General features: G+C 44.4%; 4 protein-coding genes across 5 annotated transcripts; 2 read left to right on the forward strand and 2 right to left on the reverse strand.

Annotated features, from left to right (window-relative positions):
- Positions 1–9,357: 9,357 nt before the first annotated feature.
- On the reverse strand, positions 9,358–10,317 carry LOC142860767 (olfactory receptor 2W3-like). The gene has a single exon (XM_075992486.1). The coding sequence runs from the start codon at positions 10,315–10,317 to the stop codon at positions 9,358–9,360; it is 960 nt and encodes a 319-aa protein (XP_075848601.1).
- Positions 10,318–18,019: 7,702 nt separating this feature from the next.
- Trim58 (tripartite motif containing 58) lies at positions 18,020–31,200 on the reverse strand. The gene is made up of 6 exons (XM_075992465.1): positions 30,781–31,200; positions 28,837–28,932; positions 25,833–26,063; positions 24,978–25,000; positions 24,781–24,881; positions 18,020–22,061 (listed from the first exon to the last, which is right to left on the reverse strand). Exons 1-6 carry the CDS (start codon positions 31,198–31,200, stop codon positions 21,472–21,474), a joined length of 1,461 nt encoding a protein of 486 aa, XP_075848580.1. The 3' UTR covers positions 18,020–21,471.
- A 14,828-nt stretch (positions 31,201–46,028) lies between these two features.
- Or11l1 (olfactory receptor family 11 subfamily L member 1) lies at positions 46,029–47,000 on the forward strand. Its single transcript, XM_075992483.1, has one exon. The coding sequence runs from the start codon at positions 46,029–46,031 to the stop codon at positions 46,998–47,000; it is 972 nt and encodes a 323-aa protein (XP_075848598.1).
- A 10,786-nt stretch (positions 47,001–57,786) lies between these two features.
- On the forward strand, positions 57,787–62,340 carry LOC142860782 (protein RoBo-1-like). 2 transcript variants are annotated; one of them, XM_075992502.1, is made up of 6 exons: positions 57,787–57,883; positions 58,412–58,501; positions 58,697–58,798; positions 59,197–59,355; positions 60,324–60,458; positions 62,033–62,340. In XM_075992502.1, the coding sequence occupies exons 2-6, from the start codon at positions 58,429–58,431 to the stop codon at positions 62,215–62,217; spliced, it is 654 nt and encodes a 217-aa protein (XP_075848617.1). In that variant the 5' UTR covers positions 57,787–57,883; positions 58,412–58,428; the 3' UTR covers positions 62,218–62,340. The 2 variants fall into 2 exon arrangements, with proteins under 2 accessions (XP_075848617.1, XP_075848618.1); XM_075992503.1 differs by lacking the exon at positions 57,787–57,883 and adding an exon at positions 57,921–58,133.
- Positions 62,341–70,741: the final 8,401 nt, after the last annotated feature.

Here is a 70,741-nt window from a genome sequence, read left to right on the forward strand (position 1 = left end):
CATCTTATCTTTTGGTAAGTTCAGCAGTCACTTTTCTGTGGGTGCTGCATGTCCAGTTCATACAGCATACCATCAAGCAGTACAGACAAGGGTAGTTTCTTGCCCAAACAGCTAGCCTTGTCACAGTGGGAGTGGGAATGTCTCTTACCCTTTTTCCTATTCTTGGGGCCCTTTTCCTCCTATTTAATTGCCTTTCCCTGCCTTGATATAAGGTTGTGTGCCTAGTCTTACTGTATCTTGTTACACTGTGTTTGTTTGATCTCCCTTGAAGGCCTGCTCTTTTCTGAAGGCATGTATTGATGGAGGCTTATTGTTTCCCAGCCACCCAGACCTGAAATAATCACTCAGAAACTATATTAATTACAGCACTGCTTGAGATGCCATATAGCTGCCATAGCAGACATACGTACGCCAGAACCTTGAAGGTAGAGCTATGACCTCATGGTGATGCACAGATTAGTAGAGATTAATAAATACATTGATTCAAGACGTAAGATTTAGCTAGAAATATGCATAAGCTAATAAGCCAAGAAGTGTTGCAATTTAATAAAATACTAGCTGGGCTGCGATGGTACATGTCTTTAATCCCAGCACTCGGGAGGCAGAAGGAGGAGGATCTCTGTGAGTTTGAAGCCAGCCTGGTTTATAAGAGCTAGTTCCAGGCAAGGCACCAAAGCTACCGAGAAACCTTGTCTTGTAAAAAACAAACAAAAACAAAACAAAAAACTTCACCCAACAAAAAGCGGGAAGCAATTTGGAGAGAAGTACTCCCAAATTTCCAAATATTGTTTACAAATGTTTGTTTACATTTAAAGGGGGATATGCTATAGGGATGAAGACTTTGCATTGGTATGGATTTTGGTCTATTGATACAAATTTAAGGTCAATTTTGTTATATGTATATTTCTGCTCTTGATTAACGTATCATATTTGTGCTGCTTATTAAAATGTATAATTAAGAAATATAGATAATAGATGGTCGTCTATAATAGTCAAGCTTGTAGTCATGTTACTTAGGTTTTCTAGATGCACAGAGGTATACTTCAGGTGGATAGATATTCTTCAGATCTTTCAAAGATTAACAGAATATGGCATTTAAAATGTTTTAAGAACTTAGGACTTTTCATGACAATGAGACACATCTGCTCCTGGCAGCACCAATTTATTTCAAGAGGATCATGGGCATTGAAGAAGCTCCTTATGGAGTTTGCTAGCCATTTGGGCAAGAAATTGCTCTTACCTGAACTGTTTGATTATATGCTATATAAACTGGACATGCAGGACTCACAAAAAATTTTCTGTTGAACTTGCCTAAAGGTGAGACAGTTCTTCGAGATACCTGCTTCAAGAAAGAGTCTGTCAGACATTTTGCAGGACACAGAAAAAAGTGATTGATAAGCTGTCAATATAGGTGGAACTGTCTTTGAAATTTACTGCATGAAAAAGTCTTCCTGGATACTATGGTCCATGGGAAACACTGAGACAAGATTCACACAGGGCAACAAAAGGTATTTGTAACACAAGGGATGTACTAGGGGCTGTGTGAAAACTGTGGAGCCAGGCCAGGAATAGCCCAGCGGGAGTTCATGGCTAGTGAGGGTTACTTGCTAACCCCCTGGCTCTAGGCAGGCATGAATTTCTACCACAGATCCCCCTTCCCCTATACAAAATTTAGTTATTGTGAATGTTATGTAGCCTCATAGTATATGAATCTTTTTAGTATATATCTCAAGACTTACAATCTTAAGAAGACCAAAACACATTTTGAATCAAGTAAATATTATTGATGGGACAAGAGCAACACCTGCTACAATGAGAGTTCTATTAAGGTGATTCATAGGGTTGGATGAAGCTATGGTATCTACGAGACTTTCCATAATATCTATTTCTGTCTTCTCAGTAACTTTTTTGATAAAAGTCTCCATTTTTTATTTATGTAAATCATAGACAATTTGAGAAGAATTAGGGTGACTCATCAAATGTATCTTAACCTTATCCCAATCATACTTGCTTTCATTAAATCTTAAGGGTGTAATACATTTAGAAGAAACATTTCAACCACATTTTAATTTCCTCTGCTCCTTCAAAATTTTTAACTGGTCCTCTAACAATATAACAGCTTGCCTTAAGTCAGCTAATTTATTCATTATCTCATTTTCAGTCTTATTTTGTTTAGTCCATAGTCATCTGAAAAGCTAGGAAAAAAGCAGGAGACTAAAAGAATAAGAGAGAAAAAAATAGATTAAAGGTATATAAAAAGTTATAAAAGGTCAGAAGGAGAATGAACTATGTTTGCTGTGGTTTCTCATACATGCAAATATTGAATATGCTTGTCTTGTTGAAAAGTATGTCTGTGTAAGTTTTCTTGCAAGCATGGAGCTGAGACAGAAATCGTCTGACTATTTTTGCTGTCTCTGTCACCCATCACTGCTGTGGCCACATTTACAGGGCTGACTTCAGAAATTTATCACTGAGCTCTGGTTACTGAATTTGGGTTAGCAAAAGTTCTGATGTCTTTTTGATATTGATAATGTTAAAACTGCTATATGCTGTTTTTTTTAAATTAAAAACCTGGCTCTAGAATTGGATTATGGCTCTTTCTTTGTTAGACCCATGTTTTATTTACTTAAAATCTATGCATGGGTAATTTTAAAAAACCATAAGACATAATTCCATTTAAAATTTTTAGATTGTCATTTTACTGGAGTTAAAAAAAATGGATACCACATGTTTTCACCACCATCTTGATTAAAGGTGACCATATGGAGTGGGCCTAACAAATCTCCAAGATAGTTTAAATTAAAATAAATTTAAAAATATAATATAGGGTTTTAAATATTAGAGCTGTACCTCAATGTTTTTATACTAAAATATGTACCTAGCTCTGCCAGCTAGACTTTGTTAATTTAAGAGTCACCAGGTAATAGTGGTTATAAAGAGAAGCCTTGTCTTCTTCCTGATTCCAGGGGGATCACTTTTATTTTCTCTCCATTTAGTTTGATGTTGGCTGTTGGTTTACTGTATATTGCCTTTATTATGTCTAGGTATGTTCATGAGTGAGATTGGTCAGTAATTCTATTTCTTAGTAATGTCTTTGTGTGGTTTGAGTATTGGGATAATTGTAGCCTCATAAAAAGAGTTTGGCAATGTTCCTTCTATTTCTATTGTGTGGAACAATTTGAGAAGTATTGGTATTAGTTCTCTGAAAATCTGATAGAATTCTGCGCTGAAACTTTTTTTCTGGTCCTGAACTTTTTTTGGTTGGAAGACTTTTGATGACTGTTTCTATTTCCTTAGTGGTTATAGTTCATTTAATTTGCTTACCTGGTCTTGATTTAATTTTGGTATGTGATACTTATCTAGGAAATTGTCCATTTCCTTTAAGTTTTCCAATTTTGTGGATACTGGTTTTTGAAGTATAACTTGATGATTTTCTGGATTTCCTCCATGTCTGTTGTTATGTCCCCCTTTTCATTTCTGATTTTGTTAATTTGGATATTCTCTCTCTGCCTTTGGTTAGTTTGGATAAAGGTTTGTCTATTTGGTTGATTTTCTCAAAGAACCAATTCTTTGTCTCATTGGTTCTTTGTACTGTTTTTTGTTTGTTGTTTCTATTTTGTTGATTTCAGCTCTCCGTTTGATTATTTCCTGTCTTCTAGTCCTTCTGGGTGAGTTTGTTTCTTTTTGTGCTAGAACTTTCAGTTGTTCTTTAATTTGCTAGTGTAGGATTTTTCTAGCTTCTTCATGTAGGCCTTTAGTGCTATGAACTTTCTTTTTAGCACTGCCTTCATTGTGTCCCATATGCTTGTGCAATAATATATATTGAATTTTAGGAAGTCTTTAATTTTTTCTTTAATTCTTCCTTGACTCAGTTGAGCATTTTTTAGTTTTTATGTGTTGATATGCTTTCTACAATTAGGGTTGTTATTGAATTCTAACTTTAATCTATGATGATCTGAGAAGACACAGGGGTTATTCCAATTTTTTTTTTGTATCTGTTCAGATTTGCTTTGTTACCGAGTATATGGTCAATTTTGGAGAAGAATCCATAAGGTGTTGAGAAGAAGGTATATTCTTGTGTGTTTGGACAAAATGTTCTATAGATGTCTGCTAAGCCCACTTGAGTCATAACACCTGTTAGATACTTTATTTCTCTGTTAAGTTTCTGTCTGGCAGACTTGTCTAGTGCTGAGAGTGGAGTATGGAAGTCTCTCGCTATTAGGGGCTCGATGTATGATTTAACCTTTAGTAATGTTTCTTTTACAAATGAGAGTGCTCTTGTATTTGGGGCATAGGTGTTCAGAATTGATATTTCCTCTTGATGGATTTTATCTGTGATGAATATGAAATGACCTTTTTCATCTCTTTTAACTAATTTTAGTTTTAAGTCTGTTTATTAGATAGTCTGATGGCTATACCAGCTTTTTTCTTAGGTCCATTTTATTGGAAACTCTTTTCCCAATCTTTTAATCTGAGGTAATGTCTGTCTTTGTAGTGAGATGTGTTTCTTGTATGCAGCACAAGGATGGATTCTGTTTTCGCATCCAATCTGTTAGCCTGTATCTTTTTATAGGCTAGTTGGGACCATTGATATTAAGGGATATTAAAGACCAATGATTACTAGTTTCTATTATTTTTTTTTGTTGTTGTTGGTTGTGGTGGTAGTGGTGGTGGTGGCGTGTGTGTGAGTGTGTTTGTGTTTCTCTTCTTAGGGAATTCCTGGTGTGGGATTATCTATTGACTGGCTTTTATGGGTGTAACTAACTTCCTTAGGTTGGAGTTTTTCTTCTAGTACTTTCTGAAAAGCTGGATTTATAGATAGGTATTGATTAAATATGATTTTGTTGCAGAATACTTTGTTTTCTCCATATATTTTGATTGAAAGCCTTGCTAGATATAGTAGTCTGTGATGGCATCCCTGGTCTCTTAGTGTCTGCATAATGCCTGACCAGGACCTTCTGGCTTTCATTGTTTCCATTGAGAAGTCAAGTGTAATTCTGATAGATCTGCATTTATATGTTACTTGGCTTTTTTTCCTTTGCAGCTCTTAATATTATTTCTTTATTCTGTATGTTTAGTGTTTTGATTATTATGTGGTGAATGGACTTCCTTTTTGGTAAAGTCTATTTGGTGTTTTGTAAGCTTCTTGTATTTTCATAGACATGTCCCTCTTTAGGTTGGAAAAATTTTCTTCTATGATTTTGTTGAATGTATTTTCTGTTCCTTTGAGTTGGACTTCTTCTCCTTCTATCCCTATTATTCTTAGGTTTGGTCTTTTCATAGTGTTCCAGATTTCCTGGATATTTTGTGTTAAGAAATTGTTGGGTTTGACATTTTCTTTGACAGATGAATCTATTTTCTTTGTCATATCTTTAATACCTGTGATTCTCTCTTTCTTCTCTTATATTCTGTTGCTTATGTTGATTGTTTATCCAGATTCTCCATTTTCATATTTCCCTCAGTTTGTGGTTTTTTTTTATTTCTTTTATTTCAGTTTTCAAGTCTTAAACTGTTTCTTTCACCTGTTTGATTGCTTTTTCTTGTTTTTTTTTTTAAGGGATTTGTTGATTTCTTCCAAATTTTTTTGGCTCTTTTCCTCCATTTCTGTAAGAAAAATTTTCATTTCCTCTTTAAGGGCCTCAATCATCTTCATAAACTTATTTTTAAGGTTGTTTTCTTCTGCCCCCTCTGAATTGGGATGTTCAGATCTTGCTTTTGTAGAACCACTAGTTTCTCTTGGTGCTATATTGTTCTTTATGCTGTTGAGTGTATTCCTATCCTGTTGTCTACCCATTTCTTCTTCCAATTGGAACAGGTGGAGCCTGTGTTTCAGGGATGGTCTCTTTTCCTCCAATTGGTGTAGTTGAGGTCTGTGGCTCTGTTGACTACTCTTTCAGATGTAGGCAGAGGAGAGCCTTCAGTGACCATTCCTCCAAGTGCCTTCAGGCCCAAGGCTCAGATGGTTGTTCCTTCTGATGTTGGCAGGGCTAAGGCTCCAGGGAACAGATAATTTCTGGAGGCCACTGCTGTTGTCTTGGCCAGTTGTGGTGCTGCTAACACATCTCCTTTTGGCTGTCTGGCCCAGCCTGGCATGGTTCTGCTCACACTTCTCCTCCCAGTGACCTGACCTGGCCAGCCTGCCTAGTTGCTGCTCATGCTTCTCCTCCCAGTGGCCTGGTCCTGCCCACCACATTGCTGCTCACTCTTCTTCTCCCGGCAGTCTGTCCCAGTCTGCCATGCTACTCTCTACCAAGGCTCACACCACAAACAAAAGGGCATTTAAAGGACATTTGTATGTTGATACAAATTTAAGGTAATTCTTGTTATAACATATAAAATAGATATAAAATATGACATTTAAAATAATGTGTTAGCTTAGGGGGTTTCATGACTATGAGGCTCATATGCTCCTGGCAGCACAGATTTAATTCATAAAAGGATGATGGGCATTGGAGAAACTCCATAGGAGTTTGATTTCATTGTGGCAAGAAGAGCTATTTGGGCAAGAAACTGCTTTTGCCTTGACTGCTTGACTGTGTGCTATGCAGAATGAATATGCAGGACCCAAAGGAAAGTGACTGCTGAACTGTGCTGAAACAAGGTGAGACAGTCCTTCAAGATTCCTGCTTTACAGGAGAGTCTGCCAGATATTCTGCAGGACACATAAGAAAGTAACTAATGAACTTTGTCAATACAAGGCTGGACAGTCCTTCAAATTTCCTGATTCACTGAAAAGTCTGCCAGATACTCTGGGTCTTTAGGCTGAAGGTGGGTAAACCAATATTGCAAAGAAACTTTAAATAACTTTCTAGATAGCAATATGTCTCTGTTGTTAGGTAATACTATATCCTTCTGGGTCTTTGATGGAGTTGATGACTAAATAACTAGAGTTTCAGTTTTCCTTAGTCATGATAGGAAGTAAATTAGGTATAAAACTTTAGATTCGGTAAGATAGTATAAATAATGAAAGATTTTTAAATTGGACATTGTGAACATAATTCTTACTTTATAATTGTTATTGTAGATAGTCTTACTATGTTTAAGTTAAAACCTTTTCTTTTTATTAAGACAAAGAGGAGTAAATGTTGTGGAATATTAATTAAAGATGTGATACATTTTTTTCCATTTTTCTCTGTTGAATTTTGTTTTATTCAGGAGTAGTACAGGTGTGGAGAGTGAAAGGATGGGGAATGAATAGGATCAAGAAACATGATGTGAAAAACACATAGAATAAATAAAATAATTTTTGAAAAAAGTCTCTCCTCTGCTTCCCTCCTTGACAATAGAATCACAGATATCTGCAATAAGGTGAGCCTTGAGACATCTTGGATTGGGCACAGATTCTGCTGGGGTTTGTCTTTAGTTCTGAGTCTATTGTGGGAGTCACAGTAATTAGGCCAGCCACAAGCAAACACTGAGCTTACACAATAGGAGCACCAGGCAAGGACTTAACACACATGCAATTTTTCTTACAAAAAAAATGAAAACAAACCCAAGACATAATAAAGCTTTTCATCTAATGCCCCCCCCCCCAAGTTGTTATCATAGGTCACCTTTTCTGTTATTCCAGAATGACAGATATGGGGAGGAGAATGTCAAATCAGAGCAAAGACCCAATGCAACTCCACCATGGGCTTTAGATGAGAACTTGGGAAATATAAAACATCAAACTATGCTGACATCGATGCTGAATGGTGGTCATGAAGAGACACTTTGTTCCTGTGAACAGAGGAACAATTTTGTGATTAAGGAAAATACAGGTTTGGCAAAATGTCTCAGTGGGTAAAGGTGCTTGCTGCCAAGGCTCTTGACTTGACTTGGATCTCCAGGACCTGTGTTGTTAAAGGAGAGAGCTGATTCCTGCAAGTTATCCTCTGACATCCCCACATACACTGTGAGTCATATAGGCCTACACACACACACACACACACACACACACACACACACACACACACACACAAATAAATAAAGGTGGTTCTGTCTGTCCATTCTGTCAAGAAGGCTTGATTGAGCATTTTCCCTTACCTCCTAACAGCAGGGAGATGTGATGTGGGAAGGTCATTTGTCTATCTGTTGCTTTCATTGGTTAATTAATAAAAAAAAATGCTTGGCCTGATAGGTCAGAAAACTAGGTAGGTGGAGTAAACAGAACAGAATGCTGGGAGGAAGTGAGGCAATCGCCATGCCTCTCCTCTCTGGTCATACGCGTGAAGCTCCGACCCAAGATGGACGTAGGCTAGAATTTTCCCAGTAAGCCACCACCTTGTGGTGCTATACAGATTATTAGAAATGGGTTAATCAAGAAGTGAATTAGCTGATAAGAGGCTAGAACTAACGGGCCAAGCAGTGTTTAAATGAATACAATTTGTGCGTTATTATTTCTGGGGCTAAGCTAGCCGTGCGGGAGCCGGGCAGGATGAAAAGCAGGCCTGCCCGCAGCTCATCACTACAGAGATGTGGCCTCCTATTTGTTTCCTCTTTTGTAGTCCTGTTGGTCTGTCTGGGGCTTTGAGCCATCAGACAGTGCTGCTTACACTCGGGGTGGGTCGTCCCCATAAGTCAAGCTTCTGCAAACCCCCTCACTGACCCACCCTGAGGTGTCTCCTAGGTGATTCTAAACCTAACCGGGCCAACAAGGGAGATGAGTGAGCATACTCTGATTTATTGATTCATAGCTCATCACGGGACAGCATGGAAGGGTTGGGTGACAAGCAACATTCGGTTCATTCATAAAGCAGATGATCTGGGAGCTTGCATGGGCTTGTAGAAGCCCAGAAGATGCAAATCAGTGGAGATTTGCAGACGAGAGTTGATTAGACCCAGTACTGTCAATGCTACCCAAGACCTTGCATGGAGTGACATCGAAACCAGGGCTGCTTGACCCTCCCATAGCCCTGAAACTGAAGTAGGCACACAGGTGGGGACAGGACAGCATAGATGCTTATGCCCTAAGCCTTAAGGTGTGCTGCCCACAGTCGCTCTCCCCAGCTGCTGACAGTGCCTCGAAGGCACCTGTTGTCTCCCTGTCTTACCCTGAGAACATGTTTCACCACACACACCAAGACATTATAGTGACAAATGGCCAAATTTGCATTTTACATGGGAAAGTCCTCTTTAACCACAAAAAGAAATGTAAAACACGTGCCACCATCATGACTACCAACCAAATCCCAGAACTCTTCAAGAATTCAATAGCATGCCTGCTTTCTCTCTGCTACAGGGAAGCCTGAACTTTCCCCCAAATCATTGTGGAACGTTTTTCTCAGTCCTTTTCTGTCTCATTAAAATGTTTGCCGAAGAGCTTGCCTCCCCTCTCATCTTTCATTGCCATCCTCACTAGGCCAGCTTCCCTCTGTTCTATCTAGAACCAGCAGGTATTTCCTTTGTCTCTCTGCTACCCAGCAGCAACCTCCTCAGCGCCCCCTTCACTTCCTTGTTCCTGAGCGTGTAAATCAGAGGATTGAGGAGAGGGGTGACAATGTTGTAGAAGAGGGTGAGGAACTTGCCCTGGTCCTGGGAGGAGCTGTTTCCTGGTTGCATGTACATGTAGATGATATTTCCATAGAAAAGCGAGACCACAGTGAGGTGTGAGCCACACGTATTGAAGGCCTTTTGCCGCCCTGCAGCGGAACGGATTTGCAACACGGCCCTCACGATGTAGCCGTAGGAGATCAAGATGAACACCAGAGGAGAAAGCACGATGCCTATGGCCAGGACGAAGACTGTGCCTTCCACTGCAGCGGTGTTGACACAGGCCATCCTGATAAGAGCTGGCATCTCGCAAAGGAAGTGGTCCACCCGGCAGCGCCCACAGCGGGGCAAGCTGAGGGTCACTGGAGACATGGCCAAAGAGTTGGCTACCCCGCAACCCCAGGCCAGTGAGACCAGGCCCAAGCAGAGCTTGGGGCTCATAATCACCATGTAGTGCAGGGGCTTGCAGACGGCCACAAAACGATCATAGGCCATGACGGCCAGCAGCAAGCACTCCACACCCCCCAGGCCCAGGAACAGGACCAGCTGCAGAGCACAGCCCACATAGCTGATGGTCTTGTCCTGCCCACTGAGGTTGTAGAGCAGCTGCGGGATGGAGCTGCTGGTAAAGCTGAGGTCCAGGAAGGACAGGTGGGTGAGGAAGAAGTACATGGGAGTGTGCAGGTGCGGGTCCAGCCTCGACACCAGGATGATGGTGCTGTTGCCCAGCAGCGTCAGGAGGTAGGCAGGCAGGATGATGGCAAAGAGGACCTTCTCCAGCTGGGGCCGGTCAGAGAAGCCTACAAGGATGAAATGACTGAAGATGCTGTCATTGGCTGTATCCATCTCTGTGCACCTGAGGAAGACATCAGTGTTTCTGTCAAGCATTGCTCGTTTAGCTACAACAATGGTACAGATAGTACTGACAGACTAGGAAACTGAGTCGTGCATGTAGCAAGCCAGTTGTCGTGAGGAGAAAGAGGATGGAGTTAGTTTTGAAGCCAACAATTGCAGCTTAGTGTGTCAGCCTTAGTCCCTCTAGTCCTGCCTCTAATTCCATGAAGTGAGAGAGGAATTGGGCGGTGGCCCAACTTTTGAGTCTTTCAAGACACGCGATCCCAAGCTCCCGTACAATCACAGGGAGCACAAAAGACAGCCCCAAATAATCAACCAATAGAATTTGAAGAGGCCCAGAGCAGGTGACTGGACACTTGGACATCACTCATCTGAACCCTTGTGGTTAACTATACAGAGAGGTTTTTTAAATACACATGTTGGATTTTTTTCTGGAGATTTTAAATAATTTGGTAATTCAAGAACAAAATGGTGTTCCCTAGAAATGACTTTAAATTTTTTAAGTTTGGAATGCTACAAATATATTACCCTATGTAGACATTATGCACTTTATAATTTACTGTAAAAATAAAGAAATCTATTACAAACAAGCTTGTCAAAATAGATGAGAACAAAGACCCTCTAGAATATTATTCCCTGCAGAGAGGAGCTTAACCAATGTGGCGGGAAGCACTCTGCCATTTCTGGGTCAAATGAGCTGTGGTCTGGGGCTCTGCCTCTAGATTTCAGTCATTCTTGTTGCTATTGCTGTGAACTGAAGGGTTCAGAATCCACCCCAAACACCACCCGTCTAGAACTCAGCAGCTAACCTTTGCCAGCATTGTGTGGCATCACAAAGTGCCTCCGGCCCTCACACAGTTTCCACTCTGCAATACAGAGACTCTCGAAATATCATTGAGCCAAATGCCACCGTCACTGCATGTCTCTGGACAGCGCAGGATACCGGTAGTTATTTTAGAGTGTAGTCGAATGTTTTATCCAGATGTCCAACAGTGAAGGTAGTGGACGCCCTTAACAGCTGGGTCCAGTTATTTATTTGGGATGCTTTTGGTTTCAAAGACTCATTCTGTCTTTCTGATTATTATTTTTGGGTAATTTTGGATGTCCGAGCACAAAAATGGTGTAGATGACAACAGACGACCACCATAGGTGACGATAGAAGACAATAGGTTATCAGCGAAAGCTTGTGCTCACGAAACCTCTTTCTGGGCCTGCGACATTAGCGGCATGGGGCTTGTTTATCCTCTGAAGTACATGGGAAATGTTGATTAAAGAAAAGCAGTATCCAAGTTTAAAATTTTGCTTTTAAAAAAAAATACTATTTGTGTGTGTGTGTGTGTGTGTGTGTGTGTGCTCACCTTTCGAGGTCCAAGAAAAACTTTCAGCCATCAATTCTTCCCTGCCCCCATGTGAACTTAGGGGATCAGATTTAGGTCATCAGGCTTGGCACCAGGTTCCCTTGCCCACTGAGTCTTCTTGCCAGCCAGAACAAGAAATGAAAAAGGTCTAGCGCCCAGGTTTGCATCCTGCCAGCAGAAGACCGACTGACCCATCTCACAGATAAACAGCACACGTGTATTCTCTGGCCTCTGTTTCATCTTTTCTCTGCAACTGTAACACATTACAGGCAAGACAGAGAGAAAGGAAGACTCTTTCTCTCTCAGGTTCGTAAAAGTGTAAATAAATCCAATTTCTATACCAGTTTTCTTTCCCTAATTTCTTTGACACACAGGGAAGCTGAGGTGGCCTGCATGCCCTGCACCGGTGCTACATGAGGCTCAGAAAGGCATGGGACGTGAGGCCAGTCTGGCGTTCTTGATGGGAGTTTAAGTTGAAGTCACAGTCTTTAAGAGATCACTACTTCTGTGTACATACATCTCAACATTGGGCATGCTGCTTTAATAAAAGAAATATGTTTTTCTTATAGATTGAGAATTTAGTGTTTTCCCTTTGTCCAATTAACCTCCCTGGTAGGAATCTGCCCTGTATATACTGACCCTCCACACTTCTCCACGGTGTCAAAGCAAGCAGGTGATTTGCAGAAACAGGGTTTGTGGTTAATAGCGTTTTATTTCACAGACCATACCGTTACAAATGAGAAGCAAGCAACTGCCGAATCCAAATAAGCATAGGCATGTGACATCAGTTGAAACTTTGCCCACCCAGATATATTAAGTTCAAATATGTAGAAAACAAGATACAAGGCTGAGGCTCACTTTTGAAGGTGCCTGCCTAGCATGCACGAAGCCCGAGTTTTCTCCCCGGCAACATGTAAACTAGACATGGTGGTGCATTCCTGCAATCCCAGGACCTGGGAAACAACCGCGAGGATCAGGAGTTCAAGGCCATCTTTGACTACAGACAAGGTCAAGGCTATCCTGAGCTACACAACAAAACAAAATGTGTGGTGAGCGCACACACGTAACTAAATAATAAATTAAATGATAATACTCTTTTTCTTTCTTTCTTTGTTTCTTCTTTTTTTGAGACAGGGTCTCACTATGTAGCCCTGGCTGGCCTAGAACTCACTATGTAGACCAGGCTGTCCTCAAACTCACAGAGATCTTTCTGCCTCTGCCTCCCAACTACTAGAATTAAAGGTGTGTTCCACCATGCTAGGCAATAAATATTTTTGAAATCATTCACTGGCATATTTTCTAAGTATCGTATTCCATTTGCATACTTCATTGCATATTTCCCTTAAATAACTAACTTATGCTTATTGGTGATTACACATCACTGTCTTCATGGATTAAATTTCTGGTCCTCAGCCATCAATAAGAACATTTCTCAGGTTTAAAAGTCACTTGTTTATAAACCATTTGTTTTCCTATAAGTTTCTTCTTCATTTCTTATTTTGCTTACCAGTTTTTTGGGAAGAAATGTAAAAATGAATCTCTTATTTCATACCTTAGCCTATTACTGTATCATTCCAGATATTTGTTTTAATTTAAGAAAAGTACACACATAACACCCCCCCAGTGTGTGTGTGTGTGTGTGTGTGTCTGTCTGTCTGTCTGTCTGTCTGTCTGTCTGTCTGTCTGTCTCTGTGTACCTGCCTGCAGAGGCCAGAAAGAGGCATCAGATCTATGAGCCTCCTGATGTGGGTGCTGGAAACCCAACCCAGGTTCACTGCAAGAGCAGTTCTCTTAACCTCTGAGCCATCTCTACTAGCTATGAGAGATAAAATGCTAACCTATCCTTTTCCCTTTGTCATTGTCTTCTCGGAGGTCATGACCTCAACTCTCCTTGGTTTTCTCCTAAGCACTAACAATGAGAAGGGAGACTGGGAAGGACGCTGCAGAGGCCACAGCACAGACAGCTGAAATGGCTCTCCAGGTACCGTACCAACAACCTGGTGCTTAGGAGTACTGCAGGATTTCATCCTGTTTGACTCAGGAATCTGGAGAAGTTGGGGATTGGGAACTGAGAAACAAATCCTAGCACATGAATGGCTTGGGTCCGATTTTCAGGACAGCCCGAGTTCGGATGTCCTTCCTAATGTTCATTCTCTTGCCTGAAACAGTCCAGAACGGCTTCCCCTGGGAAGGTTTGGTGTCTTTTTATGTTCATGTCTAAAGGGGATGTTTACACTTGTGGCTCCCATGGCATCAGCTCTTACAATGTTGCCTCACTCACCCTCTTTAAAAAACTCTGCAGACTCTCATGCTCGCTTGGGGTTCCTGCCTCTGCAAGGCTTGAAGCCATTACTGGAATACCCGGATCTTGCATAAAATGCTATTGCAAATTTGATTCTACTGAACTGTTTACTAAGATGAGATTTTTCTAATATGAGGGTTTTATCTCTCTTCCTAAAACAAAGCAAACAAATGTAAGAGCTGAACGGGAGATAGGAGTCTCTTTCAATACGCCCCCAACCCCTACTCATGCAACTGCTCAGACTCCATTGCTGAGACTCCTGCCTTCTTTACCTCTAATTCAAAAGCTATGTTTGTCCTCTCTTCCTTTTCCCCTTCTCTTTTTCTTTCCTTCCTTCTTTCCTTCCTTCTTTCCTTCCTTCTTTCCTTCCTTCTTTCCTTCCTTCCTTCCTTCCCCTCTCTCTCTCCCTTCCTCCTTCTTTCCCTCCTTCCTTTCCCCTTTCCTCCCTCCTTCCTTTACTCCTTCATCTCTCTCTCCCTTCCTTCTTCCTTCCATCCATCCCTCCCTCCTTCTTTCCTTCTTTCTGCCCCTTCCCAGCAGGTGCTAAGATCTCCAACTTTCCTGCCCCTTGGCTTCTTGAATTCTAATAAAGTAAAATTGTCCTTGAGTTTTCTTCTGGGTCCTTTTTAAACTCTTTTATCTATAAGGCTAATGATCTGCAAAAGGAACCCTATGTGTCCCAGTGACATGAAACTAAACAAATGCTTTTTCATGCACCGAGCAGAGTTTCCTATGCTGGTGTAGTTGGAGCCAGAAGCATACTTCCATCTTTCACATCTGGACACAGCAGGCAGGTGCTCATGGATTACTAGCTCAGCGTCACGGCAGGGCATGTTTTCTTGTCTTGGAGAAAGACATCCTCTTTCCCTTCCTGACTCAGAGGGAAACACCACAGGTAGGAGCAGACACTAAACTGGAGTCCTGAGTTCTCCCCACATGGGTGAGGTGGCAGGCAGAAAGGCCAAGAGGAAACTGAGGATGGTCACTCAGAGCCGGTGTTTCAGGGTACAGTGAAGCTATTCCCCTGCACGGAGGGGCCCTTTCCCTGTGAAACATCTCTTCAGCCTGTGTGTTTGGGAGCATAAGCAGACTGTGTGTCACACTGGTGTTGCCTATGGGTGCTGATGGGTCAGACAGTGGGGATCTGCTGTCCTCACGTATACCAGCCAATCTCAGAAATGATTACACTTGAGAGGAGGAAAAAAATGAGTGCTTTTGTCAGATTCTAGAGGGCTGGCAGTATTCAGAAGAAAATATTTTAGTTTATTTGAAACTTAATTAAAACTTTTAAAGCAAATTTATTTTCATCATTTAGAAGACTAAAGATCCTCCCCCACTTAGACTATAATATCAGTGTGACAGGTACTAGATTATGCTCTCAGAGCTGGGGGCCTGGGTCATCATTAGTTCTCAGCGAGGAGCCAACACAAATTTGATTGCTGTATTGGGGTTGGGGCACCCAAGTGAAACTCAAATCTCAAATCTTATTTTTATCTGACAAAAATCAGTTTTCTTTTTCCCAATAAACTAGTTCCAATACTAAGACAGCAAAAAGCTCATGTATTCTGTGTCCACTCAGTGCTTTTATAAATATATATATATATATATATATATATATATATATATATATATATATATCACTCTTAGAGTTAAGCAGTGCAATGTGTAGCCCTGTGCTGTGTTGTCCTCAGGGTGAGTCTGCGATTCTCACTTTTCCCCATGCCCCATGCCCTGGCACAAGCTAGGTGAGCACTCTTCCGCTGAGCTAAGCCTAAGTGTGCTTCAGCTGAGAAGTGCAGATCTCTGAGATCAGCTTCCAGATTCAGAACCTACTCACCATGGTACTTGGATGCTGCTGGTACCCCGTGCACCCCAGTCAGAAGGTGTGGCCCCACAGAGGTTATCAAGGCCAGAATATGCAGTGTCTTCTCCAGTTAGAGGCCCATAGCTGTTGTGGATGAGTCGCTGTGGAGAAAACCCACATGCCTATCCCTGATTTGACATCTTTCTCTGTCTGACGGGTCCTGATGCTGGCAGAGGGGAATGCTGAAGCTGCAAACGTGCTGCTCTCCGGAGGAGATGGAGAGAGTCTTCTGTGCGGGGTGTGGGTTCATCAGCATCCCCAAGGGAGGCAGGGACGACATTCCCTCAGCATCTCTGAGCTCTGGGCAATCTTCGGAACCCACCAGGGTCATTAGCACATTCAGTTTGTGCTGCCTCAGTATTCCAGTCCCCACTGGTCCAAACAGAAAACGAGGGCCATGAGAATTTGTCTCTTGATAGAAAAATAATTTAATATAGCAGGCAAGCAAAATTTGGGCACAGTCTGTTGTTCAAAAGGCAGAAATATACAGGGGCTAATTTTCTTCTTTCCCTTGTCCACATGAATTACTATGTGGCTTTAAAAATTCAGTTGAGGTACAACTAGTCCAATTCTACTTAAAGCAGGCTCACACACTTTTTTCCTTTTCTTTTCCTTTCTTTCTTTTTTTTGTTTTGTTTTTCAATACAGGGTTTTTCTGCCTATCCTGGAACTCTCTCTATAGACCAGTCTGGCTTCAAACTCCTAGGGATCCTCCTGCCTCTGCTCCCTGAGTGCTGAGATTAAAGGTGTGCACCATCATTACCAGACTGATCGCACACTTTTAAAAACATAAGATCCATTAAAAACAGTTAAATGATTTTTGTTTGTTTGTTTTTAATATCTAGAACCAATAATTTTATGCCAAAAAAGCCTGCTTTTCAAGACAGCAGAAAGATTCAGTTAAGGAGTTGGCAAGTAATCTTGTATTATTTCTTTATTTTTACTGTTGAATATGGAAAAACATTGTCATAGATATGTTTGTATTTTAACTTTAGAAACTGAACTAATATCTTGAGCTCCCTGATTTCTTTAGCTGTGAATATGCATGCATTTATTGTTTCTCTGCGGTACTGTGAACAGAGTGTAGGACATCATATAGGCAGGCAAATGTTGGCCACTGAATGCCCTCCACAGACTTGTGTCCTTGTTCCTAATGCTACTGTAGAGGGAAAAATGATGTCACATAATAAAAACATACAGGAAAAAAATAAAAAAATTAGTAGGAGCCAAGCTCCTGGAATCAGCAAGGCAATCCTGGAGACCAGCAGGTGAAATTAGAACCATTGGTCAAGGATTGATCAAAATGGCTGTGCAGGCACTTTTGACCGAACATAATTACAGCTGCAGAAAATATTCCCCGCCAACAACTGTGGACATCGTGGGTCCACAATGTTCCTTGGTGAGTATCTGCCTGCATCCTTTCCTCTTCCATGTACAGTAGAATAGAGGGACAGAAGACCCCAGAAACAAACACCAGCCACAAAGGAGACAGGACACATTTAACAAGTTATCCAGTGCCTCCACCTTCTCTGACCCAATGGGATTCTGGGAATAGGAGCTGCCACTCCAAGTTGGGCTAGTGAGCAGGGCCAATGCTGCGTACTGTTTTCCCCTAGTATTCCAGATTTTCAGTATGCTGAAAACCGGGTCTATTTAGACAATGCCTGTATCAAACTAGTGACTTGATTCAGGAGAGTGAGACTGGAGAAGACAATACTCATGAAATTAGTTCTGTAAAGAACTCATCTAGTCTGCTGGAAATATAGGTCTCACGCTACATAGACACAACTCAAGTTTATAGCTTAGGACAAGGGAATCTAATGGGATTCTAAAGGGAATCTCTATAATGGGATTCTTTATAGAGAAGGGAATCTTCTCTATAAAGAGAGTTTTCTAATTGTCAGAGCAATCAATGTGAAGGAAACAAGAAACAGTGGAAAATGATAATATTTCAGACTAGAAAATAGTCCAGTCTGTTCTGAGAGGGATGCACAAGAGGGCAGAGATGATGGGGCCTATGGATCCCAAGACAATGCACAACTTAACAGTGCCCTTATGGCATTGCAAGGACCCCAAACTCCAGCAGGTTCAGGGAAGCTGTGCCTGAAAAGGAAACATCATCCCATCACTGGAATCCTGGATTTCTCCAAAGTTGGTTTTCTACCTAGATATTCCCCCCCTGTATCTATAATAAACTTGACATGTTTAGTACTGGGCATTAACCTTTATTGGATAGTGGCTGACTGGTTACAAATAGTATCTATATATCGCATTTTGTAAAATATTTCTGGTTGCATCATTTAGTTCTCCTTTCAGGTCAATCATTTACTCATTCAACAAATATGTATTTGGCCATAACCACACACCCAACCAGTGTTTGAGATTGTGGGATATACTTAGGATTATATTGTTAATAAATATTCCATTCTCTTCATGATGCTTACATCATACCACAAAAGAACAAATAAATTAGTAATTAAATAAAACTTCATAAATAAGAGTTAACTATGATGTACTGGGAGCTGATACATACTGATAAATATTATGTGGGGTAAGCAAACTCATGATCTGGTGAAGATGAACTGGGAAGGTGTGCTCTGGGGGTGTGGAGAGAAGAGGTCTTTAGTGAGAAGTCTTTGGAGTGGGCTTATCAGAGAGAAGGAAACAGATGAAGAGATTCTGGGAAAGGAGAACTGCAAGCCTAAATCACAGCTAGGGAGAAGCCTTGTGGTGGGAAGCTCTTGGTTTGATGTAGCTCCACCATGGAGACAAGGGATCTGGAGAAGAATGAAAGAAGAGGTGAGGGAGGAAGATAGAATTGGAGGAGAGATTGAGCACAGTTCTCTGAGGGCTTAAGATCTCACCATGGAGGGTGAAGTTTTCACCAGACTCTAACCCTATTGAGATGGTCAGTGCAGTGGTACCACTGTCTGGGACCTGAGAGGTGTTGAAGATGAACGTGAGCAAGGAAGGGCCAGCTGGGAAACCATAAAGAGAAGAATGGGGGTGAAGGTGCAGGCTGAGATTGCAGCAGCTAAAGATGAAGACTGGCTGGGCTCTTCACCCTTTAGAAAGCAGAGCCACACTATCACTGCTGAGGGACTAGAGGTGGACAGTGGGATCAAGAACACAGCAAAAGGGTCACTCAGTCTGAGAAACTGAAGGGAAGACATTGCCATGCACAAGATATGGGTCATTTTTTTCTGTTTTTAATTAGAGGAAGATTGTACCATGGTAAGGTCTAGGGTTAAGTTTTAGACAGTCTAGGCTTTAAATGCCTGTAGAGTCCAAGCCAACAGCTAAATATAAGAAAGTATTGTTTGGGAGAAAGGGTGGGGAAGGTGGGAAAACAGGTACCCATTTAGAGGGTCTTACAGTCAATGGAGTAGAATTCCAGAGAGGATGTTGAGATCATTTCGAGGATTGGAAAGGTGAGGAGACAGATCAAAGCAGGAGAGGCAAGGTCTTAGAACACAGAGGATGAAGTCTTCAATGACTCATGTTAGCTTGGTGACTGACATCTTGCTAAGGGGCACTGTGAGATGGTAGAACTTAGGGACACCCCAGAGACATGAATTAGGATCTCCATGGCAGAAAGGCTGGTCTTGGGACTCAGATGTACCAATTGCCTCAGTCCCAGAAAGATGGTTTCCGTGACCCTGTGAGTGGTTGGCAATCCCCGGGAGATGTCACCTCAGGCCAACCTTGGTTCATTGGTCCAGGCTCTATTGATGGGCTAAAGTCCCTTTCTTCCACTCAGATTGTACACTAAGATGGCTTGTGTGTGTGAACTACACACAGGGACATGTGAAGACATGTAATTTCCTGTCTGTAAATGAGAGATAGAGCAGAGAATTATCTGCACACGATTTTTTTAAAAATTCTAAAAAACATGTCAATAACATGATTAGAAGTAATAATGTGGATTATAAAAATATCCATGGAAAAGGAAAACATGTTGAGTTTTCAAGTAAAATTGAAGAGGAAGATGAAATTTTTGGTAGACTATTAAGATAAAGATAACTGAATTTACCAATAATTCCTATAGGGCTGGCATTTCAGAACTTGACACTTTGTAATGTTTGTTTAACACTTATTTATCAGATACAGATACAGAGAGAGGCGATAGCAAGGGAGCCTTCAATGACCTTTAAGGGTTTTGTTAGAAAGACGTAGAATATACTTGGAAAATAAAACGAACATTATTATTATTTCATCACCATCCTTAAATAGTATTTAAGTAAGAGTTAAATTCTGGCTACTCATCAATGGTAACTTCAGAAGTCTCTGTTACATTACATGGGTGTCATCAGGGTTTCCTGCATAGGATCCATTTCCAGAAGCTGAGTCTGAGTGAGAACGAATATTGTTTGACTGAGGTCTTTAGAACCAGTAACAGGTAAAGGGGCAGAAAGTAAGCATATGCCGTTTCCATCCTGCAGAAAAGGACATTGAATGGGAAGTCAGCTTTTAAGCCAGTTACCTAGTCATTATTAGATCCTGAAAGAAAAAAAATCTAAACTCCTGAGAAATTCCTGCCTGTTTGGATACTGAGGATTGAGTTCAGGATGTTGAACAAGACAGCCAAGTACTTTACAACTAAGTTACATTCTCTGACTTTGAGGTAGGATCTTGCTATGGAGCCCACACTCAAAGTCCAGGCTCTACCTCCTTGATGTTAGGATGACAGGCACGCACCACCACCAATGCTAGAACTTCAAAATAATTGACAACTGGTTCTAAAATAAAGGGGACAGGGACTGGAAAGATGGCTCAGTGGTTAAAACTGCTTGCTGCTCCAGAGGACTGGAGTCCTAATCCCAGTTCCCAGCATCCATGTTGGGCAGCCCACAACTGCATGTAATTCCAGCTGCAGGAATCTGACGCCCTCTTCTGGCCTCAGCCGGCACTTGCATTGATGTAGCATACACATGCACATATACACATAAAAAAACTTTAAACAGAAAAGATAGAAAGTAATTGTCTGTAGCGCTAGGAAATACAAACATATAAAGGAATGACTCTGGATACATTCATCTAGAAGGAACTTTAAGACTAAGTAGGATGAGACATAAAGCAAAAGAAAGCGAGAGAATAAAATCAAGAAAGGAAAATTAAAAAAGATTCAGAATATGGGTCTCACTAGAATAATATCAGGTTATTTTGAAGTCAACTTATTTCTCAGCAAAGCATTGTGGCACACACCTGCTCCCAGGCCACAGAGGCAAGAGTTTGGGGACAGCCTAGGCTATACAGCAAGACTGTGTCTCAAAAACAAAACAAACAGAAACGAGCAGAACTGATACTCCTAAATCCCATTACACGAAATGTTGAGGCTGAAAGGACAATACATTTAGTTCTAGCTTATTACTGTGAGCATGTACCAAGGAAGGACGAGACGGCTGGCAAGGGGGTTTGATGAGCCTGCTGCCGTCTCCGCCATTCCGTCCACATTCACTCCTCGGTGTGTGAACCACCCTGGATCCACTCCCTAGTCCCCACCGGAGAATTTCCACAGAATGGGCCGCAGAGCTGGCACGGCTGTGGTTTGCTGAAGCAGAACACAGCCATGATGGTCATCCACCCAGGGCCTCTGTGAAGCACAGCACGTCTGGGTGGTTTTAGCAGTCCTCACTTCTAACAGCAGCAGCGAGATCAAGGAGACCTTTGGGGGTCCAGTTTCCAGGTCCTGCTTCTGTCATGGGTGGCAAGATAAGAGGAGTCGCGTCACAGACAAAAAAGTAGGGCCTGAGAATGCCGGAGAAGAGATGGCTGAACGTGTAGATGTAAGACCCATTTGTGATGTTGTAGAAGGAGATTTCGCCTGCTTCATAGTCCAGAAAGATCCCAATGCGGCGAGGTCGCTCATCTTGTAGCGTAGGCACCGAGGGAGAGGACAGGACCATGTACTCGCTTCCCCTCAGCAGCCACATGGCCCAGAAGCCATTCTCTGGAGATGGTGTGGTTTCCCCCTTTCTCGGCACCGAGTCTTGGCAAACCCCTAGGCCCCACTCTGCTCCTTCTCCCACGATGACTTCCCAGTAGTGCCTCCCAGAGGAGAAGCCCTGCAGGCCCAGGATGCAGGGCCAGGTGTCAAAGCGCTCAGGGTTGCTTGGGACATCCCTCCAGACCTCCGCATCCTGCACACTGCGCAGGTCGGCCGTCAAGAGCAGGCTGGGGTGGGCAGTGGCGGGGTCCAGCTTCACGTCCACTGTGGAGTTTTACCAAGCGTGAGAATGAGCAGAAAGGTCTAGTAAAACCTTATCCCTCTTTCCCTCCCTCCCTCCCTCCCTCCCTCCCTCCCTCCCTCTCTTCCTCCCTCCCTCCCTTCTACTGTGCGTAGGATGGACCCCAGGGCCTTGCATAGCATCACTGAGCTTCAGTTCCAGCTGGGGAAAACTCAGGCACCACTAAGAATCCTCAAAAGCTGACCCTGGCAAAAGCCATGATTTGGGTCTCACAGAATTCTGCTGTACACAATGGGACTTGCATTGTCCAGTGACACAGTAAAATCCATTGCTTTATGTGCAAAGGAGAAATAAATAACCAGGAAAGTACAGAACGTGTGACCTCCAGACCACCAACCACACTGAGGATCCTGGAAGGAGGAGTCCGGTGTAGGGAGGGGTAGGGATGGGGTAGAAGAAGCTGAGCCTCTTCTCCTTGTTCCCTACTCATCTTTTCTGCCTGCCTGTCCGTCTGTAACTCTTTCACAATAAATGGCAAGTGGTGTCTCCCTGTGTTCTGTCAGCAGGCCTCACGAATTAACTGGATTAGTTGATCCCGAGGACAGGAGTCCTAAGAAACTCTACTGACCACTCATCAATCACAAGTACAGGCCAGGACCGGTCAACTGCAATGGTGTTCTTGCAGCCATTTAAAGATGAGTTAACACCAATACTCCCTAAACAGTTCTATAAACAGAAAGGGAAAGTATGCTACCAAACTCGTTCCATGGAGCCAGGATCACCTTAATATCAAGCCCAGAGAGGGGCACAGCAGAAAACTACAAACTTCCCTGATGAAAATGGTGCAGACAATTTCACTCAAATATTTTCAAACCAAATTTAAGAAAATTTAAGAATGCCATATTCCATTGCCATGTTGGTTTCATTCTAGCTATGAAAAGATGGTTAATAACCAGTACAAGTAACCCGGCTGTGATGGCTACTCTTATGGCAACTTGACACAAGCTAGAGTTTCTAAAAGGAGGCCACTTCAATTGAGAAAATTCCTCCAAAAATCAGTTGTAAGGCATTTTCTTAATTAGTGGTTAATGGGGAAGGGCCAGCCCACTGTGGAAGGTACCATCTGTGCATTGGTGGTTCTGAGTTCTATAAGAAAGCAGGCTGGACAAGCCAGTAAGCAGCAACCCTCCATGGCCTCTGCATCAGCTCCTGCCTCCAGGTTTCTGTCCTGCTTGAGTTTCTGTCCTGATTTCCTTTGATGGTGAACTAATCTACACACCTCCTCCCTGGAACCTGCAAACCCCATTGAGGTAGGACCCCGACAGATGTCACCCCAATGTGTGGCCACAACACATGTAAAGAAGTGGAATAGAAGAGAAAATCCAGGTGTAAACTCACGTAGCTACAACCAAATGAATCTCAACAAAAATGCCAGAATCATGCATTGGGGTAAAAATGAGTCTCTTCAGCAAGTGGTGCTGGGTAACTGGATGCCCACATGCCAAAAAATGAAGCTAGACCTTTATCATTGAGCAGACACAAAAAAATCAACTCAAAGTAAATCAAAGGCCTTAATTGAAGATGTAGGACTCTGAAATTGGTAATGGGAAATATCTATCATCTGCTCAGATTAGGACATGAAAGCAAAAAGCGGGGAGGATATTTGAGTGAGGGTCAGGGACAGACAGGAGGTAAGAGGGCCCTAGAGCTTCAGCATGAGCAAAGTACAATGACGCTCATATATAACAAGGTCAGAAAGAGCCCACTGCTGGGGATAGAAGGATCCCCAGTGGTTAAGAGCACAGGGTGCTGTTGTAGAGAATCTGGGGTTTTGTTCCCAGCAACTACATTGTGTCGCATAACCATCTATAACTCCAGAGATCTGATGTCCTTGTCTGGTCTCTAAGGACACTGTACACACATGGTACAGGCAAAAACAACTCATATGGAAAAATAAAAATAAAGAAATCACTTTTAAAAGAAAGAAACCCATTATTTTGCATGCTTACTTAAAAAATCAAAGCAAAACACAAATACAACGCCTCCCCCAATAAAACTCTTAAAAATGGAGGCCACAACCTACTTGCTATTGATGGGGTAGGGTAAATGTCAGTCTTGAGGGGTGTACTGCCTGCCTGATTCCATCTCTTGGCTGATCTTGTCAGAAAGGGAACTGGGTTAGATTCCTAGTTAGGGAACCCACTGGGGCATGGCATTGTTGGAGGGAAGAATCTAACACATTTTTGGTGACCAAAGGTGCTAGGGTCATTGAGAGAACGGGGAAAAAATGATAATCTTTGCTTCATTTGTCCTTCTCCCTGATGACAAGCACCAAGGCAGAGGTTAAGCTCTGGGTCTCACGGTCCACTCATGACAGCATGCTCTCAAATAAGTCTTGTCTCTGCGATTTGGGACTCTGATTGTTACCACTGAGTGGCTGCAGTGAGAGGCTGGCCCAGGCATCAAGATTCTCTCTACAAATGCGGCATGCTTCGGGTAAGAATAGGCAGCCTGGGGAGCCGAGAGGAAAAGGCGTAGCTAACAGCTGAGTCTGCACACGCGCACATTCTAGTCTTAGTTTATCTTTCCCACACATTGTGAGACTTTTACAGGCTACATGGAGAGAGAGTGGGAGTTTTTCTTTCCCCAGTTCTGGCCCAGAGTAACTTCCTTTGACCTCTTCCTGTCTCTTACTCTTTTTGTAAAAGGGAGCATGGTGGACCTGAGGCCCTGGATGCTTACCTTGGAATTTCTTCAGCATCTCCCTCATCCCAGGGATGCGACATACTGTCTTCAGCTCCAAGGGGACCACCTCTGGTTCCAGCCGTGTGACAGCTTTGCTTCTGGAAGCATGCAGAGCCCACGGGAGTCAGTGTGGTCACCAGGGGCCTGCCTCCCCTGCACCAGCCACCCCACACTGATTCAGAAATGAAACATACCTGGTCAAGACTCCTCTCACGCCCTGGAAAGGAAAGACAAACAGGGATGAGTCAAGCCTCTGACCTCTTCCTGAAGTCAGCCTGGGTGCACAGTAAAGAGGGCGATAGAAATATTTAAGAGTTGCTAACACCTAAGATGAAGCTTCAGGGAAAAGCGAATCCCTGCTCTTTATAGGAAGAAAGGGCTTTAAATAACCAAGAGTCTCAGTGGTGAAATCAGTCACAATCAGAACAGGATCATGCCACACACGGTTTACATCCATTCCCCCCAAACCCATCACGTTAGCTATTTTCTGAGCCAATAATTCTGCCAATTGATTCTTTTGGTAGAGTTACAAGTTACACTCTGTACTTAATGAAGACAGAATTGGGGGGAAAGATATCAAAATATCGGAAGGATTGATTTGAGGTAAACGCACACACAGATGTTACCCTTACTGCCTTTGTAAGTGAATACTAAATGTCTGATTCTTTGATCCATCACACCAAGGCTGATCCCTTGATCTGCATTGATGAGAAGGGAAGCCATTAATATCTGGTAACACCTTATCTTTGAAAAGGGGCGTGTGTGTGTGTGTGTGTGTGTGTGTGTGTGTGTGTGTGTGTGTGTGAATTACCTGAAATCTAAAGACAGTCAACATAAAACTTTTCGTAAACGCTAAATTGTTTAACGTGTGTCATTTAAGCTTTTTGTTAAAGCTGGCTCTCTAAGGGTCCCCTCAGATTCTCATGTCTTCTGTATCAGCTCTACATTCTTTTAGGAGCAAGCATGCCTAGGTGCTGGTATGCAGATGACAAGATCTCACCTCTGTCCCTTAGCCTCACATCTGCCTCCACCCCAGAAGCTAGCCTCACCTCCAGCAGCCCCAGGGCTGGCCGCTGGCTCCTCTCCTCCAGCTCCTCAGCCAGTTCCTTCAGGACCTTGTTCTGTTGGATCAGCCTGTTCCTACTGTCCCGCAGTCTCTGCAGGGTGGCTCGCTCTTCCTCTTCTAGCCGCCTCAGTTGCAGCTGCTCCTCCTGGGCCAGAAACCCCCGGTGTTTCTCAAACTCCAGCCTGAAGCGCTGTCTCTGCATCTCCACTTTCTCCTGTGGAGACATAGCAACCTGGGTCATGGAGGATGTTGAGAGGTGCCACTGAGGGGGGGGGGGGCGGGGGAGCTCCTGCTTTCAAGTGTGGGGCAGTAGAGATAGGGAGGCAGGCCCAGAGTCAGTTCTGATTTTCTCTCAAACTGACTGTTGGCTGTGTTCTAACAGCATGCATACACCATTTGTATGGCGGATGGGGGCCTGGCACAGCAACAGTTTGAGAAAGGTTACTGGACTCAGAACCTCAATCAGACAGAGATTTGAAGGCAAACATTTCTGGATACAAGCTTCAGTATCATATGTAAAATAGGAGAGAAGTGTGGGGGTGGGAGGTCAGTGCCATCCGCCCATCTGTGTACAGTGTCCAGCCCCCACACAACACTAGTTACTGTTGATTCTACCAGCTACTGTATCTACTAGAAACAGCAACGGAGAGATGAAAGAAACCTGGATTTGTAACTGTGAAAAGCTTGAGATTAAGAACGGATGTTCTTTTTAGTGCTTGTGTGTGTGTGTGCATGTGCACGTGTGTACGTGACATGCGTATGCATGTTCACATGTGTACGTGTGTGTAGAAATGTGTTCGTCTGTGAGTACATATGCAGAGACCAGAGATTTACTTTAGGTCTCTCCCTCTATTGTCCTCCCTCTCCCCCTCATTTTTATGACAGGGTTTCTACCCGAACCCTGTGCTCGCTGTTTAGGCTGAACTGGTCTGCCTGTCTCTGCTCCCCAAACCCCAACACTGAGGTTACAGGCATGCACTGCCACCCCAAATTTTGGTGTGAGTGCTGAGGACTCAAATTCAGGTCCTCGTGGTTGCATGACAAGCACGCTAGCTCTTGAGTCATCTCCCCGGCTCTAAGTGTCCTTTACTATGTGGTAATGGCGGCTCACATTTTCTGCACAGCCGAGAGAGAGCTGAGTGCTCCTCAGGCAGGGGCTTGCACATCAGATTTAGATCTTTATCCTGGTTCCCACCTTTAACGTCTATGCTCCAATGAGATCCAAGGAATAGATTTTGTTATGGGTTATTATATCTGTTTGATTCTCGCAAAATTAATATTTAGGAAATCAGCTGTAAACCAAGAGTAGGAAGCAAATTATCCCCCAGAGCATCTACCTCCTGTATTCTCCACTCTGTTTCTAATGTTTTTAATTTCTTGGTTTCACTGAAGGACAGATTTTTTTTCTTTTAGAACCAGCTGTATTAACATCTCCCTCTCTTAAGACAACACCTTCCTCCTGTGTTCATCTCCTCTCTTTTCACATTTTCTAAACCACTACATTCATAATGTGATGGCCACTTTCCAAATTCAAATAAATCAGAATTTCAAGCCCTGATTTCTGAAAGGTAAGGCTCCTGTTAAATATACACCACACACCCCGGTGTGGGAGGCAATGCTACTGTTGAGCTGGACCGAGAGTGGAGCTGTGGGGTTACAGCGAGTCAAACCAGAAGCGCATGAGAAGCAATAATGAGGAGAGATTTCTGTAACCCATCCTCCTTCATTCCATCCTTCTGCCTGTGAAAGTTACCAAGACAGAAAGAAGGACCCTGTATTTATCCAACTTCCTTTGTTGCCCGTGTCTCCTATGGACACATTGCTGACTGTAAACCATGTAGGAGCACTAGTCTTAACGGGAATCTTAGCATCATGTCTATGTTAGCGTAGCCATTATGGCATCTAGATATGAAGACTGGGGTCTTTGATATGGGACTCTGACTTCCTAGGTCCATGGATGGGCTAAGATCAAGAGAAAGTGACTTGGTTCATAAGCCTGGATATTATTAATTTGAGAACCAATGGTTAACTTCACCCATATTGGACAGTGTGATTGGAATGGAATAAGACTTATCCCAGAAGAAAAATGTAGAAAAAAAAACCAGTTCTTATAGGGGAAATAATTTGTCTATAAAGGACTGTATTTTCAACAAAAAACAAGAAGGAAATATCTAGAAAAAAATGCAAAAAATAATAGAGACAGTTATTTGTAAAAGGAGAAAAATAAGAATGTATCTTGGATATCACACAACACAATGTATACATGATATGCCTATGATTTCTAAGTTTCATATTCTGGCACCACTGAGAGTCTGACCTGACATCTCTGTGACACCGGTGTGGGGAGAATCTTATACACGGTAGCAGGTGTGTCCAGCCCACGGCTCATAGGTGGTCTGAGTGTGTGCTGGAGGACAGTTGTGAATGCAGCCCAACACAGTGTTAAAAGGTGTTCAGCAGCATTCCTGACTCTGCCCACTAGGTGGCAGCAACATGCTCCAATTTGTAGCACATCTGGAGATAACCTACGTTCAGAAACACTGCATCCACAGGTATACAGATTAGATGCATAAGGAAGAAAAGGGGCTGGGTGAGGTGCAGAAGAGGAATGCGTGATTGCGTGACTGCAGACAGCTGATTGTTCTTCTGTGTATAGGATGGTTGCTGCTTTCTGTACTCTTGTTAATGCGTTGTGTAGCACTGGTTTTCATTCGTCTCACAGATCTATCCAGGAATCATGGATTGAGGTGATGGGCTTTTAGCAGCGAGTTTGCAGGTAAGATTCAGAGAGCAAAGCTACTTACTTAGAAGTCAGGTCATATCAACAGGACGCAACAGGGGTAGGTTGACCTAGGAGGACACTGGGATGCTTCCTGGAGGAGACAGAGTCAGGAATGGGAGCAGGAGAGTGAGCGAGTTAAAGGTGACAGCGGGATGTCTCACATCCTCAGCCTGAAAGCTCCCTGAAGCCACAGCTGTGTCCTCACCTTCCAAATGACAGTCTTCTTCCCCACGTTGGTCTCCTGCATCAGAGCCTCCTCCATGTCCTTCCTCACAAGTTCCAAAGCCACTCGGAGCATCCTCTGTTTGGGAAGACAACACAAGACCATTGCAGGTGCGCTCTCTCAGGCCTCCAGTTGGCTTAGATGTACAGAACAAAGAGTAGCTGGGAAGTCCCTAACTGACCTAAGTCAGTACTCACCAAATGCAGCAAATATGGTCCTAAAAGTGTCTCATTATGTCACTCTTTCCAATAGTAATACAAAATGTCACAATGTGAGGTGAAAGGATATAGCAACAATAGAATACAGATAAGGGATATACTTAATGGTTAGAAATACAATTATGATGGTAAGTAGTTGTATTTTATAAAATATAATGCCAAATTTGAAAGAATGTTTACAGTGAATTTATAAAAACTATGATGTCATAGAGGAATTGCCATCTATTGTTGACAGACTGAAGTATATGATGGCATTTCTTATTACTTAAGAGCTTTTTATTCTTTTTTATACTTTTCAGTGTGTGTGTGTGTGTGTGTGTGCCCACAAGAGTGCCATAGACACATATGGAGGTCAGAGACAACCTGCAGGGGCCAGCTATCCCTCGATCATGTGGGTTTAGGGATCAAATTCAGATTATTGAGTTGCCAGCAAGTGCCCCTACCCAAGGAGTGGAGAGGATGCACCGAAGGCTACATCTCCTTTGGGCAATAGGACCCTGCAGGAGGCACGAGTGTATACCTGGTTACAGAGGACACACACAAATATGCTTTGGGAAGGAAAATATATGAACCTCACTGTGAAAGTTACCCAATAAATTCTACACACACACACCTGAAAGGAGGCCACAATAGCACTCTGTAAAACGTGCTTTTGGAACTCATGGGGGCGCCTGACAAGACTGCCGTGGGATTTGCTTTGCTATTGGGACATTTTGCTCTGTCAGCCCCAAGAAACCATGAGCCAGGCCAAGGAGGTGACAAACAGCATGGCAGGCCTGGGGACAACAGTGACAGGGCGGATTCTGCTGGATCTGTGTTTGGTTAGGATAAGGGCTGTGCACGCTTAGCCTTAGACCGCTGTAACTGATTGGCTGAGAGGTCTAGATGGTGTTTATTTGGCATTTAACTGAAAAAGAAACTACTGACTCGTTATAGAAAACAGTATCAGAAATGTCTCACTAGCCAAGCTCTGTGCAGCATTTTCAGAACTTAAACAGGTAGGATCATAATTTTTAAATCTAATTTAAAAAATACCTCACGCCTGAATTTTTTTAAAATCAAGAGGAAGCAAGCAATAAAATCAAGAGATATATTTCCAATGAGTTGAGGAAAATACCCCAATTAATTTTAATTTAGTTTTAATTAATTAATTTTAATATTAGAGAAAATAAACCAGCCAACATTTTAAGACCGTCGGTGCTCCTTCCAACAGGGTGGTTAAGCTTGCCAACCGCAGGAAAACCACACTGGCTTCCCTGGTAGGGTTGTTCAGGAAGTTGAAAACTTAAATGTACTTAAAACGTGTCCAGCAAATTTGGCGGAAGATGAGCGAGCAGGCTTCTGCTGTTGCCGAGATAATTAATACACACAGAGGCTGGAAGCCTTAGGGAGCCCCCTCTTTATAGAAAGCAGCAACTGTGCTCTCTCTCAGCAGGGGCGACCCACCGGCAGCAGGAGGCCCATTGTCATCAGAGGCTGTGCTTAGCAGTTGCCCAGCTCCCGGGTTTCCCAGGGGCAAAAGCCACAGCTCCGGGAAGTGTGAGCTAGTAAGGATGGAGAAGCCAGGGAAGAAATGAGCTTGGGAGCTACTTAGGGTCAGACTCGGTCGCACCTTTTGGATCTGTATGAATATGGCCCTTTACATTCCCAGAGCAGCCTGCCCCAGGGTCTTCCCATTTTCCACACGGGAACCTGAGTAGCGTCTCACCTGGTAGCGGCTGGCAGCCTCCTGCAACGGTTCAGTGCGGTGGCTCTGGTGCTCAGGGCTAGTGTCACAGACCCAGCACAGCAACGTATGGTCCTCCTCGCAGAAGCGGCTCAGGTCCTCGCCGTGCCTCGCGCACTGGCGCGTCCCTGGGTGTCCTGTACCCAATCCCAGTTGCCGCACGCTGTCCACCAGACTGGCCAGCTGCCGATTGGGCCTGAAGCTGGCGGGGCTGAAGGGACCCCTGCACTGGGGACAGGCATAGACGCCGCCCTGAGCGCTGTCCGACTTCTCGCAAAACTCGGAGATGCACCGCAGGCAGAAGCTGTGGCCACAATCCACACTTATGGGCTCCTGCAGAAAGTCCAGGCACACGGAGCACCGAGCCTCCTCCCGCAGCCGCTCCCCGGGTGCAGTGGCCATGGCCCTGGCCGGTGGCAGCAGCTCCTGCTGCCCTAGCGGTCTGCACAGAAGGAAGAAAACCCACAAGGAGGGGTGCAAGCCTTTGGGGTGTTATCTCCTGGGCTGGGCCGGATCCAGCAGCCAAAAAGAACCACTCGTGGTGACAGCAACAAGTTTAGTAACTGTCACCTCCTAAGAAACCTTTTCTTATTTTTTCTATTTTTTATTTTTCTACTCCTCCTCCACTAGTGTTATTTGAGCTCTTTAATGTAATGCAGCGTTTACACCATCCTGACTCGCATTAGAGGTGACTGAAATTGCACTGTTTTGTGGTGTGGATGGAACCCAGGGCCTCACACAAGCCAGGCAAGTTCTACCACTGAGGAACGTCTCATTTTACCTTTTATTTTGAGACAGGGCTCTATCAAATTTGCCCAGGCTGGTCTTGAATTCACACTGTAGTCTAGGCTGGTTTTGAACTTACTCTGCCATCCAGTCTGACTTTGAATGCTCTGTCTTCCTGGCTCAGTTTCCCAAGTAGTCGATGATAGAAGTACACAAGGCCAGCTAAGTTGCCCTGCTGTTGGTTGTTTTATTTATTCTTTTGCTCTTTGGTGGGGGGGGTCAAATAAATATACACATGGAGGCTTAATTCTTACTTATAAATGCCCTGTCTTAGCTTGGCTTATTTCTCACCAGCTTTTCTTAATTTAAATTATCCCATCTAACTTTTGCCTCTGGGGCTTTTCCTTTTCTTACTTCTGTAATCTGACTTTCAATTTTCCTTGGTGGATGGTTGTGTGGCTGGATGGTTGTGTGGCTGGATGGCTGTGTGGCTGGATGGCTGTGTGGCTGGATGGTTGTGTGGCTGGATGGCTGTGTGGCTGGATGGCTGTGTGGCTGGATGGATGGCCCTTCTTTTCTTACTCCTTGATTACTCTCTCTTTTTCTGCTCCTATTTATTCTCTCTGCCTGCCAACCCCTCCTACCCTTTCTCCTGCCTTGCTATTGGCTGTTCAGTTCTTTATTAGACCAATCAGGTGTTTTAGACAGGCAAAGTAACACAGCTTCACGCCAGTTAAACAAATGCAACATAAAAGAATGCAACCCAGCCGGGCGGTGGTGGTGCACGCCTTTAATCCCAGCACTTGGGAGGCAGAGGCAGGCAGATCTTTGTGAGTTCGAGACCAGCCTGGTCTGCAAGAGCTAGTTCCAAGACAGGCTCCAAAACCACAGAGAAACCCTGTCTCAAAAAAACCAAAAAAAAAAAAAAAAGAATGCAACCCATCTTTGCATCATTAAACAAATATTCCACAGCATAAACAAATGTAACACACCTTAAAATCACATTTCCTTCTTTTTGTCTAAATAAAAACGAAAGGTTTTAACTTTAACACAGTAAAACTACATGCAACAAAAACAATTATCAAGTAAGAATTACATTTACAATACCTAGTTCATTTGTATTTAGTATATTCAGAGAAAATACTACATTATCTATATTATTGAGTCCAAGGTTTTATACCTAACTTTCTACCATAACTAAGAAAAACTGAAACCTCTAATTATTTAGTGTTTAACTCCATCAAAGACCCTAGAAGGAGTTAGAATTACCTAACAACAGAGACATTTGGCTGCCTGGAGTCAGCCAAAGTTCCTCTGCAATGTTGTGGCGTCCATCTTCAGCCTACAGGCCTAGAGTATCAGGCAGACTTTTCAGTGAAACAGGAAATTTGAAGAACTGTTCTACCTTGTTCAGGAAAAATTCAGCAGTCACTTTTCTGAGGGTTCTGCATGTCCAGTCTGCATAGCACACAGTCAAGCAGTCAAAACAAAAGCAGTTTCTTGCCCAAATGGCTAATCTTGAGAAAACAAACCCCTATGGAGTTTCTTCAATGTCCATCATCCTTTTATAAAGTAAATTGGTGCTGCCAGAAACAGATGTGTCTCATTGTCATGAAAACCCCTAAGTTAATAAAACATTTTAAATACAATATTCTATAGATCTTTGAAGTGTTTGAAAAACATTTATCAATCTAAAATATGTCTCTGTGTGATCTAGAAAACATACCTAACACATCTACAAATTTGATTGTTATCAGTGACTAACTACTACCCTGTGATTCTTGATTATCCTAAATAGTTTATAATAATAGCTTCCAAAAACTAGAATTTTGCCTTACATTTTAAAATGAACTACATAAATACAATACCTTAAACAAGAGTATCTATCTATGTACATATATGTGTGTGTGTGTGTGTGTGTATATATATATATATATATATATATATATATATGTACAGTGTAACAAAAAGAACTTTAAATTTGAATCAATATACTATATTCCCCTAAATGATAACAAACATCCATAACCCACTAAATAACCAAAAGCTTCCACATTCCTCTTGGGAATGTGGGTGTCTTGTTCTCCAAACTGCTTCCTGTTGTCTTTGGGTGAAGTATCTTTTAGGGTCCCTGAGAAAATTCAGAGAATGTCCAGGTCCTGAGAAAACTAGCAGTAACCTTTGTCAACATATATCGTCTGTCAAGATTCAGGAGGTTTTTCCTGATCCAATCAAATTAGCTTGGAAGGAATCCACAGCCTCTCATTTCTCACTGGAACAAAAGCCAAAAGCTCTTCTCCAAAGCATTTTTGGTGTCCATTTCACAAATGAAATTTTTGACTTCCATTTTAAAGTTAAGGCATTCTTTAAATATCTAGGCTGGTTTATTTTATCAGTCCTTCTTTCAATACCATGGCTCTTAGCAACTGTTATTAGCTTATCAGCATTCAAAAAATTCAAAACCAACACAATACTATCTAGGATCTAGACTCCCTGTGTGTTTTCCATCTTGTGTGGCTTTTTTTTATATTACTAATAGTTTCTCTTCGAAGGTTTTATTATTTGTTAACTCTTTCTTTTTGTAACTATCTGCGCCCATTTTCTTTCTTTCTCAAGTCTATGCACATTCTAAAACACACTGGAACCTGTTTAGAGGTTTTCTTTTTCCTGTCAGGACCTCCTATACTGCGTATCTCTAGTCTTTTTTGACCCCATGAACAAATTTCAAACTGCTAAACTACACGGCTTCACCTGCTCTTGGACCATGAAAGGCAAATCTAAAACTCGTGGCTGGTCAGAGGTGTGTCCAGGAACTGCACTCAAACTTCCTCAAGCTCTAGAATGCTGATGTTTGTACTGACACAGAACTTAGTTTTTTGTTCCTACTTAACAGGGCTAACCAGCAAGCAGAAAGTCTTAACGGAGCCATATCCTCTTTTTTAAAGCTTTCTCAGGCACTGTGGAAATTCCAGCTCATGTTGGCACACCAAAAAGTTGTTGGTTGTTTTTAACTCTTTTGGCTATTTGGTGGGCCCCCAAAGAGCAAAAGAGCCCAAAGAGCAAAAAACGATCACAGCATTGCCCATCCTTCCAAAAAACATTGAAAGCCCAGAAGATGGCTTAGTAGGCAAAGATGCTCGCCATCAAGTCTGATGACCTGAGTTTGAGCCCCCCAGACTCACAATATAAAAAAGTTTACTGACTCATAAAAGTTAGCTTCTGGCCTCCATGGGTGTGCTGAGGCTGTGCCGCCCCTTACACACGCACACATACACGAACTCTAAATTTAAAATGAACAAAGCTCCCACTTTCCTGAAGCATGTGGACTCAGGGTTAGCTCTCAAGTCTGTCAGCACATGGCATTACACATGAAGTTGACTTGGGGTGGTCAGCCTCCTACTAGAGCGAACTGAGAAGTGCCCTGGCTCATGCCAGCCAGTGTGGAGCACACCTGCCCTCTTTTCCTCCCACACCTTATTCAATGGCACCACGGGCTTTTTCTGCTGTAATCGCTATTTTAAAAAAATCCTACATATAATACTTACATATTTTTTTAAATTTTTTCCTTTAAACTTGAGATTTCCTACTTTCAGAAATAAACGACCACTTGAAGGGAAGATGTGTGGAATGACAAGTAGGATGATGAGAACAGTATAATGGGTGTCCTCCTGCCCAAGGAGGACAGAAGAAGGCATAGGATCCCCTGAAGCTAGAGTTACAGGTGCTTGTGAGCCATCTGACTTGGGTGCCAGGAATGGAACTCATGCCCTCTGCAAGACCTCTTGACCACCGAGTCCTCTCTTCAGCCTCTGGATGAGCAAACCCAGCCCATGGAAGCTGCCTCCTCTTGGGACCGAGCCACAACACATCCCCTATGAGATCACTTTACCCAAAGCCTCAGTCTCCCCCATTCAACACGTGCAGGTGGTGGCTGGCATGCTTCTGCCACGCCCATCCATGTGTCCCGTCTCCAGCATGCACGTATTCGTTGGGAGTCTAGAGTCTCAGAGGCAGTGCTGGGGACTAAGGCACAAGGAGAAGGCTGGAAATTGAACCCCATCCCTCCAGAAACCCTGTGCTCAGTTGGTGGAGACCTACTCAGAATCAGCAAACAAGGACATGTCCTGATCCTGTGGGAGCATAGCACAGGACTCCACCATGAAGCTCCGGTGGTTGGACCTCAAAGTTCTCTGAACTAACAGGGGAAAGGTGAGGACAAGCTGGCAATAGAAAGCCCCTGTTCCAGGCTGTGTGGACCCAAAGTGTCCCGGGCAGAAGGGCTGACCATTTCCAAACAATTAAGAAGTTTCCAGTAGCAGACAAGGTAGCAAGGAGCGGCAGGCTGGTGACTCAGGACCTGGCAGAGCTTTATCATGAGATAAATCTTGGCTTGGAGCTTTGGTGGGGTAAAGGGTCAAAATGCTCTTGGGGCCAGCTGTCTCGGGGTTAGGTGGATAATTGAAACGGATTCTTCAGAGCCAACTACAGAAAACATTTAAGATGTGACATCAGGGAAGAAAGGGGCAAAAGGCTTAGGGAGAGCAAAATAGATCTTGATTACAGAATAAGTGATTTGGGGCAGACTGTGCCTGCTTCTTATGCTGTATTTCACATCACAGTCAAGGATGATGGTGCTTAAGTCTCTCTCTCTCTCTCTCTCTCTCTCTCTCTCTCTCCCTCTCTCGATTCTTCAGAGTATTAAATAGGTACCGCCATGCTTAAAATAGGTTACCATATAGTAATTGTATGTAACTGAAGAAAAAATAAAAAATTGGAATACAAAGAGAAGCTGTGTTAGTACTGGGAGGTTTCTTGCCAATTTCTTTTGTCCCCGGAACATTACAAACTGATGGAAACATATGGCTACTCACCAAATACCAGCAGAATAAATAAGAAAGTGGGCCAACAGAATTAAGAGTCTATCACAGATGCTCTATAAAGGGAGAGTTTAATCTGTGCTTTTCTACAGAGGACACCTGTGTCCATTGCTCAGTCAGATGATGCAGCATCGTCCTAATTGACCAAATAGGGTACCAGTTGCTCTCGGGCCTCACCTGAAGCAAGGCTTCCATACCTAGTAGGCTAATGTAAGGGACAATATGCTTTGGGTGGGGGTGAGGGTGGGCATCGAGGAAGGTGATGTGGGGTGTGTGTGTAGACATATGTGTACCACGGTGCACATATCATACAGAGGTCAGAGGACAACCTGTAAGAGTCTTTTCACCATGTGTGTTTAGGGACTCAATCCCAGGTTTTTTGGGCTTGACAGCAAGCACCTTCAGCCACTGATCCACCTCACTGGCCCCAGTGTTGCCGAAATGACACAAAATTCCATTATGGATACCCATCTAGGTAAGTGGTGGACAGAAATGAGAGGAATTGTAGTATAAGAGCGATATGTGAGAACGCTTCCCCGGCACTTTCTAGCTCTCTGGGAAAGAGAGGGTCTAATTGGAATTTGCACTTTCTCGGGGTCTTTTCTTTTTGATGCAGTACCTGCTTCCATGCAGCCCAGCTGTGCCTAGAGACCCAGTCTGCCCTCCCTGCTCCTTGCAGCCCACAAGCTGACTCATGGTCAGGCTGCCTGGGTGGATCCAAGTCTTATTCCAGCCTGCCTTTCTCTCGACCCCTCTTCTCCACCTGGGTTCTGTCTTCTCTGACGTTGGATTAGTTCAGTGACATCTGTACCCCAAGTATCTTCTTCACTCCTTTGGGTCCTTGGTCTGGTTTCCACTGCGTCCATCATGAGTTCTTTACAATGTGTCATGCCTCCTGTGCTCCTTGCTTTCACCTTTGTACCACTAGAGGGAGCCACAGCCCAGGGCTCAGCCCAGTCCCCTAGTCTGTGTGTTCCTGGGTAGCTGGCCTTTCTCTCTCCCTCTGCCTCTCCCTCCTCCTCCCTCTCTTCCTCCATCTCCATCTCTCCCTCTTTTCCTCCCTCCCTTGCTCCTGCCTCTCTCTCCCCTCTCCCTTTTCCTCCCTCCCTCTTCCCCCACCGCTCAACCGCTCAGCCACAGAACTCAGGAGCAACAGTTACTGACTCAGCAAGTCCTTTCCTGCCTGTTCTATTTTTGGAACTTCAGTTTGTTTGCATTTAAGCAATTATGTCCCATATTTTTCTCCTAATTTTAAAATTGTGACAGACATACATTACTAAATTTACAACTTTAAATGTACTCAAATGTTTAAAATTTGAATTTTAAGTGTACAGTTTAAAATGTAAGTGTATATAGGTCAATGCCATGGAAGATATTTATAATGTATTGGTTTTCTCTAAAGCATCTCCCCTCTTATCCAACAGAAGGAAGCCCTGTACCCACTAAACAATAAACTCCTCTCCCCACCCCACCATTCTTCCGGTGCTTATGATGATTACAGATTACTTTGCAAAAGGGGACCCAGATATTTGTCATTTTTGTGACTGGATAATCTCACTTAGCTCACACCCTCAGCCTTCATTCACCAAGTGACCTCCTGTGGTCTGTCCCCACCCACTAGTCCAAGTAAGAAGCCCTTCACTACCCTCTCTGTTTTATAGAAACCGGCGGGGGGGGGGGTCCTTCCATCTAAAACACTTGGGCTAGGAGTGAGAGAGAAATCGGGAGAGACCTTGGAGGGTGTTTGAATGTGGTGTCTCTGACAAGATGCAACATTCTCCAAAGAAACAAGACAAAAATCAGCCCCACAAAAGATCACAGAGTACAATGTAAATTTATTTTTTGGCCTTTAGAATTAAAATTTCTTCAGAATTTTTTGGTTGTGAAGTTTGTCTGGAAAGCAGATCGTCACAGAAGAATGCGGTGATCGGGAGCACCAGCCCAGAGAGTCCCCAAACTCCCCAGCTCCCTGTGGAGAAGGAAGCTCTCTCCATACACCTGATCCATCACTCTGATTTGGGGACTGATGCCTGGTCTCTTGAGTATTTCTTACTGGCTCCAGACCGCCTGGCAGTCCTGGTATCTCTTGAAGAGCTGACATGCATTCGTGTTCTTGGTGGAGCGAGTTTGATTGCAGCATCTGAGATTCCCAGAATGTTCCTCAGAGTTCCATAGTGAAGGACAGCAGCTTCAAAGCTGAGATAGACCTGGGTTGGCACCCAGTGCTCTGCTAAGCCGTTCAAGGACCCTGGTGAGTCACCCAGGCCTTCCTGCCTCCACCCTCTGCTGCTTGCACGCAGGTATTGTGGATAGAGATGGGGATTCTAAACTGTACCAGCAGCTGCTCCCAGACCTGGCTCCACAGGGGAGAAGAAAAGGAAGCCAGACCTTTGGGGAAAACATCCAGTTGTCTGCAGGGTCTAATTGTTCTGAAGTTCTCTCTTCTCCATTGTGAATTCAACACGGGGTATTCAAAAGCTAGACTTTCTAATTATGTACCAATTGGCTCATGAAAACAATAACAAATTATCTGTTGATTTAAGATGCGACTGTCTTGAAGGGAGTAGCTATTGACTCCTAGATTAGCACTTTTCTCCTATGGCTCTTGGATTTTAATTTATTCGGTGGTTTAATTCACTTGCTTGATTTCAGCGAACAGTTCTAAATTGATAGCAGCCCTTTTGCCCTAGCCTGCCCTTGGAACACAAACAAATACCAATAAAATTCCAGTGTCGTCTATTACTCTGGAAGATGCTGCCAGGCAGTGTTGGAGACAGAAATACACCCACAGCACAGCAACAAGATCAAGCTGCTGCCGAATTCCTTAGAGAAAAGACAAAACAGGCAAATACGCTGGAAGATAATTCTCCCAACAACCAATCTGATTCTGGACTTCCCAGACCAAGTCATAAATAAGAACAATGTTGGTATGGGTTCTGAGACAGTAAGGGTTTTTAGGAAGTTAATCTGACTTTTAGAAATATCTCCTCCTCCGTCCTCAAACTGGCAAAGCTGTATTAAGATTTGGTCAACATACTCATCTAATTTGTAAAACAAGCAAGCACCTTTTTGTTTGTGAGATCATAGAACTACATCCTAGAAAACAATTGGCTATATCTCCCATCCGCCAAATCATTATTCCTTGTATGGTTGCTTACGTAGTGTAGTCTTCCTAACAACTGAAAGCCGGAGTTGTAGAACATCCCTCCCTTTAAACCCAAACGTATTTACCCAAAGTCACCAACTGCTGATGCCATTTCTAAATTTAAATATATAGCTGGGTGTGGTGGCAGACAACTGTAATCCCAGCAGGTGGGAGTAGAAGGAGGCAGATCTCTGTGGGTGTGAGGGCAGCTTGGTCTGCATAGCAAGTTTCCAGTCAGTCTGGGATGCATAGTTAGACTCTGAAGAGAGAGAGAGAGAGAGAGAGAGAGAGAGAGAGAGAGAGAGAGAGAGAGAGGAGGGAGAGAGGGAGGGACGGAGGGAGGGACGGAGGGAGGGAGAAAGGAAGGAAGAGAAAGAAAATGTTATAAATCAGTTCTTCTATGTGATGTTTATCTCTCTTTTTCTGCATCAAATGAAACAACCTCTTCTTCATTTTCCTTTCACGTAGTTCTAAATCCTCGGACCATTCTAATCATCTAGAATCTGCAGCCTCGAGAAGTGAAAACCATCAAGAGAGACGCTGTGCCCACCTAACCTGAGTGCATGACACCAGCAGTGTTTTATGGCCAGGCCAGACAGGATTCTCCCACTCCTTGCATCTGGAGCGGAAAAGTTACTAGATACTCTTGGTGCTGTAGGAAGCTTGCACGCCTCTGAACAAGTTAGCTTTCCAGTATTGGGATCAAATGCCAGAGATGGTTAATTTAGTACGGACATGTTTATTTTGACTCATAGGCTCCAGTCCATGCCTACTGGCACTGCGGCTTCGGATCTGTGATGGTAAAACAGATTAGAGGAACACTGGGGTAGGAGCACAGGAGTTAGAGCACCCATGTTAGAGGTTAGATATTATGTTACTAATAGTGTCAATGAGAACTCATGGTTGCAATCACTCCTTTTAACACACATCTTTCTCCTTAGCTGTGTGTGTGTGTGTGGGGGGGGCAGGATGACTTGACTCCCTGACTGACAGCTTTTGGCTTTGTTTTGTTTTGTTTTTTTAATTTTGCATTAAAAGTGTGTGTGTGTGTGTGTGTGTGTGTGTGTGTGTTTCTGAGCGTATGCACATGCTGTGGTGGGCTTGTGAAGGTCAGAAGACAATTTGTGGAAGTTCTCCCCTTCTGTTATATGGGGCCCAGGGATCAAACTCGGATCAGGATTAAGTAAGTCCCTTCACCTTCTCACCAGCCTTCATGGCTGTTTTCCCCTGGCATAATCATCCCCTTCCTTCTTAGAGGTGATTGCGTGTCTTGCCCCAGGAAGGAAAAGCTCTGTGGTGACCTGGCTGAACCTTGGCCATCAGCTCCTTGACAATCTCACTCTCTGTCACACCTCTGCCTAGGAGGCCTGATAGCTGGAACTGTCATGTCCCCAGGTTGCCTTTGGCTGGCTCTGGCTCATGATGTGGCTGTGGCTTTGTAAACCCCAGGACCCTCCAGCCTCTGCTTAAGCTGGTGTTGACCTGAACCAAAGCTCTGTTGGTTTGTTTCTGCAGCTGGCAGGGAAAATGAGTACATGGCCAGCTTTTCAGGGTCCTCTCTCTGGCAGCACGTAGATCTTAGGTCGGGATGGTATTTATCCCAAACTATGAACAACTATGTGAGCCACAGCTGCCTCCAGGCCAGTCATCATGATTCCCACAATACCGTGTGATTAATAATTACAAGAGTTTAACATTTTTCCCCCTCAAAAAATTTTTGAAGGCCTCTAGGATAAACATTAACTGTGAAAGTAGAAAAAGAACCAAGATGGAGGTTATACTATAACCCAAATGTCAACTGTGTTTGTGGAGACACACAGGCAATCTCAAGGGCCATAGCTGCTTGGCTTTGGAGCACAGAACCATGGGTATTCCAAAGATGCAGATTTGTCTACATTTGATTTCCTCCTCTAGTCTACATTCCACTTCCTCCTCTCTATTTTTGTGAAAGCTATACACACAGGTCACACTATTTTGAAAATGTTAGTTAAATGAAGCACTAATCAATTAACGGCAGCGCACACAACACAGTGTTGATGAACCTAATGCCTGAAAGGACCCCAGACATTCAGTAATGCATACTTGGTGGTTGAATGAATGTATGATTTTTAAAATCTTTGGAAGTAGCTGGGGATGGTGACACAAGCCTGTCATCTCAACAATAGGGACATGGAGGCAGGAGGAGCAGGAGCTCAGGACCAGCCTGAGACCTTGGCTCAAAAAAACCTTTTAATACTTTCTTTTAAATTAAAATGTATACATATACTTTAACTAGAAATATTAGAAAATTAATATATGATATTATATTAATTAGCCTAGACAAACTGAGTATTCACAGACACAGAGATTTCTGGCACCAATTTGTGTGGCTGGTGAGCTAATTTGCTTGCAGGTGCATAAATATTTAATCTTATTTGTAATTATAATAGAACAATGAGATCCCACAAAACAAAAACAAGAATTGCACGGTCACAGTTGCGTGACCACTGACTGGGCTTACATGAAACATTGGGTTTTTTTTTTTGTTTAGGTCAAAATTATAGGAACCTACCCTAATTTAAAACTTTGAAAAAGTTCATTCCACAGAGAATGTGACAGTAGTGTCTTTCCCATGAGTTTTGTCACTGAAGACTTGGAACTGAGCTGGAACTCAGCAGGAGGTTCTCACTGTTTACCCACTTGACTGGGAAATTACGCAAGGCTGTCTAGGGAGCAAGGGTCTCAGAAGGGCCATGTCCCCAGGAAACCCAGGGCTGGTGAAAGAAGAAGCCTGCTTCCTTCGGCATCCAGCAGCAGCAGCAGGAGATGGCAGGTCCCAGATCTCACCATACAAGCACAGCTCTTATCTGGGCAAGGGGAACCTTGCTCCGCAGGCCTCTGGGCACGGCTCAAAGGGGAAGGTATGGGGGCAGCTTGGACATGTAGGTGAAATTGCATCCAGGAGACAACATGGTATGTCCTCTCATGTCTGTCCAATGTCACACACTTTCTGTGTTTGTGGTTTTGAGTGTTAGATTTTAAAGTGATACTCACCCCAGAGTGTTATACCCAATGATCACAGCAATTTCAGCCGGGACCTGTGCTCTGTTTATATGAAAGAGCAGGTAATTGTAACTCAGTGGGCCAGCAAATCAAGCCATAATAGTCGGAAAGTAACGCCAAGAGGCCACTTACTTGGCTATATGCAGGGCTGCAAGGATCAGTGACAGTCTTGCTTGTGACGACTTTATAAAATTTAAAGGGGATTGATACCGTAAGAGCGGAGGTCACACATATGTCCCAGGGCTTCAGAACACAACCTTTGGGAGGCAGAAGCGTTTCTCCAGCCCAGTAGAAGTGAAGTTACATGGACATTTGGAAGCAGCCACCATTCAAGGGACCTGTATTTTAAGAAGTGATTAGCAGATCGTTTCTGAAGCATGCTGTGCACTGGGGTGTATACTGCAGGAGGACTTCACATGGATGGGAACCCAAACTGACTTTCGGCAGTCTCGGGGGATTTAGTGCAAGGCCACTTTGTTTTCACTACGGTCTCACTGGCCTGCAGGCCACTTCTTAAATCTAAATTAAGTCTAATGAAGGAGTCCAGTGGTGACATACTTATCGCAAAGCAAGAGAAAGCTAAGGTAGGAAAGGACCAGTTTTTAAGACATCATTGTTGTTGTGCCATAGAATTTGTGAGCGTGACCACACCTCAACACTTCTCTCATCCCCCTGCTTGAGGACACTCCCATCCGTGAGGCTCGAAGCTCTTGGCTCATATACACGCAACACCAGGGAGAGCCTGATCACACATGTGAGGATTTAAATATTCCATCTTCAGACTCTTTAAACATGCAGGACCACATGCATATAATGTGCCCGACGATTTAACTCAGACATGTAAGGAGAAAACAGAAGTAACCAAATATAAGCTACAACAGAGATGAGGAACCAATGTGACCAGAGAGAGAACAGCTCGTGCCCAGGGGGTGACTAAGTTGAGTGGTGGCCATGTTTGTGCTTTCGGCATGATCTGCCTATGGCTTAAAATTTTAGCTCAGCTGCCTTTTAGGGTACTGTGGATTGGACATGGAAGGTTGCAGAAGAAGCCTTGCAGAGATGTACGAGAGAGAAGGTAGCACTTTCTTTATAGGACAAGCGATGTACAACAGCAGGTAGTGGGAACTGGGAATATTTGCATCTGGAGCTGATCTAGTACTGAGTCTGAGACACACAAAGTCACAAATCCCGACCTGAATGAGAGGAGAGAGGGAGGTGAGATAGTCCTCCATGAGGAGGAAGACATGCGCATTGGGGAAGCCATGCGCACTGCCAAAGGCAGCAAGGTGAATCAGGTCATGTGGAGACGCCACTGGGATGCTAACTCTGATCAGACATGTGAGCGTGTGTTCCAAACACAGTCATGCATGGACCTGAGAGTGAAAAGCCAAGACAGGATTTAGAGTGAAGAAGAAGAAGCCTCTGGCTTCTATTTCCAGAACCCACAAATTAATAGATAGAAGGAGGCAAGGAGCAGAGAGACAAGCTGACTGAGAAGCACGGGCCAGGAAGCTATACAGACACCAATGTGGAGGCTGGTCTGGGAGCAAGTAGTTAGGTACTGAGTGGCCAGTGGGCAGGAAGAGGGAGAGATCTCGCTGTGAGATGCTGACAGATGAAGAGGATTAGGAATGAGGACAGATGTGGGAGAGCAGGAGGGACACGGCAGGGCCCTAGAGGAGCAGAGATGGCCGAAAAGCCCTGTGGCTAAAGAAAGCTGAGGAGTAAGTCCAGCAGGGAGGGACCACGTCTTCCATAAGGAAACAAAGAAACATAAGCAGTGTTTGGGAAACATAAATTCAAGATCCTTCTCTGTGGTGGGCTGTGTTACCTAATAGGTAAGAAGGGCCTCTGTGGGAGTGAGAAGGAGATTAACTGATCACTGAGCTACTTATACATTCACACACATACATCCACTCACACAATTACACACTCACACACTCCCACATGCTCACACATACACACACGCACACATTGTCAAGCACACATGCACCCACAGTTAGACTGTGAGTAAAATGTTATTTAAGGAAGGTTGAATAAACTTTCCCAGAGTTCAGAGAGTGTGTCCTCTTTCCTTTTCAGATAAGAAAAGCATTTTTTCCATGTGTTCACTATTTTAATAAAGTTTTGTTGTTTTTGTCATTTTCTGAGATTTTTCAATGTTATTGATGTCGAACATAAATGCGTACATTCAAGGGATGAGAATTTGTCTTCGATGTGTTGTCACAAACCAAAACTCTGATCCTGCTCAACTCCCCCGTTGTCTCGGGCAGCTTGCCTCTGTCCGTGTGTGCGTGTGTGTGTGTGTGTGTGTGTGTGTGTGTGTGCGTGTGTGCGCGCGCTACTACGTATACCATTCCCTTGTGCCTGTGGATCTGAGCCTTCAGGATTTCACAAACTGCAAAGAAATGGAACTCGATCTCTTCCTAGAATTTGACATCTATTTTCCGCTTGTTACTCTAAACATGGGTACAAGTTGGGTGTGGCGGTGAGCATCTGTGATCTCAGAGCTTAACTGGCTGAGGCAGGCAGATAATGAATTCCAGGGCAGCCTGTGCTACCTAGTGAGACCCTGTGCCCCCAAATTAAACAAAAAAAAGAAAGAAAGAAACCCAAATAAACAAAACGTTTGTATAGAGGAAAATAGGAATTAACATTTTTGTCCCTCTGAAAACCTACATGTAATATTGTCAACTTGATATCTAGATCAGCAAACAGACAAGCCTATGGGTGAGTCTAGGCAGGAATGTCTAGATTAGGTCAGTTAGGTGAGAGGAACCCCCCAAATGACAGTGCCGCCCGCTGATCTGGAGTCTTGGCTAAATGAAAAGGAGAAAGCTTATCAGTAAGCTTGGTGCCTACTCCCCTCTCCTTCCTCACTGTGGATACAATACTGCCTCATGCTCCTGCTGTCATGCCCTCCCCACCCTGCCCTCTCCACCCTGCCCTCCCCACCATGCCCTCCCCACCCTGCCCTCCCCACCCTGCCCTCCCCACCCTGCCCTCCCCACCCTGCTCTCCCCACCCTGCCCTCCCCACCCTGCTCTCCCCACCCTGCCCTCCCCACCCTGCTCTCCCCACCCTGCCCTCCCCACCCTGCTCTCCCCACCCTGCCCTCCCCACCCTGCTCTCCCCACCCTGCCCTCCCCACCCTGCTCTCCCCTCCATGCCCTTCTCACCCTGCCCTCCCCGCCATGCCCTCCCCACCATACCCTCCCCACCCTGCTCTCCACCCCATGTCCTCCCAACTTGCAAACTGTGAGTCCCCATAAACCCTTCCTCCAAGAAGTTGCATTTTGTCCAACAAGCAACCAACACACCATACAATAGCTTCAAACTACTAAAAGACTAACCTCTGGCATTCTAGACACCAAAAATTGCAAATGCTTTGTGCCTTGTGTAGTCTATGTTTTTCAACATGTGCTCTTCCTTCACAGGAAATGGAATCCCAAAACCTGTCCAAGGTCACTGAATTTCAGCTCTTAGGATTCCAGAACCTTCTTGGATGGCAGTCCTTCCTCTTTGCCATTTTCCTGTGCTTCTATCTCCTCACCATCGCAGGGAACACGGTGATCATCGCAGTGGTGAGCAAAGACCCTCGCCTACGCTCTCCCATGTACACGTTCCTCCAACATCTGTCCTTCCTGGAGATCTGGTATACATCCACCACGGTGCCCCTGCTGCTGGCCAATTTGGCCTCCTGGGGCCACACGCTGTCCTTCCCTGCCTGCATGGCACAGCTCTACTTCTTCGTGTTCTTCGGTGCTACTGAGTGTTTCCTCCTTGCCGCAATGGCTTATGACCGGTACCTGGCCATCTGCAGCCCGCTCCACTACTCCGTGCTCATGAGTCCTGACAACTGTGCTGCCCTGGTCACAGTCTCCTGGGTGACAGGGGTGGGCACGGGATTCCTGCCTTCCCTGATGATTTCTAAACTGGACTTCTGTGGCCCCAACCGCATCAATCACTTCTTCTGCGACCTCCCTCCGCTGATGCAGCTGTCCTGCTCCAGTGTCTATGTGACGGAGATGGCCATCTTTGTCCTGTCTATTGCTGTGCTGTGCATCTGTTTCCTTCTAACCCTCATGTCCTACGTTTTCATAGTGTCCTCCATTCTGAGAATCCCTTCCACTTCCGGCAGGCTGAAGACGTTTTCTACTTGCGGCTCGCACCTGGCCGTGGTCACCATCTACTATGGGACCATGATCTCCATGTACGTGCGCCCAAATGCACACTTGTCACCAGAGACCAACAAGGTCATTTCCGTCTTCTACACCGTGATCACTCCGCTGCTGAACCCAGTCATCTACAGCCTGAGGAACAAGGACTTCAAGGAGGCAGTTAGAAAAATCATGAGACTCAGGTGTGGGGTCTACAGAGCCAAAGTGAAAGGCGGTGTCCTCAGCCAGTAGGGAACCCTGCACACGCATGGGGCTTCCAGGCTCTGCACTAGGATTTGTTTCTCATTGGTGCAGCTTGAGTACAGAAGTTTCTCTAAGGCCCTATTAGACAGGCCTTTTAGACACAAAGTCTGGTGTTAGTCAAACGCTGTCCAAAGAGCAAATGAAAAGAGACAAAAGTTTGAAATCCCATGGTAAGAAAGAATAAGCAAGAATGCCCGCAGTGCCAAGCATTTCTTTTTTATATGACTTAAAATTTTAAGGTATTAATTTAATTATTGACAACCTAGAAAAGAAAGAAATAAAGAAAAAGATGGGGGCAAAAGATTTATAAAACTTCATGTCTTGAGGTTCACAACTTTACCCACTTTCTTAGTTTCTTAATTCAGATGATACTTAGGAGATCTCTGTTAGTCTTTCCCAGTGATTTATTCATTTACCCTGCATATATTTTTAATCCTCTGACCTGTACCAGGTCTGTGTTACAGTCTGACACATACAAGAAAGGCCAGGCGGGGAAGACAGTTCCTTAATGGATGCTACGGACTGGAAGGGAAGAGGAATGCATTAACAACAACAAAAACACAAAGGAACTTCTGACTTAAGTTTGTGGAAACCATCAAGCAAGCTGGTGCTGGGACATAGAAAAGCAGTCAGTATGTGGGCTTAGACTGTGAGGTTCACACTGGGTTTCAACTTCCACTGCGGGCTGAGAAGACTGAGAGGAGCCCCAGGCAGAGGAAGACACTGAGGACAGAAGAAGACATGGAGGAGGAACCCGGCAAGCCCACAGAAGAGTTTGGAGAGAGGCCAAGTTGGATTGTACAGGTTAAAAGTCCACAGAATTTTCAAATCTGTCTAAATTAGCACCAAAGGATAGCATACAGACAACTGAATGATAAACTTTACATTTAAAAAAATTTCAGTGATAGTGAAAAAAAGAGACATTGCTTCCCCCACCTGTCCGCCCCACCCAGGGGAAAAAAACTGTTAGGGTCTCTGCAGGAGCTCATGTTGGGGAGGAAGCTGGCTTGATTTTAGGTTTGATGATATAATTCACCAAAGCAAGCATGCTGGTGGAGAATGTGAACCAGAGAACCAAGTGAAGAACGGGCCAGGAAGGAACTTCAAAACATGAGACATGAAGGAAAAGGAAACCCAGCCTGCAAACAGAAGTAAAGCTTCACGGTGGCGGGGTGGGGAGACTCCTGCCAGGACTGCACAGGTCCTGGAAGGAATGGGAGCATCTGTCCGTCAGCAGCCAGTAGGCAGGAGAAGGAGGGAGACACTTTCATGAAGCATCTCAAACAGATACTGCTGCTATCCCTGTGCAGGGTGGTGGCCTCTTTGTGGGAAGGGTGACTGTGGAGGAGGGAGCGACCGGTAGGAACGGCAGGCAGGGGCATAGGTAAATAGTTGTCCTGAGAAATGAGCTTCTGAAGGGAGAAGGAAAAGTGTCTCACCAGAGGGACGGTTGTGTTTCTGTAAATCGTCAGGTTTTGAGCATCTGGGTACATCTAAACACTTGTGTGGAAGGTCTGTTAGTATATAAAAATAAAAGAGATTACTGGAAGTGCTGACCAGAGCCCAAGATACAGCGAAAGACTGTGGGCAAATGCGGGTATGCCAGCACACCACAGGAGATGCTTTGTTAACTGTAGGATGAGGGGGAAGTCATTTCAATGCCATTTTATGGAAACTGAGAGGGGATTTGCTTATTTTTCTGAAAAGAGATCAGTTAAAAACTAGTAGATCTGAATTTGAAGACCGTGGTGACAGCATATAAGAGGAAGGGGTTAGAAGATGGGCATTTATCCCTCCTGGGGGAGAGGGAGCTACGTGCCAAGACAGAAGCAGACTAAAGAAAATGTTTTCCAGGGAACTGAGATTAGTGGAGGGGAGTGTCCTCAATAAAGCACTAAACAGCATAGATTATAATATCAGGTGGCCACAGAGGGCACAGACGTTAATGGTTTCACATGCAGCTTCCACTGAGTATAAACCCTGTATAGGCAGGGTGGGTAGGTGATCGGGAAGACAGGGCCCTGAGCAGGAAGCCTGAGCTACAGCAGGTTCTGCACTATCGGAGTCACCTTCCAACACCAGCCCACTAATGAGACCACTTCTCTTCCCCCACAGGGAACCACACCAAGGAAAACACCAGGGTCCCCAGATTGTAACAAGGTGCGCTCCAGGTGACAGAAAGTTAGCACAATTCTTGATTCCCTTCTCTGGATGACTTTAAATTTTGTTTTAGATTACTTTGTCTTGTGTGTGTGAATATTCTGCCTGTGCATATGTACGTGTGCCACATGGTAGCCATGGAGGTCAGAAGAGGGCATCAGATCCCCTAGAACTGGAGATGCCTGTGAGCACCCATGTGAGTGCTGGGAACCAAGCGTGGGCCCTTTGTAAGAACAACACATGCTCTTAAATACTGAGCCGTCTCTCCAGCCCTCCATGATCACATTAAAAAGTACTATTTGTTTTTATTCTACCTGGATTGTCGTTCTTTAGATGTTTTGTTTCTTGAGACAGTGTCTCACTGTGCAGCCCTGACTGACCTGGAACTTGCTTTGTAGACCAGGCTGGCCTTCAGCTCGCAGAGATCTGCCTTCTTCTGTGTCAGAGTGCTGGGATTAAAGGTGTTCCCTGCCTGTATTATCCTTTTAAAGGAACAGTTTCAGACATCTGATGGTTTTCCATTCCTGGAAATGTTGGGAAGACTAGTTCAGAACCTTGGACAAAGCCCATCCACTGCAATGAAGGACTTCTTTGTGCCCCAACATGCTTCTACTGTCTAAACTTTAACCATGTTAACTAGCTATTGTGCTATAAAATAAAACAGTTCATTTATTAATATGTGATTGCCAGTGATTTTTGGTCAATATTCTATTTTACCAACAGTTATATGATAAATGGGGATACTGGCTTTGAACTGCCAATCAATCAACCTTTCTACTCTCATGAGAACCACAGAGAACAGGCCTGATCAACATCATTCCCCACATATTGATTGGCTGATTGAGTGATTGATCGATTTCTTTTTGTATAGACAAGGTCTCATGTTGTATTTCAAGGTCTGGAACTAACTATGTAACCTAGGCTGGCCTTAAATACTGACCACGCCTATGAAGATGCCAACCAGGAAGTGGGGCTCAGCTCTTTCTATAATTAAAAGAAAAAAATCATAATAATAGAAATTATGAAAGTCTTCAACCTTAAATCTATCAGATAAAAACAGTTTTGTATTTACTAAAGTGAGTTTTAAAAGCCATGGAGAGTTTCTCATTTCCTTGCTTTGTGTAACGTCTGTATGCGTGCTAGACATATCTGTAGGTCTATGTTGACATGCATTTTTATCCAGGTTCCACGAGGCTTAGCCTCTGCAGATGAGAGCGAGTCTCAGTGTTTCCACTCTCTGAACAAGACAGCGACTCTGAGTTCTCTGATGTAGGTTTGTATTTGTTATTGAAAGACCTTGATTGATGTATTTATTACAGGCTGGTTCTGCCCAAATCATCATACCTGAAGTTACAGCACTTTGCTTGTGTGTGTGTGTGTGTGTGTGTGTGTGTGTGTGTGTGTATGTGTGTGATGTGCATTTCTATGTGTACATGTGTGGTGTGTGTGTATGCATGTATGTGAAAGTTAGAAAGAAATCTCAAATGCCATTCCTTAGGCTCCACCTACCTGTTGTCTTCCTTCTTCCTTTCTTCTTTTATATTTAGTTAGTTCTTCAAGGATTTGGTCCAGTGTATTTTGATCATATTCACCTTCTTCCTCCAACTCTTCCCAGCTTCCCAGACCCACCCCTTTCTGCCCCACCCAATATTGTGTCCTTCCCACTCACATCAAAGCCAATTTGTGCTTTCCCAACATTCTTGGATGTGTGGTCTTCCGCTGGAGTTTGGCTGACTTATCGAGGACTACACTGTTAGAGAAAACTGACCGTTCGGTCTCCCAGCAGCTAAAAATTGCCAGTAGCTCCTCAGCTAGGGGTGGAACTTCATGCCCACCTCCCTCCTCTCTGTTGGGATTCTACCTGGCTCAGGCTTGCACAGGCCTGGTGAACAGTGTCGCAGCCCTGGGGGTTCATCATGAGTAGCTGTCCTGCTGTGGAGGCTATGGAGCTTCCTGTGGTCATCTATCACTCTTAACTCTTACACTTCTTCCATCCCCTACCCACCTCTTCTGCAGAGATCCCTGAATAGCTGCCATCTCACAGGTCTGGAATTCATCAAGTCATGTAGGCTGTCTAGTCAGTAATCTTCAGTGATCCCCCCTAGGTGTGCCTTCTAGTGCTGAGATTTCAGGCTCACACCACCAGTTTTTGTTTTTTTATGTGGTTCTGGGGATCAAACTCAGATACTCATCTCCTTTACTAACTGGCCATCACATTCCATCTCTTGATGAAAAAGAAAAATGGTGAATTTTTCAATTTTAGGCAAAGAGGTAACTAGCAAGTTATCTGATTGCACAACTTCTCAGACTGTCTTTGTAGACTTCTACAGTCTTTCCAACTGTTCATATGGTCCCAAATTCTTTATAGACTGGGCAAGATATTAAGAGAGGCTGGAGATAGGGCCTAGTAGTTAACAAGCTTGTTGCTCTTCCAGAGGACTGGGGTTAGATTCTCAGCACCCATATGGTGGCTCACAACCAGCTGTCGCTGCAGTTCGGAGGGACCAATGTCTTCTTCTGACCTCCGAGAGACCAGGTGTACCTGTGGTGCACAGATACAGACACACACACACACACACACACACACACACACACACACACACACACACACAGGCAAAACATCCATGTACACACTCGAAAGCAAGCAAGAAAACAAACAAAATACCAGAGCAAAGGAGAGTGAGAGCTCCAACCCAGATCAGTGAAGATGCCTAAGGAGGTTACCATGGCCCTTGCTCGGTCATTACTGATATGTAAATACAACCAGTCCTCACAACCTTCCTCGTGAGATGCCAAGTATCAGAGCCTGGCCTGCATGGTGAGTTCCAGGTCAGCCAGGGCTACCCAGTGAGACCATGTGTCAAAAGAAAAGCTTTGAATGTCCCTTTCCCCATAGAGCTCTTCTAGGGCCCCGTCATTTCACTTTTGCTCCTTACCAATCTCTTACTATCACTAACGGTCATTTCCTGTCCGCATAACTTCATGTCTCTTGCAGCCATCCCTGCTGTTTGTTACTCGTCTGGACCCACATGAGAAAAAAAATTTCTACAGTCATCTCTGTTGAAATCTCTGGGAAGCAGTCTGGTTTTGAATAAAATTTCCACTTGCTTCTGTAACAATCGACTCGCACTGACTCTTAAGTAAAAATCCGGCCCCACGTCAAAAGCACCATTTGCACTGACCATGGACAACACGTGGATACAGAAAATGTGACAATTGAATAACAACTGTTACTGGAACCATAAAAAGTATATCTGTAAAATTACACACAGCAGTTATGCAAGAGGTGGAGGGGAGCCAAGGTCTGAGGTGTACTCAGGAGGGGCATTCTGATCGAGTAGGAACTATGTGATCTTCTCAGAAACCAGTGAGATCATGGCATGGAAGCTTCTTTATTTTTTAGCTCTCTGTTCTTATGTATAAATTAAGACGTTTTATAAAGATTTATACAATCAGTTTGAATGGTTGGCATGAACTGACTGATCAAATAAGAAATTAGGATTCTACTAAGTATTTTTCTCTCTAGCTTAGAAAGAAGACGGGCTATGATGTGTGTATGTGTGCATGTGTGTGTGTGTGTGTGCATGTGTGTGTGTGTGCATGTGTGTGTGTGCATGTGTGTGTGTGCATGTGTGTGTGTGCATGTGTGTGTGCATGTGTGTGTGTCTTGTGATCCTTTGTACTTTTCAGGGTGAAAAGCGAGGGCGCAGGGAAGGCTCCTCCAGGCACTGGACAGAATGGAGAACCAGCGGGATTTGTGTGTCTATTAGAGACATTTTAACCAGAAAAGACTTTCTGCAAACCACATAATGAACAGGATAAGTAACTGATGCCTTCATACTGAAGAAATAGATGTTTCCATAGCATTCTAGACAGAGAGCTCATACCTGTGATTCAGATGCAAGATTGGCATAAATTGCTAACAAAAATGTTAAGCTGTCCATCTGCAAGTGATCAAAAAGCTTGAGCTAATGTTTTAGGGTTTTAATCCCCAAGGTTTCTTAAGGCATTCATGAAACAGCATGCCCTATCCTTTGCATCCCTACCTCTCACCCCCACCTCCTCCTCGCCCCTGCCCTGCCACTCCCATTAGTCCCCTCTTGTAAACCGCTTTTGGGTGGGCTACTCAGTCTAGGGTTTGTAACCCACCCTGCAGTCAGTTATTCCAGGGTCCCAGAGAGGCACTATCTGGAAGATATGAGCTAGGAGACAAGAAGGAGGCTAAGCGGGGGTTCCTGTTAAAGCCTCCGTTTATTAGAGATGGGGTACAGCTTATATAGGGTAAGGAGTTGGGGGGTGGGCACAGGGGCCTGGGCTCTTGCCGCATGGTTCACGTTGGTCACATGGTCCTCGTTGGTCACGTAGGCCAGGAAGTCACAACTAGGAGATGACACACCTAGTTCTCTAGATAGTTTGGAATGTGGGGCGGGTTCCGCTAACAGATAGCTCTCCATTAACAGCCAATTTGGGTGTGGGGTAGGCTCTGTCAATAGAACGATTCTTAACACAATTATGGGTGTGGGGTTCTCTGCAGACTCCCCAGGGTGATGGTTCCTGCAATAACCCTGGGAGGAAATTGGCTCCTGACACCCTCTGCCCCTCAAAGCTTTCGCTTTTACTTTCTTGTCACTTGCACATTTATCATTTCATGTGTCTATAAAGATTAGGGCAGTAAATGAGAGAAAAGGAGAGACCTGCCTGGTAAGGACTTAATTGATCTCCACTTGTGCCTGTTTTCCTACAGACAGCATTCATTACCTTGTTTGTCTGTTTGACTGAAAACACTGTGTGCACATGAATGGCATTTTCTTTATCCTTGAACTCAGGGTTTTTTGTTTTTTTCAGAGGATCTGCTGTTAGTGAGCAAAACTAACACCTTCTAGAGTATAATTGCTCCCTGCCTTGCCTGCCTTTCAGTTTCTGAGAGGCAAGGGTGGTTCAGCAAGAATGCGTAGATAAGTGTCCCAAGTCAGCGTCAGTGCTGATAAGAAGATGTCTGGAAGACAGACAGACAGGTGGTTATTGCTGGTGGCCTTTACCCCAGGACTCCCACTTGGCCTGCTCTCCTGTGCCTAGCTGCCAACTCTGGATCTGCCCCCATGGCCTCCTCCCACAGTGTACCTAACCACTTCATGCCCAGGTACAGAAGCCACCTCCCTCACCTGTGATGGTGAAAAGGCCACCTTCCCTCTCCTTTTGCTTATCTTGCTATGTGACTATCCTCACTCTGCCTGGCACAGGGCCTACTTGGGGGGCAGTGGACGTGATTTCCTTCTTGGGAAGGACTGTGTTGTGTCTCCTGCACTTTGGAGTGCTCTATTGGATTCCCCCCATACGTGGAGGTTTCAGTCCAGAGGCCCTATGTCTTAGTCTTCTCTGTACTTTCTAGCAGTCTTTCCCCTGGAACTTTCCAGACTCCCCACCTGGCTTCCAAGGGCTTGTATTGGCTGGTACAGTAGGATCCTTCTTAGGTTTGAGCTTAGTCACTGATGGACAGTGGCAAGGACTCCTGGGTCCCTCTTCTGTCCCTGGATGTCTGTCTGTCCAGGGTGAGGTATAACCCTTCCTCATGCCTCTTGGTATCATTGCTCAGCAGGAGATTTCCCACTCTGAGCTCTCACTTTCTTTGTTTGAAAAGAAGGTGTATTTCCATTCATTGTTGCCTAACAGGAAAGAAACACAGTAGGTGCTAAATAAATCATCTTAAAGACTCTGAGGACTTCTGCAAGTCCAGCCTCAACTGCTGTGTTTCACCTATAACTTTGCCCACTGTGGCCAGTGCCTCTCCAAGACACCAGATAAAAATGTCACCAAGAAGGAAGGGAAGAAGACAATGAGGTCCCCGCTAGGGACTCCCCTCTAGCTTAGCAGTACATAATGACCATTTGGGTTACCAGGTGGGGATGTTTACACCAATGTAACTCTGTCATCAATGACTCCCTCCACCTGCCAGAAGCCACACCTTTATGTTGGGTTTGTTCTGCCTGCCCTAGAGGATCTGGGCTCCTTCCTATGCCAAAGGATGGGGTCAGGTCAAGACCCTGGATGGAGCACTACTCTACTGCCTTGCAGTTCACTCTGGCTGAGCTAGGTCACCAACACTCTGCTCTCTTTTTCCTTCCCCACTCCGTCCCTCAGTACCCACTGCGCCTGAGGTCTCGAGCGTTCCAGGGTCTCATCAGGAAGCAAATGCTGTACACAAAGTGCTGCCTGGTCTCTCAGAGGAAAGAACCCCTCACAGACAGCGTCCCTCACAGATGACAGCGCCCCCACAGGACAGCACCCCTCACAGACACACCCACAGGCCCGTCTGATATTGATAATTCCTCCTTAAAACTCTCTTTCCAGGAGATTCTAGGTTGTGCTGTTTGGGTAATTAAAATTAGCCAGCACAACTGGGCTCCATGCAGTGCAGCTGTGAGACTCAGGGAGAAGAGCGCTCCGGGAAGCCGGAGCCTGAAGAACAGGCTGCTTGGGTCCCTCTCAGAACTGCTCCCAGGAGCCAGACCATAGTTAATGTCTCCTGAGAAGTGTCTTTATCTGGGATGTCAGGGAGAATGTCATTTCTGGTCCCAAGGTCCCTTGATGGAGCAGGTGGGAACCTATCTGAAGCTAAGTGTGTATGTGATATACACATTGAAGAGAGTGAAGCCTCTAAGTCGGGTTTTTTCTTTTTTAGCTTTTTGAAGATAACATTTCTTTGTAACCTGTCATAGGATTCACTCTGTAGACCAGGCTGGCCTTGAACTCACAGAGATCCGCCTGCCTCTGCCTCCTGAGATTAAAGCCATGCGCCACCACCTCCCAGACATGCCTCTTGGTTTTTTTTTCTATGTGTCATCTGGGGCAAGAAGCAGGAGTGAACTGAGCAGGTTTTTTATAGGGTTTCTGGGGAGGTAGAGCTTTCTGGGGTAGCGTAGGATTAGTAGGATTCTGTGGCCTGATCCTGGGGCAAGCTGGGGATTGGTGGGGTTTTGTTCTCAAGGACTGATAGTATTCTTTTCCCTGGCCCTGGACTTGGGCTCTAGTCAGTGTCAGGGTGTTCTTTCCTTGGCCCCATTCACCCTATGGTATTCATCCAAGAAGCTCTGCTATATGCAAGCCTTCTCTCTGAGACACTGCCTTGGGGACAGGAAGTCAGTGTTGCGGTGTTTGGTAGATAGAGGCCACGCTCCATTCTCCGTGGATGAAGGACAGTGGCCTCAGTTTGCAGCTGTTTGTTTAGCAGCGTCCAGACCAGCATGTAACACAGACGTGGCCATAACTTGGAAGTCTGGCCTCTTGGCTCATAACCTGTGTGCCGTTAGCCATCCTTATCTCTCTTCTCCTCAGCTAATTAGGAAAGCACTGTTTTCATAAAGTGGGGTTTCTTAAGCTGAATCAATCAGGAACCATAAAATACAGTCTTTAGCTATGACTTTGCCCCTGGGAGAGGACGTGAGGGTGTGATAGGATTAAAGTGTGGGGGGCAGGGGGCACATTATGAAATGCCACAGGGCATGGGTATTGGATTCCAAATTAGGAAGGCAAGATTCAAACTATTTGAAAAGGCCTGAGCTATATTTGGGGTGGGGGTAGAATGTATAGCATGTCTTGGCTGCCACCTCATAATCTTGAGCAGTGGTTCACTCTCTAACCAGGAAGTGAGGTAGGCTTCATCACTAGGGACCCATGATCTTCATTCAGCATGCCTTGAGAGCGTAGCAAGTCTCTCCCATCTCATGTCTCTGGGGCCCCTGATATGTTTGGTCAACTTACTTTGAACACTAGTAACACCACACACACACACACACACACACACACACACACACACACACACACACACCATTTCAGGCCTGTGTAGAAATTCCAGGAAAGTCTTTGCTAATCTCCGTGGCCACTGAGGTGTCTTTCCTTATTTCTTCATCTCTGTGACTGTCATGTGTCCTTCCTCATTCCTTCCACACTCCAGCCTCTGAGGCACACACACATCCCTGTTCCTTTTCTGTAACCCACACCTTTTTCAACACTCTGCACATTGGTTCCCCAAGGACGCTTTCCCCTCTCCTTGGCACCTGAAGTTTGAGAGAACATGCCCAAGGTCTGGGCGATTGGCAGAGGCTAGAGGAAGAGTGATCCTTCTAGCTTAGCCTTTCTCTCCATTGCAAATAAGAAGGCTGGTGAGCGATGCTCTAACCAGAGGCTGGCATAAACATAGACAGGGAAGGTGAAATTGCAGAGGAAGCCACCCAGTTCCTTGTAGGCAGAGAACTAAATGGATCCCAGGATCTTGCCCTAGGAAAAAAATGAAGGCTTGCAAGAGGGAACACTAGGAATTTGCCTCAAGGAAAGGTGGAAGATGGTTGCTACATTCTGTGGGCCAGCCTCGTATCCACTTTAACTTTCTAGTGTTCTAAACTTTTCTGTAGCTCACCTTGGGCACAGAGCCATTATACTTCCTTTCTCCCCTCCTCCATCCCTTTCCAACAGTAAGTCCAAGAAATGCTGTTCTCATGATATCACTTTCTCTCTCTAGAAGATCAGGAAGTTTAGTACTCTTGGCTTCACGCCAAGATACTATTTACCAATCGCCAGGCAGTGGTCCTCTGCCCTATAAAAGTCAGTGATAGTGAGGGCAGAGGAAGTGTTCCTTTCTTCATCTCTCTGGTGAGATCACTGGCCTTCCTTTCCATTTCAAGGCAGTCCTTTCAGAAGAGCAAGGCTACTTCTTGGTGAGCATTTCCAGTGTGGGCTGTGATACCTGGTGAGGGAGGCCAGCTGTTAGGGGAAATATGACTTTGGAGCTGGTGAATTCATGTCCTTAGCTAAGGGGCTGATGGCTCTTGAGTACCGTGGCCCAAAACCTTCTACCACATAGAGAGCCTGCACCTGCTCTCCAGAGGAGTCATTCTTGACTCAGCCCTGTCAACTGTGGAGGGAGATCTAGTGCCCTCCAGACCCATGCAAGAAGAATTCTCTTGGGTAAAATTCCTTCCCTGGGAAGAAAGACCCCTCCCCATCCTCCATGCCTTGATATAGATATGGAATGTTTTCCAGGTTTGCATCCTTCCAAATGGTCGCATCTAGCATGAAACCGGTGTTTGATAAATTTTGGCTTCCAGAAAGAATGAGTGAATGAACAAAAGAATGACTGAATGAATGACTATATAGATAAACAACAGTCGGGTGTGTGCGTTGCTGGATTACAGGTCTGAGCCCCATAGCTCTGACCCCATTGTCCTCACTTGCATCTCATTCAGTGTTCACAGGAGTCACCATGGCCTGGTCCTCCAGCTCGAAGAGCCTCCTGGCAGTCTTTGTCTTTACCAGCTTGGCTGTCAGCTCTGTGGGTAAGACTAAAACATGGCATTCCTTTCTCCTTAAGAAGGGAGAGGTGAGGTGAGCAGTCAAGAGCCTGGGGAAGTAACCAACCACATGAGACTGCAGTGGTCTGTCTAGCCCCTCATGGCTTCTTGGCTCCTAGGAAATGTTAACTATTTGGCTCTGGGGTTATCTTTTAAATGATGTATATTTCTGCCTTGCAGAGAGTTACCAGTGTATGGTATATCCATGTGAAAATGAACCATGTGATGCTTGTGAAACCACTAAAGGCTGCTTCAATGAAATACAGAAATTTTACACACCATGTAAGCCAACCCTCACACCTTGAGCGTCTCCAGTTTATCCTTGCTTCCTTTCCAGGATGAGACTGGGGGCCTGGGGTTCTGGGAAGTGGTGGAGATGGAGCATGTGCTTGTTGTAGGACCTGGGTTCTACATGATGAGGACCATTCAGGTGTGATTCTTCTTACTTTCACACCACTGGGAATCTAACTCAGGGCATCATACATTCTAAGCAAGTACTCTACCACCAGTCACTCCCTTAGTAGCAAATGGTCCCTCTGTTGGTTCGTTCTCTGAAACAGACCATTGCAGGTGGAGGGACTCTTGGAGAAGTACAGTACTCAAGGCAGAGGGCATGAAGGGACAGGTTTTTTACCACTAACTCAGGAGGAAAATTTACTTGGTGGCTCAATTTTCTACAGCTTCCCAGTCGGGTGCATTATTTAAACCAAAAGGATGTATTGCGGACTCAAGGACATGCAGAAGCCTGACAATCTCAGCAACCCTGGGGGATCAACAGACATTTACATATAAAAACAGCTGCTGCACAACTGAAAAGTGCAACCAGGTTGACTTAACAGGTGAGTACAGCTCTGGCCTGTGTACCACCTGCTCAGGGCCCCTCTGCCCTTCCCTGGGTGCATCTCTCTGCTGATGGGCTGCAGCCGTGACACTTGCCTTCCCTTTTTGCTTGAAGCTTTCCTTTGTAAAGGGTCTGAGTTGAATACACACCCTTCTCTTGGGTTTGTGTGCACACAGTTGTATACACAGACTGGGTGACAGCTGGGCAGCAGTAATTGCTCCTGGGTCTATTCTCTAAGTAGGTTCAATGAATCTCTAGGTTTAAATGCTTTGCTCTGTTCCTCCAGTCTAGAGTTCCTCACCATTTTTATTCCTCATCTTAAATTTTTGTATTGTTGAGATGTAGCCTTGCATGTATCCAGACTTGTATTGTTTTACTGAGATCAAGTAAATCCCCCACTTCAGCCTGCAATGGAGTAGCTGGAAGTACAGTGTGCATGACCACACCCGGCTCATTCCTCAACCTATGATCGGCAACTTTTAGAAAACAGATGATCTCTTACCTCATTATCTAGGACTCCTCTTTTTCAGGGCAGAGAATAGGGTAACTAATGAAGGTGAGGACAGCACAGGATTCCTGTGAGAGATCCTTCACTGCACTCATACGGCAGAGCCTTTCTCCTAGGCCTCCTTCTGCTCATCTTTCTCCTGGGCCTCCTTTCAGTTCATCTTTCTCCTGGGTCTCTTTTCAGTTCATCTTTCGAAATCCTGGACCTCCTTCTGCTCATCTTTCTCCTGGGCCTCCTTTCAGTTCATCTTTCGAAATCCTGGGCCTCCTTCTGCTCATCTTTCTCCTGGGCCTCCTTTCAGTTCATCTTTCTCCTGTGCTTCCTTCCAGTTCATTCTGGCTGCAATGCTTTTTGATAGAATCATGGAGGGAAAGCTATATTATATGAGTAATAGATAGATATGTCCTCAACTATTTCTGCCTATTCCCCAAGATAAAAACTTTTCTCTCTCCATTCAGTGCCTGAACCATCTTCGACACCCAATGGTGTTGAATGTCCTGCCTGCTTCACTGCCAATGGAAATTTATGCACCTCAGTTACCACCCTAAAGTGCACAGGGGAAGAGAAAAAGTGTATTGAGGTTACCGGCACAGGTATGAGTATTTCTTCAGACATTTTTATGTACATACCCTTGCTTACTTTTTCTTATTGTTTGTCTAAGATTTGGATGTTCTTCAAGGGTATAGTGAACCCAGCATTTAGTTCTGTGAGTCTGAGCTGAGCAGCTGAAAATAGTCAATGTTCATTGCATCCCGGTTTCTGCATGTCTGCCTAGAACCTGAGTCCAGCACGGTCGCTTGTTCTGGCTCAGAGTGTCTCCCAGGACTGTGTGACTTGTCAGCAGGCTGTAGTCCTTCAGATGGAGGATCTGTTTTCTAGTTCACTCATAATTTTGGTGGTGACAATTCCTCTTCATGCAGTGGTCTCACGGCATATCAATTGGCTTCTCTCCAAGCCAATGATGAGACAGAGAGGCACAGACTGATAAGGGGAGCTATAGATTTTAATAGTCTAATCTCAAAAGTTTCATATCATTTCTTAAGCTAAAACTTTATTGTAAAGAACTTGCAAATAAAAAAAATCTTCATGTAATGAGATTAGCTGGATCCAAAGATTACACATGTCAATGAACATATATACAGTTAGAGCAGCCATTCTGAAGCTGTGGGGATTTAGATCGACTTTTACACTTTCCCTATCAACTATAGGTGTAGGCATTTATCCATCAGATGCACATACATGCACACACGTACACACACACACACACAAACACACACACCAAGCAAACAAATGAAAACAGCACCAACAACAAATCCAGGACAGAATCAAAACTAGAAAAGCAATCTGATGCTTATCCTGTCATGACTCTTGTGTCCATTACCTGTATCTTATCCTTTTTTATCACTCAATGCTTGAGACCCCTCTCAAGAGTCTTTCTCATCCCTCTTAGCCACTTATATCTTGCTGACCCCACAGGCCAGTCCTGATGCAACATGAGTGGGTCTTACAGAAAGCCACTCTGCCAGTAGTTGGAGTCAGTTGAGGGAGGGGATCATCTTGGAAGGTGTTTTCCATGCAGAGCAAAGGGCAATATGAGGCCAAGCATTTGGTTATCTCTCCAAGGTCTGGAGGGAGCCATTTGTTGGTAGTTGAAGAGACTATGTAAGTAGGGGAAAGAACCTTTGTCTAGATAATTTGAGATGAGTGAGGATAACAGAATGTCCCACAGAATACAGGGGTGAGGTGAAGTCATCCAGTGAGACATAAGCTCCCACGGTATCAGTCCTCCATGGAACTCAGAGGTCTTGAGAGAAGGGTTTTAGCTTGTGGGAAACTGTGGCATTTCCCATTATTTAGCTAAGTTAGGATGGAGCACAGATACAATTTAGAATTTAGCCAAACATGTGAGGTCATTCAGGTGGTGTCCTTCCTGCATTTGTTAAGTTCATCTCTTGTAAAGAAGGTGTGCTGACCCCCGCTGCTGTTACTTGAGCCTTAACGTGGGGCTCGGCTGATGATGAAGGGAGCTTTTCTAGTGTTTATCATCCAGAACAGGGGTTCCTTATTTAAGATCATTCTGGGCACATTTCTTTCCCCGGGGATCTGGGTGATAAGGAGAAATAAGAGGAGAACAAGAATCCTGCTAACTCCTGGATATTTCTTTTAGGTGTGGAAATGCCAAATTCAGTGCTATATGGAAAGGGTTGTGCAACTGAAAACTCCTGCGGACTGGAAATGGTCGTCTTGGGTGGTGTAAAGATCAAAACCTCATGCAGCTCACATGGGCACCCTACCGCCCAATTTGTTTCATCATTTCTTATTTTTCTGCTCCCGCTGAAATTCTTGCTTTGATCTTCTATGAACTGGCAATCTCACACCCCTATGCACATGGACCCATTGGCATGCCTGGATGGCTACTTCCAAAACACGGAACAAATAAAACCTGGTGACACTCCTCTGTTCTTTATGTGAAAACCTGTGTCCACTTTGTAACATTATGAGATACACAGAGATGGCTATTTCAGTATTTCTCCTATTCTCCTGCATATATAGGACGAGAAATCCTAGTCAGAAAAATTAGGGAAACCAAATCAGTAACTAAATAAATTTAACACTGAGAAAAAAAAGAACAAATAAAGGCAAAAAAAAAAAAGGAAGGGAAGAGAATGTATTCATATTGGAAAGAAATTTGTGAAACTAGTAGAAAAAACATTTGTATGTATATATGTGCATGCATGTCCACATCTATACATGTATGTGTGTGATGCTGGAGAGAACCCCGGACTTCATGCTTGCTAGGAAGTATGGCGCCCCTGAGACACATCTCTAGACCAAGGGAAGCACTTTTCGGCATTAGCCTAAGTGTTGTCTCTGTCTCAGTCAGGGTTTCTAACAACTTGTGGAGCAGAGGGTTTACTTCAGCTTGGAACCCTCAGATCTCTCTCTTCATTGCTCTTTCATAATCTGAATAAAAAGAGTGAAACCAAAGGTACTGGTTGGTTTTTTGTTAATTTGAAACAAACTTAGACATCCCTGGAGAAAGGGAAATTTCCATGAGGAATTGTTTCCATCAAAGTAGCCTGTAGGCAAGTCTGTGAGATCATTTTCTTACTAATGATGCGGGAGGCCCAGCTAACTGAGCAGAGCACTGTCCCCGGGCAGGTGGTCATGTGTGATATAAGGAGCAGGATGGGCAGGTCTCAAAGTGAAAGTCAGCAAGTAATGCTCTTCTGCTTAAGTTCCTGCCTCTAAGTTCCTGCTTCAGTTTGGCTCTGACTTCCCTCAGTGGATGACACTGAGGAGCCAAGTGCTCTCTGAACTCCTAACACCATGCACTGGGGCTACCCTCTCAGCTGTCTCAGCATCATCCTCAGGCAGTAGAGACCAATATCACAGCCAGGAGGCAGACATGAACCTTCCAGAAACAAGTCTCTATTCCTCAAAGGCATCTAGATCATTCCTGGAAGGATCAAGCCAAACTGACCTTAGACAATCATCTTTAGTTCTCTGGCCATGCTCATGGCCCTTTTCATCCGAGCTCCTCTGTGATCTAAAGGCCTGGTGGTCCCCTCTGCCGCCTGTAATGTGTCTCAGCCTTTTTCATCAAAGGAGCAGAAGGGACCTTTGATCAAGGTGACTAGGGGGCAGAAGCCAGAGAACAAGAGCAAGAGTCGGGGCTACAGCAAAGTACAGCAGTCGGGAGGGGCTACCCTAGGCCCTGAATCTGCATTTCATCCTGCTTGATGGCAGCCATGGATGCCCAGGCATAGAAAAACACCATGTCTGGTGCCATGTACCTGGAGATCCCATGGGGCATGAGGCAGATGAGCTTCCAAGGGTAGGAAAACCTGCCATAGCCCCTCACTTTCACACTGTGTGACTGATGATGAGGAGTGGAGGAGATCAGGCAGGACCCAGGGGTGAGTCCTCTAAGCAGTTTACCAGCTGTTCAAGTGCCCCTCTGAGGTACCCAATACCAAATGTGACCAGACGGAAGATGAGAAGATCATGTATCATAGAGTCCTTATCTGTGAACTTGATACCAGCTGGCATGTACAGTGACCGTTTGGATGGCAGGTGTTGGGTGGGGATGTTACTCTAGTATAAACCCATCATCACTGACCCCTTGACCTGCCTGTACTTTCTCTTGCTGGGGCCCCACCTTTTGTTGGACTTGTTCCCTATGCCACATGCATTTCTCTCAGGATCTTGTTACTGTCTCTTAAAGCCAAAAGAATGGGTTTAGTCAGGCAGTCTGAGTGGGATGGGCTTCTATCAGTCTGCTTTCTCCTGCATTTTCACCCCATCCTCCAGGTGGTCATCTGGTAGAGCCCCAGGTTGGAGTCACAGGCAGCACTAATATCTGCAGTTTTCATCCTGGCCCTCAGTAGGCTCTGCAGACCTGTGAGTCTGACAGAGCTCAGCCCTCCCCTCTTCCTGTGGAGTACAGGTAACATAGGAGAAGGTCTTACCCCAGGACAGGATCCTTGGGGCTTCCACTAGCTAAAGCCTTCTCTGCTGCTTGAGGCTTTCAGGTCACAGGATGACACCATAGCATGTCTGGAGGGAACTGACATTCCTGCACACCTGGGCATTTTCAGCTGGCTTGTCATTCACCGTTCATCTGGCAAACAACCTGCATCTGACCCCTGGCACATCCCAGGACCTTGTCAGGAAGCAAGCATTCTTTATGAAGTGCTGCCTGGCCCCTCTGAGAGGAACAGAGGGCAGCCAGAGAAAACTGTGCTATCCTCATAGGTGTGATCCTCACACTGCCCTAACACTGGGGTTATGTCTTATCTGCACTTACAGTTGGGGAGCTGAGAGGTAGAGCAGTAGGTAATGTTGCTAAAGGACAAAGATTATTCAGCTCAGCTGGAGATGGCAGATGACTTCATTCAAACGAGGCTCAGCTCTCTCATGTTCTCCTTTCATGGCCTAGAGAAAGAGAATTGCTCCAAACACAGCACAGGCAAGTGAGGAATAAGAGAATCTCAACTCAACAGGACTCTTGCTTAACAAACTGATGTGGTTGAGGAAGAAGAGCCAACCCATCAATGATGAAGAGCTGTGAGGGTCATCTTTGAAGGGACTAGACAGGTCACTCGTAACACAAGGAAATGTACAAATAAACATGGCAGAGCAGTGGTCCTCCCTGAGGAGAGTGCTCTGGGGAGCCCAAGGTATGTGAGAGGAGAGTGATTTGCCGGTCTCCTGGAGAACAGGGAGTGAGTTTCTTCAAGGACTGTTCCCAGGTGGAAAGCTGACAGGAGAATGGTCATCCTGCGCCCAAGAAGTGTTTGTAATAGGGACATGCAGTAGAATATTGGTTCTGTTCTGAGATGAGGGGAGAATAGAAACCTCTCGTTTGGGCTTGTGGGATGAATCTAAAGACAAATGTGTGTGAGATACACTTCAAAGAGTGGGAATCCCTGATATTACCCCAAGTATTTTGACCATTCTTATTGACCCTAGAAGGGTGTCTCTGCAGCAGGGTCTGCCAGTTTCCCCACAGTGACCACAGGCCAGCACATAAATGAATAGTTGTCACCATGGAGATTTTGCTGAGGCCTTGCCATGGGAGCAGGAAGTTGGCACAGAGATGAGTAGTTTCCATTCAGTGGGACCACACTCTGTTCTCTGTTTGTGAGTGACATTGATGAAGGGTTGAGTTTCCCTCCTGGAGGGATATAGCCAGCTCACTGTGACTCCAACCTGTTCTGCAGGCTCTAGGCTGGTGTCCTCTGAGGAGGGAACAGCTGAGGTAATGTTGCCCCAGACTCTGCTGCAACTGTGACCTTTTGGCTTCTGCAATTTCTTTGACAGACACCATTTTTTATCATCAACTTATTAAGCATTTTGGCGTTTATGGTCCAATATTAACAGTACAAACAGAAGCTTTGGTTATCTGAGCCGATAAGAGAAATGTGACACACTTTGACTCTGACTATGAAGCATAGGAGATGTGGGCTGGGAGTGGGGTGTTGCAGGACTCCTTCAGGGTGAGAAGGCTCGATTCCTTCCACTGTATTACAAAGCTGCTCTGGCCAATGTTGAGATCAATTCAGTCATGTTGGCTCTTGGAGTTGAGTTTTTAATTTTTTTTTATTTACTTTGACTAAAAAAAGCAGTGGCAATAACGAAAGGCAAAAGCAAACTAGTTGAGTTTTAAGAAGGTAAGATGTTCCTGCCCAGAAGAGGACTTAGTCAACAGACTAAAGAGACGCTCTATGCGATATGAGAAAAACTTTACAAAGCACATATCTCTGATGGAATTTGTGCTCCCAACACATAAAACACTAGACTACCTCAGTGCAAAGGAGAATGTTTCCCATTAGAAACAGACACATTCCTGAAAATCTTGTCACAAAGGCACACAGACACGTGGTACAAATTACAGGATCACCAAGGTCCCCAGTGTGAATGGAAAGACCAGACACATTACTGTGAGAAACCAGCTCAGGCCCCCAAGTGTGATTATCATGAAGAGGAGAGGAGACACAGCAGGTGTCACCAAGAACATTTCAAACAGAGAACTCAGGCTCACTGTTGGTGGGAAAGCACATCAGACAGTATGAAAATAATGGGGGGCCTCGAACACTTAAAAATAAAAGAGTAGGTTGGGGCTACTCCAGTCCATACTCACTTCTCTCCTCTATCCCACTACTATAGAGAAACGACGGGCACTCTACGAATACAGTTTGCCTGTGACTCTATTTCATGTCCCCAAAGGAGGTTTTTCCTAAGTGATCAGGAACTTCAAGTGGCTCCTCTTCTATGCTAGACACACAATAAATAAGAGGCTGAAACTTTGTCCCTACTACTGCTACTCAGGAGCCAGAGGAAAACCTGACTACTGGTGCATAGTGTTGTCAACCACATGTTCCAAGACTTTTGCTTCTCTCCAAAGTCTGTAAGAATAAACTCTTACTTTGCCTACTTCATCCTGTCTGTCCATGTGTTAGTGTCTTCCCTAACAAACCTCCAATTCAAAAGTAGATGCCAACCCAATGCCCCTCCTGAACCCCCAGGGCTCTAAAACTTACAAGAAGTTCTGAGAAGATCCTGCTGATGAGAACAGTGTTGTGAGTTATGGCACAGGTGACCCTGGTACGTCCAATGGTGACTGGGGACCTCAGCAGGCAAGGGACAGACAGATACACCATGCACAGAAAGTTTGGGTAGAGAGTTTATTTAGTGAGGGTTGGGAGAGTATAAGGGCATGGAGAATGGGAAAAAGAGACAGAAAGAGAGAGAGAAAGAGAGAAATAGATGGACAGAGAGAGGGAAGAGGAGAGAGAAAAAGGGAAGGGGGAGAGAGAAAGAAAGATGTGTCTTCAGAAGAACAGTGGGGAAAGAGGGAGAGAGAGAGAGAGAGAGAGAGAGAGAGAGAGAGAGAGAGAGAGAGAGAGAGAGAGAAAGTGGCCAGAGGAGGTGGTCTTGCCTCAGTGGGCAGAAAGAGATTGAGAATGGGTAAAGCTTCTCTCTTAAAGGGACAGGGTATCCAGGTGAAAGGGCAGGACCAGGGAGTTTAGGATAGAGGACTGCCAAAATTAATAGTGCCCATCCTGGGCAAAAAGTTGTAAATATCTTTGGCCCTATCAGCAGCTTCATCCCTGTCAGAGACCAGAGATGCCAGAAGAGCTTAACCAAAAAAATCTTTGATTCTGCCCCATGCAGAGACCAGGAATGCTAGTAAGTGTGGGAATAATGTCTGTTTTTTTCATTTTCTTCCTCTATAAGAATACCCTCTCCTAGGATCAACACATAAAGACACAACTGATATGCAGATTTATATAGACAATGTGAGTGGGAATGGGGCTGACTGTTCATGCCCTCCCTGACTCCATCCAGTAAAGTATTACTAACTCCAATGGCACTCATTCCTCAGGGACCTGCTCCAGCTGTAACAGAGTATTGCCTTCACTTAAAACTCCTATCTATGAATCTATAATAAAACTGATTCCTTTGCTATCTATCAATTCATTATTTGAATTTATGCAAATATTAAACCTGGAAGTCACTGACACCTTGTAGCTTTGTGTAGCTGTGGGCTTCCTGTATCCTACTTTCCTGCATCCTACCTTAGATGAGAGAAAAGACCTCGATTAAACTCAGAGACCCCTCCTCATGTTTATTTCAACTTTAGTCTCACAGGCCACAAAATCTGTCAGTCTCAAAGTCCTGCACAGAAGTAAAGAAATGCTGGTGTGTTCCTAAGGACTCAGCTAGGGCTCAGGAGGACACTGAGAAGGATTGTTGAAAATAAGAAGTTTCTTAGAAGAGTTATTAATGCCATGGACAGACAGACGATAGCATGAGGAGGGCTCTGAAGAGTTCAGGTCCTTGTGGTGGAGAAGACAGCATGGGTATGTTTCTCAAGGGAGTAATCAGAGGACCATTTGGCAGAAGTCGGAGATTATTTCTATTGCTTCCTAAGGAAGGAGTGTTTTCATGGTAGGAACCTGCAGTCAGGATGTCTAATTTCAAGGTAGGAGGCAGATCAATGGATGGAGAACAGGAAGTGTGGCCAACAATAACTCTTTGATGTAAGTTTATTTCCCCCAGGTGAGAAACCTTGCACATGGAAGTCAGTTAGATAAAGACCCAGGTACTCAGCAGGTGTCTGCCCCTGTCTGTGAGAAAGGAAGGAGTGTTGCAGACCTGGGCCCAGCAGAAGTCTAGTCTATCCCAGCATTTCTTTCTTATAGTTTCGAGTGTACACTCTTCAAAAGGGAAGAAAATCATGTTGTTTACAACAATATGGATGGCTGCAGAGGACATCATGTTAGTGGAAATTAACCTAGCATTTCTTTATGACCTCACAAGTGCTTTTTATAATAGGTGTGTAGAAGCCAAGAGTATGAGGGTTGTTGCCAGGCTGGCAACTAAGAGACTGGTCCATCACATACCTCAGCTGACAAGGTCAGAAGGTTCGGGGTATTTAGATGAAGTATTTCTGTTTATTTGTAGTTTGCTTCGTAGGTAAACATTTCCATAAAGATTTTAAATGTTCTCACTGTATAAATGAGGACATGACCAATCTCTCTCTCTCTCTCTCTCTCTCTCTCTCTCTCTCTCTCTCTCTCTCTCTCTCTCTCTCTCTCATATATATATATATAAGGAAAATAAAAACCAAAATCATCTGAAAAACTAGTAGACTAAACATGGCCATCATACTTAACTGGGTCGTGAAGGTGGAGGGTGTCAAGGGAGGAGGACCAAGACAGGTAGACAAAAATAGGTGGACCAGAGATCGCATGGCTTAGCTTTCAGAGTCTTCAGGAATGAGAAGGGTTGGGAGCGAGGGGGTATGGAAGCCCATGAGCTGGAGAAGTTTAGAGTGGTGTGGGGTGAAAAGAGCTGAGAAGAGCCTCAGGAGGTTGTGATATTGGAGAACCTGGAGGCCAGCATACATGTGGTATATTAATAGGCACCACCGATAGCCATTTATTTAGGGTTTCTTTTGGTCCTGTCACTCCCTACAAGAAGAGTACGTGAGGCAATGCATCAGAAGAATTTAACCATTAGGTAACATATCCATGTAGTAAACCACTATTACTATATATTGTAAATACATAATTTTTATGGTTACCTGTCAGATCCAACTTCTTAAACTAGGAAACTAGGAAAACATGAACCATAAAATGTATTTTAAGATGAAAGAAAAGAGAAATTTAAAAAATCGTGTTTGACCAAATATTAATAATAATACACGTGAAAATTGCAAGGAGAAAGATGAAATCTATGACTATCTATTTAAAGCAAGCTTTATTTTGGAGATGACCTGGGACTGGCCATCTGGCTGTCTCACCCTAAATCAGGATTTTAAAGAGTGACCCTTATTGACCTTTTGAGGTCCCTTTTGAGGAGACTCTAGATGGCCCAGGCATGGCAAACATGGCTCTGGCAGGCTTTGTCCTTCTGAAGGGTCTAAGAATAAGAACATAGAAAAGTAGATTCCAGAAATAAGAATGTATGAATAAAGAAATAAAAAGTTCTAAGCCTGGCAGAATGAGAGCAGGCTGTCAGCAGCTTTCCCAGCATCTTAGGGATTAACTATTAGCAAGTGTTACTTTGCTTTACAACTGACTGCTCTGTTTACAAGACCAAAGCATCCCTCTTCAAACTGAGGGTCAGCCCTAAGATAACACCCTGGCCATCCCAGATCAATAATGGATATGAGCTGAGTTAACCTTTAGAGGGTAGGATGTATGTGACTTTTCAGTTATGTATTGTCCCTACTATGTGAAGCTGGCCGCATTTGGGGGAGTACAGAGCTTCAGTAAACACCATCAGGTAGTACCAGGAAAAAACAAAGACCTAAAATACAAACACTAGTTTAACTAAAAAACTCTGTTAATGGAAACTGTAAAAGAGGCAATTTGTATCTGAGTTCTACCTTGAGATTGTAAAAATTTTTTTTGTTATTGTCTAATGTTTGTTGCTTCTTGCTATAAAAGGGGAAGCTCAGAAACCATTCTTTCCCACAGCCTTACAAGTCTATTTCTGGCTGTGGTCTCAGCTAGCTGATAAGCTTTTTGTGCCCAATGGAGTTTTTTTTTTAAGCTTTTATTTTTTTCTGGAATAAAGTTTGCTTCTTATTTAGTAGACTTTGGGGGGGTCTGTCCACATCTTTGTGCAACCCCCCTGGACCCAACACTTCTCCCCCATTTCATTTGCCTTGCTAAAAACTGTTAATTGCATTCCTAAAGCTAGCCTCCAAGGTCTACTTCTTTATTTTGTCAATTCTATCTCGAGAGGCTGACTACCATGGCCAACCAAAATAAAATACCATATCCTAAGACAGGGTCTCCACTTTTCTCTTTATAAACTGCCATTTGCCTATGGGTCACATCTGTCTCCCCTCTAACCA

Source organism: Microtus pennsylvanicus, chromosome 11, assembly GCF_037038515.1.
Source record: "Microtus pennsylvanicus isolate mMicPen1 chromosome 11, mMicPen1.hap1, whole genome shotgun sequence".
In the NCBI taxonomy this organism is placed as follows: Eukaryota; Metazoa; Chordata; class Mammalia; order Rodentia; family Cricetidae; genus Microtus; species Microtus pennsylvanicus.

Coding starts and splice junctions, on each gene's coding strand:
- Or11l1 (XM_075992483.1), top strand. CDS start 46,029: ATGGAATCCCAAAACCTGTCCAAGGTCACTGAATTTCAGCTCTTAGGA.
- LOC142860767 (XM_075992486.1), bottom strand. CDS start 10,317: ATGGATACAGCCAATGACAGCATCTTCAGTCATTTCATCCTTGTAGGC.
- LOC142860782 (XM_075992502.1), top strand. CDS start 58,429: ATGGCCTGGTCCTCCAGCTCGAAGAGCCTCCTGGCAGTCTTTGTCTTT. Junction 58,502..58,696: donor CTTGGCTGTCAGCTCTGTGG/GTAAGACTAAAA, acceptor TCTGCCTTGCAG/AGAGTTACCAGTGTATGGTA. Junction 58,799..59,196: donor ACAGAAATTTTACACACCAT/GTAAGCCAACCC, acceptor AATTTTCTACAG/CTTCCCAGTCGGGTGCATTA.
- Trim58 (XM_075992465.1), bottom strand. CDS start 31,200: ATGGCCACTGCACCCGGGGAGCGGCTGCGGGAGGAGGCTCGGTGCTCC. Junction 26,064..28,836: donor AGAAGACTGTCATTTGGAAG/GTGAGGACACAG, acceptor ATGTCTCCACAG/GAGAAAGTGGAGATGCAGAG. Junction 25,001..25,832: donor CAGCCCTGGGGCTGCTGGAG/GTGAGGCTAGCT, acceptor TTTCCTTTCCAG/GGCGTGAGAGGAGTCTTGAC.